General features: G+C 41.0%; 1 long non-coding RNA gene across 1 annotated transcript; it reads left to right on the top strand.

Annotated features, from left to right (window-relative positions):
* The first annotated feature begins 36,885 nt into the window (after positions 1 to 36,885).
* Positions 36,886 to 47,499, top strand: LOC122464303. The gene is made up of 3 exons (XR_006288244.1): positions 36,886 to 37,181; positions 45,785 to 45,788; positions 47,489 to 47,499. It is a non-coding gene; the product is annotated as an uncharacterized LOC122464303 (long non-coding RNA).
* The last annotated feature ends 24,590 nt before the right edge of the window (positions 47,500 to 72,089 follow it).

Below are 72,089 nucleotides of genomic sequence, written 5' to 3'. Positions count from 1 at the left end.
AGAGGACATGTGTCCACGCTGATGAAGGGTTCTGCTCAATAACGATCTAAAGCAGTGCGGTCCGACACATATTTATTTTCATCATCTGAGGCAGATGCCACCAGCAGAAAGTGGGTGGTTTTTGGTGGTTCGGGGTCTGTAGTTTCCGCATCAGAGTTGCTCTTTTAAGACTTCTGAAAGCATGCTCCACACCTACTCCCTCTCAGATTTTGGAAGGTACTTCAGATTCTTAAACCGTGGGTCGATTGCTGTAGCTATCTTTAGAAATCTCACATTAGTACCTTCTCTGCGTTTTGTCAAATCTGCAATGAAAGTGTTCTTAAAACAAGCACCATGTGCTGGATCATCATCTTAGACTACTATAACATGAAATATATGGCAGAATGCGGGTAAAACAGAGCAGAAGACATACAATTCTCCCCCAAGGAGTTCAGACATAAATGTAATTAACACATTTTTTTTACAAGCATCATCAGCACAAAAGCATGTCTTCTGGAATGGCAGCTGGAGCATGAAGGTTCATATGAATGTTTAGCATACCTGGCATGTAAATATCTTGCAACGCCGGCAACAAAAGTGCCATGTGAACACCTGTTCTCACTTTCAGGTGACACTGTCAATAAGAAGAGGGTAGCATTGTGTCCCGTAAATCTGAACAAAGTTGTTTGACTTCACGATTGGCTGAACAAGGAGGACTGAGCGGACTTGTGGGCTTTAAAATTTTACCTTGTTTTGTTTTTAAGTGCAGTTATGTAACAAAAAAATCTACATTTGTAAGCTGCACTTTCACGATAAAGAGATTGCACTATAGTACTTGTATGAGGTGACTTGAAAAATACTATTTCTTTTCTTTATCATTTTTAGAGTGCAAATATTTGTAATAAAAAATATAAAGTAAGCACTGTACACTTTGTATTCTGTGTTCAATTGAAATCAATATATTTGAAAATGTAGAAAAACATCCAAAATATTTAATAAATTTCAATTGTTATTCTATTGCTTAACAGTGCGATTATACGCGATTAATTTTTTTAATCAAGATTCTTTTTTTGTGTGTTAATCGCATGAGTTAACTGGGATTAATCAACAGCCCTAATTAGTTCACAACTGGTTTTAGGTTAAGTTCTTGGTCCTGACAAACTTGTATCACTAACATTAGACCTGGGTGAAAAACATTTTCCATTCTGTGAGAAATTCTGACATTCTGAAGTTAGTTTTCATTCTAAATTGGAACTTCCCTACGGAATGAAAAAAATCCAGCACATTTTTATTTGGAACCATTAAAATATTTTGTTTGATAAAGCAAAAATATATTGTTTCAATAATGTTGAAAAGAATATAATACAATACAATATTAAAATATTTAATATAATATAAAAGCCTAAAGAAACATTTTACCTTATCAAAATGAAATGTTTCAACAATATCAAAATGAGAAAGTTTAAGCTATTCATATTTACTTTTTCTTGTCAAAATGGACACATTCCTGGGAAATGCTGTCAATTTCGAAGAAACTGCAATTTTTATGGGAAAACTGTTCAACCTCAAATATTTCAACCAGCTCCAAATAATATATTTTCATAGACAACGAACAAACATTTATTTTCAGTTTCAAGGTGTTATTTAAAAGAAGGAAAAGATCAAATATAATGTATGAGAGGGTGGTGTGCAAGACTCACTTGAAACAACAGCCATCTTGAAATATCTCACAGGGAGTGCTCTGCAGTCCGGCCAGGGGGCAATGCTGCTCTAGAAGGTGCAGTACAAAGAGAACAGCCTTAAAATTACACAGCTACAAAAAATATTATTCTCTGCCTAGCATAGTTCACACTACTGTATGGGCTAATGGCCAAAGTTGTGTTTATTTGTAAATCAAAGAGTTTGTGTATACATGGCAATGCTTCCATGGAGGTTCAAATTTTGCCCTCAGCTATGCGCTGATATCTAAGAGAACTATGCACGTGATCAGTGGCCAAGATTTGGCCCGGTGTATTTATGATGTTCTAGGGATCACTTAGACTAGTAAGGGGTTCTGTTTAGGGTGGCCGCTGATGCATCCCGAGAATACCGGACATCCCTGCCCACACCTGCATGGCCCAACTCTGACATGTGTCAGCCAGCCTGCATGGGCCTGCACCTGCATGTGTCCCTCCTCTCCCCCCGCCCCCAAAATAGGACTTTAAATCAGACAAATGACCTCCCTAGTTCTGTCACTCCCTGCCCTGTAATCTTTGATGCCTTAATGCTGTGCTGCTATGGCTCAGAGTCCTGATACAGGTAGCCTGCCCACAAGGCACAGCTCTCACCTTTGCTTCTACCTACCCTAGTTACTCCTTGCAGGGTGACACCAATAGCCCTTCCCGTCCCTAGTTTCCAGAAATAGTCTATCCTGAGTTCTTAACTACCAGACACTCAGACTTTTCCCCTCTGTTTTTTCACCCCTGGAGGAATGAAGCCTGCTTTCAATTATCAGTTCACTTTGGCATACACACTCAACACAGTTAGCACACTAGAGACTTGCGTGGCTAAAAATAAACAAGTTTATTTAATAGAAAATCACAGATTCAATGATGAAATAGTAAGGAAAAGCAAACACATGCAAATTACACAGAAATTAAACATAAAGCTGCAACTTCAGGCTTTACAGTTCTATATTATATAATTTCCCCTTTCTAATACCAGCTACCTATTGCCTTTGAATAGTTTCCCTGCATGCCCGCTGTCACAGAGGGGATCCAGCATTCACAGTCAGCCCCCTGCCTTCAAAACCATCACTCAGTTCTGATAAAAAACCTAAAACAAAAGCCTGCTTTTAAAAGGCTTTCTACATTTTTTTTCTTTCTTTCCTGACATGGTGAGTCATGGTTATTCAGTGTGGAGGGAACTTCCAGTTGTCTCTATGTCCTTCCATTAAGTCTAAAGGTCCACCACTGTATTTTCCTGGCTAGAGAATGGATGGGTACTTGAAGCTGATGTCATATAAACAACTGGGTTGGGACGTTCCCCTACCTGTCTGATTGCTTCACATCTTGTTGTGAGGTGATGCTGACGTTGCACCACCATTCCAATTACAATTTTCTACGTCTATATACACATACATACATTCATAACCATAACCTGTGTACATATCTCCTGATGACCATCAAGTTCAGAACATTACAAGCTTTCATCAAAGACCTTACCTGACATATTTTCATACACAATAACATTCTATACAACCAGTTGATTCAACTACTTATTTTTGGGGGTTCCGTCCCTCTATTCTCTTTTGGAGAAGATTGCTTGTTGACAGTCAATAACCTTATGGATGTTAAAGCTGGGAAACTTTCCAAAATTACTTATAAAGCCTTGTCAATAAGTAACATTCAGAACACATAGCTAACTATTTACATATATGGCCATCAGTGACATACAAGCCTTACACTTTTTTACACAAATGTCTGGTGATTTTTAACTAGAGTCCGATGAAATATTTTTCAGTTGAATACTAAATTGGTTGGGGTAATTGAAGCTATTCATTAACTAGGATGCAATTTGGTGAGTTTTGGCCAAATAGAAAATGAGAAAAAATATGTTTGAAAAAGTATAAATGAACAATCTTGAAATATCATTTCAAATTGACCTTTTGCTTAGAAACTAACCATTTCATTTCTAAATGTCATTTTGAAACAATGTTTGAAATGTTTCATTTGACTCAAATCATTTTGTACGTGTGTGTGTGTGTGTGTGTGTGTGTGTGAGAGAGAGAGAGAGAGAGAGAGAGAGAGAGAGAGAGAGAGAGAGAGAGAGAGAGAGAGAGAGAGAGCGAGCGAGCGAGCGAGAGCAGGAAAAAACAAAAAAAAAATCCAGTTTAGTGCCCAATAAAGGTCTACTATTAAAATGTCCCCATTGTGGAAGGAAGAACATTACTTTCTAGACTTTTTAGTACTTACTAAACTGAACCTTTTAATATTTGTTTTGATTCACTGGATTCGTTTAAAAGTGGACAAATCTTTTTTTTTTAAATGTCAGACTCTGTTCTTAAAGTATTTTATAGATGTCAAACCTGGTATTTATTTTTCCCACTCCACATTCAAAAATTTGATTTTGCAAAAGCATTTCATAAAGTAAGCTGTGAGTCACCAAACTGAAGTAAAAATTCCTAATTTACACCAAGATGTACTGAAAGACCATAAGTACAAAACCAATGAGTCATATGTCAGCACCACAAACAGGAAATAGAAATCAATAGAGTATTAGAACTGCTAATGCTGTTGCAGGATGATTTATTTATATGAACAGAAACTGGTAGATAACCTGGGCAGAAAATTTTCCACACAAAGCATGCTTTTTGGTAAATTAGAGTGAAATGCTCCCCCTATGCAGAGGGCCAACACAAGGCCATGAAACCCTCAAGCCCTATTTTCAGGATTTATGTGGAGTAAAGGTTTTGTGTTGGCTCTCCAGTTGTGGGTGAATGTCATCCATTGTGAGTATGAAAATATTTTTACTTTATACAAGAAAATATCTGCGTGGCACCAGAATGACAATTCCGTTCCAGGTGAAAATTACCTTGAAGTGTGGTTGTGCTCTGAGAGGTGACTGGATAAATACTGCAAGAGTTCCATTTCCATTCATCCTCTCAATGACTCTATATGTAACATGCTTACCTTACAATTAAAAACATAGGGGACTTTTCCTCCTTGACTGCCAACGCTGCAAAGTCAGCATTGGTTGCAAGGATCAATCTGGGTCATTATATACATCACCACAAGGGCAGAAAGAAAGTTGGGAAGGCCAAATGAGGCTCACATTGACACCTATGCAACACATGCAGACCAAACAAGGCCACGATTGGCATCTTTGCTTTACTGGTATTAATGAGGTTGCACAGACATAGCTGATGGGCACTCAGCAACAATTCTGCTGCCAATGCAGAAGCAGCAATAGAATCCATTGCCCTCTCTCTTAGCAATGCTGTGATTGCACTGCAGTGCCAACAGAAGTAAAGGGTTTGTGGCAACAGATAGGACTCTCAATACACAGAGGTATGTATACGCAGTCCGTAGCAGCAAGCCTCCCAACCCACGTTGACAGATTCAGGCTAGTGGGGCTCATGCTTGTGTAATGTCGACAGACCCCAGTCGTCGGTGGGACAAAACCTGAGACCTCTGGAGCTTAGTGCATGAGCCTCTACTGCATGACTGAAAGCCAACTGCCTGTTAACTAAGGCTGTAGAGCAGACTAATTTTATCTTTCTCTCTGAGTGGTCTCAGTGCCACTAGATGGGACAGAACACCACACCCAGGAAGTGTGTGGGTTACACTTGTGCTCTAAAAATAGCTGTGTAGCCATCACTTTGAAGTCGTGGCTCAGGCTGGAGCTCATGCTCTGAATCTTAGGAAGGGGGTTGCATAGACCTATGCAAAAGGACCATAGCTGCTATTTTTACAGCATCACTCTCCAGGATGGAAACTTGACGGTTGGGACTTTGTAGGATTAATCCTGTTAAAAAGAGAGAGAAATGTTCAGGGGTGAAGAGTCTTGTATGAATTCGTATACACCATCTCCTAGGACTGTACTATGCTGGCCCATTGCTATGAATGTGCAAGTTGTGTGTACAGTCCAACTCTTAGGGAGGAGCAAAAGAAGAGCAGACATGATAAAGCTATAGAACCCTAGACATGTAGGGCTGGAAGGAACCTTGAGAGGTCATCAAGTCCACCCCCCTCCACTGAGGTTAGATCAAGTATATCTAGACCATACCTGGCAGGTGTGTGTCTAACTTGTTCTTAAAAACCCCCAGAAACGTGGATTTCACAACTTCTCCTGGAAGCCTATTCCACAGTTTAATTACCCTTACCATTAGAAAGTTTTTCATAATATCTAACCAAAATCTCCCTTGCTGTAGGTTAAGCCCATTATGTCTTGTTTTATCTTCAGTGGACATGGGAAACAATTGATCACCATCCTCTTTATAACAAGTCTTAACATATTCGAAGATGGTTATCAGGTCCTCTCACAGTCGTCTTTTCTCAACACTAAACATGCCCACTTTTTTAAACTTTTCCTCATATGTCATGTTTTTCAAACTTTCTGTCATTTTTGGTGCTTTCCTCTGGACTCTCTCAAATTTGTCCATATCTTTCCTAAAGTATGGAACCCAGAACTGAACACAATACCCCATGTGAGGCTTTACCAGTGCCAAGCAAAGCATAACAATTACCCCCCCATCTCTTACATACAATACTCCTGTTAATACATCCTATAATTATATTCATCTTTTTTCACAACTGCATCACATTATTGGGTCATAAAATTTGTGATTCAAGATAAACCTTCCATCCTTTCCAGTTATTCTCCACTGTGTACCTGTCTGTTTGATATTTCCTTCCTAAGTGTACTACTTTATGCTTGTCTTTACTGAATTTCATCTTGCTGATTTTAGACCAACTCTCCAATTTATCAAGGTCATTTTGAAGTCCTATCCCATCCTCCAAAGTGCTTGCAACCCCTCCAGTTAGGTATCATCTGCAAATTTTTAAAGTATATTCTCCATTCCATTACTCAAGTCATTAATGAAAATACTGAATAGTACCAGATGCAGGACAGACATCTGCGGCATCCCATTAGAAGCATCCTTCCAGTTTGACAGTGAACCATTCTTAACTAGTTTTGCAGCTACTTTATAATAATTTAATCTAGACTATATTTCCCTACTTTGCTTATGACACTACCGTGTGGAACTTTGTCAAAAGTCTTACTAAAATCAAGATATATCACATCTACTGCTTCCCTCTATCCACTTAGCCAGTAACCCTGTAAAAGAAAGATATACTAAATTATGAATGATATAGGAAAGATATATAGATTAGGCACTGCTGTTCATCCTCTTTCATAATTCAAGAATAAGGGGAATTCAAAGAAATTCAAAGGAAGCAAAACTTAAAACTGTTAAAAGGAAATACTTTTTTACACAATGCACAATTTGCCTGTTGAAGTCATTGCCACAATATTTCATTGAAGGCAAGAGCACAAGTCAAAATTCAAAAATACATTGTAATTGGCATGGATAACAAGATAATAGTAAGGAATTTAAAAAATAGGAAGGGATATATATTCTCAAGGGCACAAGCCAACCTTCAATTACTAGGAGTTAGCAAAAAACTTTCCCTGTGGACAGGTTAGTCCAGATTTTTCTTATGTCAGGTTTCCTGCATCTCCCTCTCAAGCAGCCAGTGCTGGCCACTGTCTAAGACAGGCTCCTGCAGTAGATAAGTACTCACCTGATTTAATCTGGCAAGTCCTATGTTTCTCAACAGAGATGTGAAGGGAGCATGAGGAGGGGGAGATATTTTAGCACTTCTGTAGTGTATAGAAACAGAGTAGTATCCCTATAAAGAGTTTGTGAGCCCTCCTAATGGCACTCACACTGTTCTGTTTTAGAAGCCTCACTGTATTATTTTTGATATTTACTATACTACCCAACACATACCTCTCCTTACAATCCAGCCACAAATGGATTGGTGGAAAGCTTTATCCAGTCATTCAAACAAGCGATTCATACTAGGCCTCCACATAAACTTAGCCAATGACACAATTTTGTCCCATTTGACATTTTCAAAATGAAATGTTTTGATTTTTTGTTTTGAAATGATTTTTCATTTTCATTTTTATTTTTGTATGATATTAGATATAATATAAAACGTTAAAAAGTCAAAATGGAATATTTTGATCAATCAGTATCTTCTCCAGAATTTTCTTTGAGAATTTACATATTTTTGGATTTTGTTTAGAATCAGAGCAAAACCAAATTTCAAAATCTTTAAGTTCTTTGCAAAACAGAATTTCTGTCTTCTGTCTACAGCTATAGCTAGAATCAAGTTTGCTCAGCTCCAGTCCCATAGTAAAGAGCACTCAGAACATGGACCAGAATGCTGCAATAGTTTTAATGGGACTATTCATAACTTTGAAGTTAAGCACATTCATTTAAAATTTGACAGGATTGGGGTCTTAATGCTGTAAGAGCTCACATTGCTATATAGATGAATAATTTGCTATGAGTGTGTCATGAGTATAAAGGGAAGGGTAAACCACTTTAAAATCCCTCCTGGCCAGAGGAAAAATCCTCTCACCTGTAAAGGGTTAAGAAGCTAAAGGTAACCTCACTGGCACCTGACCAAAATGACCCATGAGGAGACAAGATACTTTCAAAAGCTGGGAGGAGGGAGAGAAACAAAGCGTCTGTATCTGTCGGTATGCTGCTTTTGCCGGGGATAGAACAGGAATGGAGTCTTAGAACTTTTAGTAAGTAATCTAGCTAGGTATGTGTTAGATTATGATTTCTTTAAATGGCTGAGAAAAGAACTGTGCTGAATAGAATGACTATTCCTGTCTGTGTGTCTTTTTTGTAACTTAAGGTTTTGCCTAGAGGGATTCTCTATGTTTTGAATCTAATTACCCTGTAAGGTATCTACCATCCTGATTTTACAGAGGTGATTCCTTTACTTCTATTTACTTCTATTTCTATTAAAAGTCTTCTTGTAAGAAAACTGAATGCTTTTTCATTGTTCTCAGATCCAAGGGTTTGGGTCTGTGGTCACCTATGCAGATTGGTGAGGATTTTTACCAAACCTTTCCCAGGAAGTGGGGTGCAAGGGTTGGGAGGATTTTGGGGGGAAAGACATGTCCAAACTACGTTTCCCAGTAAACCCAGTTAGAGTTTGGTGGTGGCAGTGGATATTCCAAGGGCAAAGGATAAAATTAATTTGTACCTTGGGGAAGTTTTAACCTAAGCTGGTAAAAGTAAGCTTAGGAGGTTTTCATGCAGGTCCCCATATCTGTACCCTAGAGTTCAGAGTGGGGGAGGAACCTTGACAGAGTGACACTCATAAAACACATTAACGGACTTCCAAAGGGTTGCAGCAGTGCCAGATTTCTTGGGAATTTTTAGACCCATAAGTTTTGTGGGTTTTTTTAACATAAATAGAACTCAAATGGTTTTAATTATGGCTGATTTTATCTTAGTGCATAATTCAATCTGGCATTTCCTTTTCACTATAAGGAGGCTGAAACAAGAAACTTAAATAGCAGCACAACTATTCTAGGCGGTCCTTTTGGGTGAGAGTTGTTTTTGTGGCTTTGTTCTTAGGCCATTCAGAGATCTCTCTGGAATTTTTGCTATTTCTTAATTTTCTTTCTTCAATGTCATGAACATATTATATGGGCTACACTTTCACTGTATAACAATTTAGTCACATACTTATTATGGCTCTTCATGAGGCCCATGCAGCTAAATTACCATGAACAGCTCTGAAAATGTCCCCTTTGGGTCTGTATCATGATTAGTTTTCCCAGAGGTTAACTCTTGACTACAGAAAATAGTTGTACTGAAACTCTAAAGCTCTCCTGTCTAGCAGTTACTTCAGACTTTAATGTGACCAGGAACTTGGATGCCATTCTGAATTCTGTTCTGTGTATGCACTTTTGATTATTACTCTTATTTCCCTGAGGACTCGTAATGCAAACTCTCAAGTCTTTTGTCTTTTTACTAGCTGTGTACATCATCTTCCTTGCATTTTTTCTCCAGTTTACAATGCTTCTAAAAACAATTTCTTGAGGTCTACATAACCATCTTAAAATTTGTTGTTCCTCTGGGAGCTTTTCTTATGAGAGTTTTCTCAGCATATTAGTTTATACAATACCATATACAGTGGGTGGGTTGTTTGTTCTCAATATTCCTTGCGCCATCCTTCAAGAACTGGCATGGGAATTTTAACCATTAGGGAAATGTACAATTATAGAGGCCTCTCACCGCTAATAACATCGTGATATAGTCAGCCCTGCGTTTATGGGTGAATTTCATATTACTAACTTTGCCTTTTCATTCAGCTGGATACATTCATTTGCTCCATCTGTTCATGGGGAGGAGTTCATGGGTATTTTTACTGTCCTGCAAGTAAGTTTCAATCCCACTTTAAAAAAGGGCCACCTCTAAGGACCAAAAGATTCTTATTTTTCATTTTATTCATAGTTCATATTCATTGAAATACTTGGCCTCTCTGCTTACAAGGTGCCAACTGATGGCAAACAAGGGGGCCAAGTGTTAAGGTAGATTCTGTGATATTCTGGCCACTAGAAATTGGACTGAAGCCACCACATCACTTCACATCCAGCACTTTGTAGCTAGCAGACCAACAGTTTTGGTCACTACTGATCTGGGACAGATTTAAAACTCTGACCTATAAGTGAAGAGCTTCATACATTTAGTCCACTGGGCCACTAGTATCCCTACAGTGCTGCTTATGTTTGGGTCCCCAACACCCTCTTCCAATAACTGATGGCAGTGTCAAAGTGCAGGAGATAGCTGGAATCAGCTCATTTTAATTGGATACTCCTTATGTCTCATTTTTATAATGAACAGAATGAGTTAGACACTTGGTCCTTCTTAAATGATACTTAGATAGCTACCATGGGATTCCAGCATAATCCCCAGTTTAAGGAAGGGGTTTGGCTGGGGGACATAGACATACAGGTAAAAACTTAGAGCATCCCTGAGGCCACTCTTGGATGCACAAGGGCTGAACAAGACCCCAGCCAGCCCCAGGCTTCAAAGGTAGCATAAAGCCACCTTTCCCTTGACTCCAGTCCTTCACTAAGCCCAGCTCTGCTTAGAAGATCCTGCTCCATTGTCCCATACCGGTATGAGCTTGGCTATACCATGATATCTTTAATGGTAACACAGAAGTTAGAAAGAAAGTAGTAGTTCTGGGGCTGCAACAAAGTTCAGCCATGACTAGCAGAGCGCAGAAGATTACTGCAGTATAATAAAGTTAGTGAGAACACTTTGGAACTGATCCCAGTGAACTCCTATGCAGGTAACTAAGTCTTACTTGTTCCCCTACTGCTGAGATTCACATGGAACCTGAGATACATTCACATACATAATATTTTGATGACTGGAATCCTTAATTCCAGATTTTGTATAACTTTTTGGTACAACAGGCTTCTTTAAACATGCAGATAAGTTTCTAACTGAGCATCAAATAAATTAAAATTGGTAAGGTGATGGCAGGGACTTGCCAGAGCTCAGATGTTAGAATCTCTAGGTAGATAATCCTTAGACCAGGACAATATTGGAAGAATTTCAAGACAAACACAGAAAGTAGAGAAGAGTTCTCTGAGGTTTTAGTAGGATTGTAAATAGTATGATAGGGCTAAGACATTATTTTAATCCAATCCATAATTAGGGTGCATAGTTACAACTAAGGATCAGCCTGAGTTATCTACATGGGGAACTGACTACAAAAAATTTGAGGAACTGTAAGGTACTCAAAGAAAAAAACATTTGTACACCAGCTTTACAAACACATAAAGCAACTTCATTAATAGCACTGGACTCTCCTGTCCCCCATCTCATCACTAAGTGACCATATTTTTTACAATAAGAAGCAAAGTTGAAGTTCAAGAGTAGGATGCTAACTATTAATAAGTGGCTTCCACGAAGACCATTCAGAATAGAGCAAGCCACAAAGCTTCCACACACGGCCTGGGCTTTCTTTCCTCTGGAAGTAGCTGTCTTGCTAACCACTACTGCATTGCAGAGTTACTACTCTTTAGTATTCACGGGAACAACTTATGTAGCCAAAAAAGGATCATCAGTGAGATGCAGTTGCTGGTCTCATCCGTCTGTTTTTGCTTCAGGTTGCTGGGCAATTTCTTCCTTACTGCTGTTGGGTTTTTCTCTAAGGTTTATTTACTTTCCTGTTGCTCTCCGGCTTGCCCTACTGTGCTGCAGGGCCACTGATGCTTACCTGGCATTAGACTGGACATAGCCCCATCCCACAAAGGTACTGAACTGAGTTTGTATTGAATGGCAGGACTCAAACTCCCTTCAGAGATCTTTTTTTATTCTCTTCTTGCATTTTATAGGCATGAATTACACTCCTATGGTCAATTTCCTAGGGCTTAACTATTAAGCCTTGTCATCACTAAAAGAATAAGAAGCCATTAAAGAAACTTTAGCACACCTGATAGAAAGCACTGGATAAGAAAGCTGGTAGCACTCATTAGTGGCAATAAATGACAGGAAGAGTAACTGATAGCGTGGATTCAAACGATCTAATTGAGATTCAAGTGAGAAACTCAGAAGACTGTATAACACCTAATTATTAAAATTGCAATGCACATAGTTTCCTTTCATTTTAGGGACTTATCTCGGAAGTAACATTTTAATTTACTATTAATTTATGTCATGGTAACTAGCAATAGACCAGCCATGGAGTGAGCTGGACTGCTTATGACATAAGGATCTTTGGATTAACCCGAGGAAGTCAATGTTATGATTTTGCTGTTGACCATAAAGTTTAGCAAAAGGCTCATCTTTCAAAAACAGATATTTTTAAAAAGTTGTGACAGAAAAGTTTAAAGACTGAACATTCTTTGCAAAATGAGAAAAAAACCCTACAACATCTGATTGTCTCTCACAGGCACAGTTATACGAATTCATAGGTAGAACGCTGCCCTGCTGTTCCTTTCACCTTTGTAAGGTGAAGCTCAAATCAGTTGCTTTCTTACAGTAAAACCACCCACATAAATCACTAGAAGATTTAAGAAAAAGATCGTCCCAGTCTGGCACTTACCCATTCCCCTCATTGTCCTCCCACCAGTATGAGGACTCTCACTCTAGATTTTCTTAAGCTGTAATCACTTCAAAAATATTCTGCTGCCAAATATGTCAGCGTCTTTCACATGATTTACTTATAATTCCTGTGACCACACAGCTCAGACCGACACATTTGTCTGATTTAAATTTCCAGCTATGCTCCAATGTTAATTAAGATATTTGGCCCAAACAGAGACATAACTTATGCAAATACAACTCCCATGAAAGCGTCATATTCAAGCATACATTATGGGATAAGTTACATGTTGAGAATAAATTGGACACAAAATAAATTATAAAGTAATGTAACTTGCACCAATTTGGACTTAATGGGTGTACAACATGAGTATCAGTTAAATGTTGAAGGGGTAGAGAAAGAAAAGCAGCTCAGAGAAAAATTCAAGATAAAGAAGACAATCCCAGCTTGCTGTCCGATTAGTCACGTTTCCTTCTACGTACACCCACACTACTTTATACTCACACTAGGGTCGCCAATTTTGGTTGGATGTATTCCTGGAGATTTCATCACATGACATAATCTTTAATTAAAGATTGATCTTTAATTCCTGGACATTCCAGGACAATCCTGGAGGGCTGACAAACCTAACTCACACTCAATGTGTAACTTATGCCGCCTTATATGTCACTGAGTGTTCCCATAGCATCCATCCCAGAGAAGGGCTTTTGCACAACTCAGTAGCTGCAACTGAGTCAAACTTTTAGCTTTTAAATGAAAAGCAAGGCATCAAAAATCTGAGGCCTGTGATGTAAATGTGAAGTGGATAATACCCAGGAACCTGGAGGTAAAATAGTGTAGAATAGGTTTAGCAGAAGACTCTGATATCAGTAAAGGCAAAGGTTTGGGAGTAGAGAAGGAGTTTCCATTCCAATCATCCTGACATTTTGGAGAAATGCTTTGGTTCTGATATGCACTGTGGCTGTACTACATGCCGCTTCAAAGGCACTGTACATCGTATGAATACATGTATAGCAGTGTTTACAAGATTTACAGATGTATTTTTCCTCTATGTATTTAAGCATTGTGGGTAAAGATACACAATAACTTATCAAAAATACTGAAAATGAAGACCTTTCTGACCATCGTTTATGTTACACTGGTCTGTTTGAATATATTTTGTTTGTACAAAACAGAATTGTTCAGCACTCTCTTCTGAGATTTCTTTAATAGGCATTCTTTTCATATGGACTATGAACTTAACATCTACTACAGTAACCAGCTTGTGTCCTCATCAGGAATTTTTTTATGCTGGTAGAGATTGGGATCAGTGGCAAAAAAAAAAAAAGGATTACTGTGAAAAATAGGACAATATGTTACACTTTATATTTCAATTATGGAAAAAAATTAGTCTCCCAATATAAATTATTGTCTTATTAGCAATATTACTTATAATACAATATGAAACTTTGCATTTTCAAAATACTGTATAAACATTATCTAATTGACCTTACAACTAGAGCTGGGTAAAGTTTGCCAGATGAATAGTTTATTTGCTGACAAATGCAGTTTTGATCAACCTGCATGGATTTGACACAAATTTGCCAACCAGTTTTGGCCAAAAATAATATTTTTGGAGGGGTGGAGCTGAAATCACCAGGGGATTGAGGCACCATTCACACTATGGCTGGAGGAGGAGACTTTTAACCCAGGGTTAGGACAGTCACCTTGGAGTGGAAGACCTGAATTCAGTCTCTATCCCCCTGATGTAGAAGAAGGATTTGAACTTAGCTCTCTCTCGCAACAGGAACATGCCCTAGCCACTGGGGTATCCCGGAGCAGTGCACTCTCTATTTCTTCTGCTAAAGTTTTTCCACTTTGCATAAATAATTAAATAGCCATTGGAACAAGCATTTGAGCTTGAATCTCCCATCTCTCAGGGGAGTGCCCTCATCACCAGGCTACAGAGTCATTCTCACTTATGCTGACATGATAAATATTAAATTTTGATATCAAATTTTTGTTGACTTTTTGATCTGCTGAAATGCTCCATTTTCAGTTTGACACAAACCAAACTATTGCTTAAATTTGTAAGCAGCGTCTGAATGAGCTCGCCCCTGACAGCTAGTGATGAGCTGGTGGAAAAAGACTTCAGGACCAGATTATATTTGCAGAAATGCACCTACTCTGCCTAGGTATTCGGCAGACAGAGCTGTGTTGCCAAATAGGATCAATTTTGGCTCGTGTTGGGTCACAAATCACTTTAGTGTTGAATGCAGGGGTGGTGAAATATTGTTATCCTTATTATATGAGTAAAGGGCAGCAGAACTGTGCTTAGCATACCCTGATTGAGGGGGTCACCTTAGGGTTACCATATTTCAGGTTGCCAAAAAGGGGACACTTCCAAGGCGGGTAGGTGGAGAGGGGAGGGAGAGCTGAGGGGGGTATAGTTGGGGGTCCTGGAGTGGGTATTTGGGGATGGTGGACGGGTGTGTGTGTGCTGGGAGGGGCATTTAGGGGGTGCTGGATGGCATACCTGGGGGGGTGCAAGAGGGATGTGTGTACTGGGAGGGGTATTTGGGGGAGACCTGGGGGTACGCACTGCAGTGGGGGGCAGTGTCGCTCCCTGTCACGGTGGCAGGGCAGCTGGTGCAAGCCCAGGATTCATTGCCAGCCATCAGTCAGTGCCTCCCTATGGGACCCACTCCTCCAGGCTAGGAGCTGGGGCCTAGATGGGCAGGATCCATCAGCTGTGGCTTCAGGGCAATAGACCAATCAGCTGCAGATGCAGGGAGGGACAAATCGGGAAGCGGACCAATCAGGGCTCTTTCTGACCTTCAACAACTGCTCTGCAAAAATCTGGGTCATTGCCTGTTATTTCAAAAATCCATCCGGACAGAAGGCAGGGGATCAAAAAAGATGCAATGTTGTGGAAAACCCGGATGTATGAGAGGGGTAGCCGTGTTGGTCTGTATCCACAAAAATAACAAGGAGTCCGGTGGCATCTTAAAGACTAACAGATTTATTTGGGCATAAGCTGCCGTGGGTAAAATAACCCACTTCTTCAGATGCATGCATTCCATGTAGTCAAGTTGGCTTATGATACCATATTTTTTTGGTGTTTTCCCAAACTAATCCTTGGTTCCCTTTCCCTTTTAATAAAAGTTCTTGTTTGTTTTACACAGACTCAGTAGTTGTGAGTGGGGAAGTATTGCCTCTTAGAGGTACCCAGAGGTGGTGTTAAGTTTTCCCAGATTACTGGGTGGGGGCTTGAGCTGGTTCTGTTTTGTATTGTTAAGAGGAACCCCTAGACACTAAACTCAGCCCTTGTTGCTCCTGACTTCCCCTGGCAGAAGGGTTATAGATTATTCACATCTGCCAGCAAACCAAAAAATCAGTTTCTCCTCCAACCCTTCTTGACCTAACCCTGTGAGTGAGGTGTGCAAAGGTTATTTTCCCTATTTTACATTTAGCATTAGAGACAGAGAGGTTAAAGTTATTTCCCAGTTGCCACAGATTCTCCTTGTAAGTACAAGATCTAGAACTAGGGGTTACTGGCTAACTGCCTTATGTTCATTCCACTCGACCACGCACACTGTGCCTGAAGGAAGTTTAAAAAAATATATTTTGGCTGCATGAATTAGCATGTATAACTTCTTCAGTGCCACCATTCCTTTTCTGTTTTCTCCTGCTCTGCTGCTTCCTAAAATAGAAAGTTAAACAAATTTTGTTCAAGCTTTGATGCAGACGTGATATGAGTCAGTGGCAGAGGTGCCCTTCCCTGAATAGAGTTACATTTCTGTCTGCAATATTCTGCGTGTGGGGTGGGGGAAACAATAGCTGGGACTTGGTAGATGTTCTAAGGCCAGCCACCTAACAACCTATAAGTATTTAAATTGGATTCAGCTTAGGTCCTGGACTTGGAGCACCTGACCTCATCAAGAAAAAAAATCCTTCTCAACTGTAATATTAAGGATTTAGTAAAAAGTAATCCCTTCCCCAAACGGCTTGGTTGCAGATATCCAGTGTTATTAGCTAGATCCTAGAAAGAATGCTTCCCTGGACATTGCATTTTTTCAAAGGGTGAATATCCAGCTATTTGAAGATTACACTAAGCTTGTAGCTGTGTCTCTTTTCACAGCTAAGAAATCCATCCTGATTAAATGAATTTCTGATTCAGTACCTACTGTGTCTCTCTGGGCATCAACTTTGTTAAATATTCTAACCATGGAGAGACAGTCTTCTTTTATGGATAATATATTAGAGGATTTTTTTTATATTGGACCCATTTATCAACTTTTGCCTGTTTCAAATGCTACTCTAATAAAAATAGACCAGTGATTTTCATTTAGGACATATATAATACTACCTGCACATAAACTTGTTTGTTTCAGAAATTCCTGTGTGAAACTTGATGTTTATAAGTCATTTGTAATGTTTTATTTATGGACATAGTTAAACTTGTTATATTAGACACCCCTCAGGGTTTATGCAAGTCCTTTCTTTTTTTAGTATATTATTTTTACTTATAGTGTGTACTAAAAAGTAAATACAATTTAAAAAGTATCAAAAAGTATTTTGTTTAACCCTTTCACTATTGTGAGGGGTTTTATGTGTGGATGTTTCATTGGCATGATACATTCAGAGTGTCCAGTCATTGCAACAGAATAAATTTAAGACTGCAAGACATTCAGCAGAAATCTAGTTCCTGTTTAAGGTGCCTGGACAGGCTGATCTTCGCTTTGGAAAATATTTACTATCTATAGCTCTTTATAGAGGTCTGACCTAGTATTTATAGTAGTAAAAGTATGGAAGAGCCATACAATAGATACCAGAACTAAGTCATACCATACCAGGGCTCAATCTTGACAGATGCTGAGTGTTCTTGACTCCTATTAACATCAATAGGAGTTGAAGGCACTCAGAATCACCAGCAGTTGTCTTTCTGGATCAAGGCCAAAAGTGTCTATTACCAGAGTATCTAAACATCTTTAAAAAAATATGGACAACTTCCAGGCAGTGAACCAATTCTACTGTCATAGCTCTGTCATAGCGTAACACTTCATTGGTCTTTAAAGGACAAATCTCCCTCTTCCATCTAATCTAGCCTTCTCTATCTACCACTGAGGTTATGCATGTAAAGCAAGTATGATTATTCATGCTACAATACACTGCTTCAAGAATCAAACTTACATCGGCTCCTATGGAACGTCTAACCTGACTTCAACTTCAGACTCATTTCCCATGGCTAGCATGAGTCCCCCAGGCAGTAGGCCTAGGCTGGACTACCTAGAAGCTAGGTATTTGCCCGTAGGTATGTCCTGGACACACTCTGCATTCTAGTGCCTCCCTTTTTCTGAATTTTCATGTGGAAACAGCCAAAAGCAGAAACGGTACCCTTGCTGACTGCTGCTCCAGCCCACTGCTCCTTCCTTCATTGCAGGGACTGCCAATGGAACCCTCAAGAGGAGGAGGAGGAGGAGGAGGGGAGGCTAAAAAGTGACTTTAACGGGGGCCGGGCTTTTCTGTGGATCACCCTTTAGGCAGGTGTCAAAATCCTGCATAACACTGCTCACAGGGGCCCATGAAGTCTCTTTCTCACTGCTCACTCCAGGCCACAGCAGCAGTGCTGTAGTGGGGAAAGTGGCTAAATAAGGTTCAGGGCTCTCTTCACAAACAGCAATTCCGATGGACTCTCCATCTGAAGTACCCAAACTAGCAGTGCCAACCTCTTCAGGAGAGATGAACCCTGATGACCTAGGGGAAAAGATGTTTGGTGAGCAGTAACTAGTGAACAATTGTCTGGGTTTTGGTAGCTGGGAGGAAGTGGGGTTCAGGAGACAGTGAGAGAGTTTGGTGCTAAGGGAAGGACCCCAGGTTTGCGATGGTGGGTAGGAGGGATTAAGGGGAATGAGTGAGTTCAGAAAGGTGTGAGAGAAAGTAATGAGAGTATACTGGGAATGAGAGGTGAGGAAGGAGTGAATAAATGTTGATGGAACAGAAGGAAAGAGAAGGCACCTCAATGACAAAAAGAGGAAGAGGAACAAGGAGTTGGAAGGAAAGAGAAGCAAAGAAGGAACAATTGATACTGGAAGAGATTGGAGAGCTAAACCAATATACAGAAGAGGAAAAAGGGAATGAAGAAAGGGAGAGAAGTTATATGAATAGATATGTAATAGAATATTGAATACCAATATATAGGCAATAGAGAGACAAGGTGGGTGGGGTAATATCTTTTATTGGACCAACTTCTATCCATTAATCCAATATCCAAAAGAGATTACCTCACCTACCTTGTCTCCCTAATATCCTGGGACTGACATGGCTACAACAAACACTGCATACAATATGTAGCAATAACATAAGAATGCGGCTCCTGCAGCGTGCCTACATGTTGACAGACAGATATACTTACAGTTGAAGGGATGGCATGAAGAGGCTTTACCTGCCCCTAGCAGGCTTCAGTTCATTCTCCTTTCTGGAGCGCCTGTGACCCACCCCTCTGAAGTTGGCCCTGCAAGCATTAAGATATATGAGAAGAGCAGGGTTTGTTCATCTTGGGTTGTATGTTTGTTTGGGTTTTGCTTTCTGAATGTAAGGGAACTGTTGCCCCCTTATTAATATTCAGTGGGGGTGTTTTAGTTGCTAGCTCCCAGTACTAAAAGGGGGAAGGGTCGATGGGGAATCAAGACCCTGAGACTGACAGTCTCTAGGAACAGTGGGAAGAGGCCAATGCTGCAGGTCAGCCTGATTGACAGGGCAGGCAGGCTAATTAGGGAGTTAGGAGGCCAGGGAAGTCCCGTCCTCCCTGTGAGCTGGAATTGCTTGGGTCAGACAGAGTGGGGCTGAGCTAAGGAGGAAGCAGGAGCGCAAGCTGAGCTGGGGAGCAGAGCTTTGCCAGATCCAGAGGGACCAGAAAAGCAGCCCAGAGAGAGCAGACCCTGTCCTGGGAGCAGAGCTGCAGACCCAAGGCCAGAGGCACAGCCCAGAGAGAGCAGACTTGCCCTGGGAGGAGAGCTGCAGCAACCAGAGCCAGAGTGGCCAAAGAAGCAGCCCAGAGAGCCGGAGGCAGAGCAGCAGCAGTGCTGAGGTAGAGTGGAGGTGGAGCTGGAGCTGGAGATGGGGCTGGAGCAATCCAGAGCTGGGTGTGGTAAGCAGCTGGGGAGAGCGAGGGGGAACCTGGGCAGCAGGCCCAGCACAGGGAGACGCCTCAGCCAAGAGGCTCTGCACACCAGGCTTGGATCATAACCCCGACAGGGCAGGGGCGACACTGGGAAGAAGGGTCCTACCACTTAGAGCCTGAGAGCGTGTGGCCACCACCAGAGCAAGTGTCCAACCCACTGCATCCCTGCAGCACCACCAGGGCCTGAGAAGAAGGCCTGGGACTTACAAGGAACAGACTGTGAACTGCCCTGACATTCCAGAGACGCCGTTTGTGATGTTCCCTGCCACAGAGCGGGTTGATGTGTTTCCTTTCACCTTTCCCATTTTTCCTTATTCTTTTTAGAATTAATTGTTGATTAAATAACTTGCATTTGCTTTAACTTGTATGTAATGGTCAGTGGGTCAGAGAAGTGCCCAGTGCAGAGAGAGTACCCCGGAGTGGGGACACCCTAACCCCTGTCCTAGGTGGCCACAGCAGGGTTGGAGGTCGAGCCCCCCAGGAATCCTGGGCCCAGCCTTGATGGGGTTACGAGGACTCTGCCAGACAGGAGAGTGGAAGGGGAGTCCTCAAGGGCAGGGAGGCCACTGGGTAAAGGAAGTGGGAGCGAGGACTCAGATCCTTTTGCTAGCCCACTTCACCGGGATAGTGCAGAAGCCAGGAAAGTTCCCCACAAGAGCGGGACTATTCCCCCGCTTACACAAATATACCAGAGTGCACCAAAAGGCACAAGGGCCTTCCCACTGGTCTGGAAATATACCTGAGTCTTGCACATGAGCTTTATTTTCTCTTCCCCACATATACACTGCACTGTCACTGTATAATCCTCTTATGCAATATATGGCAGGAAAATGGTATCACTTCCTTCACTTATAGTATGTAGCTGAATGGGTGGGACAGCCAGCACCATATCACTGTCCCCTACCTCATCAGTTGCATTTAGAGCCTTGGTTTTCCCTTGGAATGGCTTCGTGCTTTGTGATCTGTCCCTTTTATCCTTGAAAAACTGAGCTTTCTGTACTACCTCATCTAAGGAAAGTTTTGAGAAACAGCTTTTCTGTAGGGTTTTTAAACAACAGCAAGAAAAAAAACCCTACATGATACTTGTGAATAAGCTTACTTCCTCCATAGCCCAAAATAATGTTGTTGTTTTTTTAAAAATCATTATTGTAATGACTGTCTGCCTGGATCCTCTACCTCCACCAAGGAATGTGAATTAATATATCCCTTGTCTTCTAGTTCTCTCATTATGTGCCTCTGAATAGTCAATTTTATCTTTAGTAGGTTCAATGAAGAAAACAGTCTTTGTTCTACCTTCTCACTGTCTTAGACAGTAGATCTCCAGTGCTGTTAAAATATATATTCTGAATATTAATTCTTACATGACGACATCTCAAAAAGAACAGAGGCAGACTACAAGGTGATAATAAAATTATCTTATCTGTCAGTAGCCGTCATCAATCACACTTTATGAAATGGAGTCAGAAGTTCAGTGCTTGAGAAAAAAATGTCTTCTTTCAATCACTACAATGAGTCTTCCTAAAATATTACTATGATTCTTTCCTGACTATTCACCTTTTCATTTTGGTAAAAACGTGGAGCTAATATTTTCTAATGTTCATCACCTAATTTTTTATTTAAGCACTTAATAAATCACCCGATTTCATGAAATGTTGAGAACATACAGGTATTTGAGTCAATGGGATCTGGGGATGCTCTGCACCACTGAAAAAGCAGGTCTTTCATTTTAGCAGCCTAAATATGAATTTAGGTGCCTAACTTTGCTCAAGCTAGCTTGAAAGTATTGGCCTAGATTCTCTTTGGAGAAGGTGCATACATCATGGAAAGCTACTGTTTAATGGTGAGTATGATCATATTTTGGTTAAGGAAAGGAGTCTTAATTGGCAGAGAAAGGAAAGGGCCTGAGCCTCAAATCTTAAATTAAAATTCAGTAGAAAAGGACACACTGCTTATTGACATACGGACATATGTTCTACCACTTCCTCTTCGCACTGCCATCTTTGTTGTAAGAACAAAACATCAGCATTTGGAAGCCCCATGTGATCTGTGAAAGACCCCATTGCTGTGGTATATTAAGCTATTAACTATCTACTATTTTAATTGGCTGATCATTAGTAATGTTGTCTGAATGGGTCTTTTTTCCCCTCTGCAGCATTCTATGTGACCATTTAATCCTTAGACCTATTTTAATCCTTAGATTTTGGTTGGATGCCAAATTGATGAATAAGGTGTGTGTAGGCAGGGGAGCATTGACTAGTGATTTGGCTGCATCTAAGGGCTTGTCTACATGGGGACATTTACCAGAAAAATTATATCACTATAGTTATATCGATAAAACTCCTTGTGTAGCTACTAGGGCTGTTGATTAATCACAGTTAACTCACGCGATTAACTAAAAAAAAAATCGTGATTAAAATAATCATAATTAATCACACTGTTACACAATAGAATACCAATTGAAATAACAAATATTTTTGGATGTTTTTCTACATTTTCAAGTATATTGATTTCTATTACAGCACAGAATACAAAGTGTACAATGCTCACTTTATATTATTATTTTTATTACAAATATTTGCACTGTAAAAATGATAAACAAAAGAGAGTATTTTTCAAGTCACCTCATACAAGTACTGTAGTACAATCTCTTTATCATGAAAGTGTAATTTACAAATGTAGATTATTTTTATTACATAACTGCACTCAAAACCAAAACAATGTAAAACTTTAGAGCCTACAAGTCCACACAGTCCTACTTCTCGTTCAGCCAATTGCTAAGACAAATACATTTGTTTACATTTACAGGAGATACTGCTGCCTGCTTCTTATTTACAATGTCACCTGAAAGTGAGAACAGGTGTTTGCATAGCACTTTTGCAGCCAGTGTTGCAAAGTATTTATGTGCCAGATATGCTAAACATTCATACGCCCCTTCATGCTTCGGCCACCATTCCAGAGGACATGCGTCCATGTTGATGATGCTCTTTTAAAAAAATAATGGATTAATTAAATTTGTGACTGAACTCCTTGGGGGACAATTGTATGTGTCCTGTTCTGTTTTACCCACATTCTGCCATATATTTCATGTTATACCAGTCTCGGATGATGACCCAGCACATGGTGTTTGTTTTAAGAACACTTTCACAGAAGATTTGACAAAACACAAAGAAGGTACTAATGTGTGATTTCTAAAAATAGCTACAGCACTCAACCTAAGGTTTAGGAATCTGAAGTGCCATCCAAAATCTGAGAAGGATGAGGTGTGGAGCATGCTTTCAGAAGTCTTAAAAGAGCAACACTCAGATATGGAAACTACAGAACCTGAACCATCAAAAAAGAAAATCAGCATTCTGCTCGTGGCATCTGACTCAGACAATAAAAATGAACATGCGTCGGTCTGTTCTGCTTTGGATTGTTATCGAAGAGAACCCGTCATCAGCATGGACACGTCCTCTGGAATGGTGGTTGAAGCATGAAGGGACATATGAATCTTTAGCACATCTGGCGTATAAATGTCTTGTGACAACAGTGCCATGTGAACGCCTGTTCTCACTTTCAGGTGAACATTGTGAACAAGAAGCGGGCAGCATTGTCTCCTGCAAATTGTAACCAAATTTGTTTGTCTGACCAATTGGCTGAAGTAGGACTGAGTGGACTTGTAGGCTCTAAAGGTTTACATTGTTTTATTTTTGAATGCAGTTTTTGGTACATAATTCTAGATTTGTAAGTTCAACTATCATAATAAAGAGATTGCACTACAGTACTTGTATTAGGTGAATTGAAAAATATTTTCATTTAGTTTTTTACAATGCAAATATTTGTAATAAAAATAAATATTAACTGAGCACTGTGCACTTTTTATTCTGTGCAGTAACTGAAAGCAATATATTTGAAAATGTAGAAAACATCCAAAAATATTTAAATAAATGTTATTCTATTATTGTTTAACAGTGCGATCAATCACGATTAATCTTTTTAATTGTGCGATTAATCGCACTTAATATTTTAATCTTGTGATTAATCATGATTAATATTTTGAATCGCTTGACAGCCCTAGTAGCTACTTTTATTCCAGAATAAATTATTCATAGTTCCTAAAGATAGATTTTTGTTTTAGCAATTGGAATAATTTTGCAATATCGCTTTGTCCTAGAATACTAGAGGAAGTCTATACTTGAAATTGCAATGTAGCTGTAATTATTTCTAATGTTGACTGAGATATGTGATTTGATATGTCCTTTCAGAATACATGTGATCTTATCAGAAAGTCATTATATGTAACATGACTTCTAATTAATTATCTTGAGCTTTTTAAGAACATGCAACATATGGTCATCTGATATGTTTGTTTTTATAATCTGAAAATGTCTTAAGTGAAAGTTTCTTGAAGCTGTATGAACAGGTTGAAATTAATTAATAGATATATTTGTTACAAGTGGTTTTGCTCTGATACCATAATTAGTTCTTTGTAGCCACTCCAGTGTGTTTCTCACAGTGCTAATAAGCTACTTCCCCTTCTTACACAGGTGTTTATCTGGGCAGAAAATTCAACTGTTTGCCCTAAAACAATAACCTGGGAATATAGGGGGAGTACTGCTTCATGATGAAGGCTATTTTACCCAACAAAAGTTGCTAGACCCGATGCTCTACTGCCTTGCATGTTGTATGGTCATTAGCACCTATGCAAAAATTCATGTAAAACACAACAGTCCCAAATCTCTTTTTCAGTCTGGCTGCTCTAGCAGCAAGGAGAGGTGGTTAAGCTGGTGGAACTGGCTCCGCGGAATAACCTCCAATGTAGGTGGTTTTCCTAGGTGGTATGAAGCCTGCAGTACAGGTCTATCACATCCTCCCCACTACTTTCTGTGTAAGGGGCATAGGCTGGAGGAAGGGAGGCATAATCGAAACACGGCTGCGCTTCAGCTCTTCTCTGCTGGCTGAACAGCCTATCGGGGGTGATTCAGCTGATCACAAATTAGAGCAGACCTGAGGCTGTTGTAACTTATGCCAGGAGCTGGACTGAGAATACAAAGAGGTGCCCAGTAGGCTTCAAGCTAACTTTACTCCCCTCTCCCTCTATTTCTGTGCCAAATGGAAAGGTTAGGTGGAATGAAAAACCAGGTTCTATCATTCTGATTGGGTTTTACATCCATTCTGCATTCAGTTTATATCGGAGCTAATGACTACACACAGTGCAGATCAGGGGAGAAACCGGCTCTCTGCTCCTAAATGTGTAGGTTTTACTACCTCTTTATATCTAGATTCCTGGAATTAGTTTAGACCGTTGTGATAGTCCTGAATTGGTCAACCAATTTGAACTATCAGTAATTCAAAACTAATGCATTCTAGAAATGAGTCAACCTGAAGGTTTACAGGTCTGGAGATACTGATTATTAGTATTATAGTAGAACTCATAATATGCTCAGCCATGTCCAGACACACACAGAAAGACAACTCCTGTCCAGAACAAAGACAATTAACATACAAAGGGTGGGGATAAGAATACAATCAAAATAGTTTTATATAAATGTAAAATATATACACATACAACTATTCCTTAAAACTTTCAATTGCTAGTTGGCCTTTTTGTACGAATCACTAAAGTAGTGCTTCTTGAGGAGGAATTTGAAGGAAAGGGAAGCAGTCTATAAGTCAGTTCAGGGAAGGTGTTTTACACATAAGAGCATGTGTAAAAGAGATCTCAGAGCTGTTTGTGGAGAAGACGACAAACTTTTCAAAGTGACCATGAGAACTTGTTTGGTATGACTTCTCTTGCCAATATTGGTTTGGGCTACTATTTGCAATGTTTCTACTTACCACAAATATTCTTGCAAATAAAACCTCACTCCTCAAATGTTCATCTATAAGCAAAATGAAAAGGACCATGAATATAAGTGGGTTCTACTCATAATGATACTCACCAACCAGCTCTAGTTCCAATATACTCAGTAACTAAATTGGTGTTTACATCTACAATGTATAATCAGACACCTGACTCTGGAAAGAAATACAGACAATTAATGTCTGCACTCTGATACCTTGCTGATGACAATTCCAAAGGGGCTACTCCTCAACATCAGTAAAGTTGTCAGAAGTAAGACCTTACGAAATAAAAGTTCAATAATTCTTACAGCAGATTCCTTTCTCAGAGTGACTTCACACGGAAAGAGCTATGACAAGATTAAACTGCTGCACATTGTTTAATAGCAAAGCAGAGAAAAACTTACACAAGCTCAGTTGATCAACAGTTTCTAAATTCCTCACAAAGAGAGAGCTGGCCATTTAAGCATTGTACACAAGTATTTTGACTAGCTTAATATGCCTACCCTGATCACAGTTAGATAAAATCCCACTAAACATCCACTGCAGTTGGTGAAGTGAGAGGAGAAGTTTGTTCCCACCTTACAGCTGAGAAGGTTCGAAGGTTCTCTGCAAATATTTCCATGAAGAACTTTTTTGACACTAGGAGAAATACTAGACTTTTTTCGGAAAAGAGAAGAGAAATATTGTGAGAAATGTATTGAGAGACACTAGTTCTGATTGTCTAAACTCAGCTGTTGCTGCTTAGTTATTTATTAAACTCTCTCAACATGCTGCCTGTCAGAATGCCAAGAGCACAGATCAGCTGGGCTAATCAATTTTCCTTTCCAATAGTAAGATGCATGTTGTCTCTGTGGGGGAGATATATATATATATATATATATATATATATATATATATATATATATATATATATATATATATATATAAAGAAGAAAACAAAAAATGTGTTCCATCCCATTTTAACATACTATAAAAACCCGCCCCAATTGCATCTGATAAACAAAAACATATTTACTCAGCTTTCAAGGCATTTATTTACTATCTATTCCATCATATTCTTTGTCTCATCTTTTAAAATCATGGCCACAGGTTATGGCTGCACTATCTACTGACAGTTTTTTCCACCATTGGGATATGCTGGCCCGTTCACTATCACCAGCTGAGTGACAGCCAAGGATAATCTGTCCTCTGTAGTGTGTCTAGTGGGCACTAGGTATATATTCATTACCTCTACAAACCCATTGGCACAGTACCTGAGAGCAGTCTGATACTCTGTGTTGGGGCTGGCCACACACACCAAACCTGAGCTGTTGTGGTGCTTTAGGCAGACATCCAAAGCCAACGTGGAGCCTCACTGGGCCACCCCACACTGCAGAGGCCCCATAGCCAAAGATCCAGGCTTTTTATGAAATCTGTCTTATGGGATATATGTATAAGCACAATAGCTATTAAAATGTTGTATAATAGTGCTTCCGAATGCTGTTGGACTACTTTCATCATCCAGTTTTCATTGGTATAAAAATAAATAGAGGTAACCTTATTCAAAATTGATTCTGAAGCAACAAAGCATTCTGAGTATAAAACCAAGTTTTCTTAAATATATTGAGCCGAGGGAAGTTGTTAGGGTTACATATCCATGATTACTTAAAATTTATAATTAATTATTTGTAAAAAATTAATAGGTACATATTCAGCAGAACTGGGATTCTCAAAGAAGCCTGTGAGAGTTAGGCACCCAAGTCCCATTGAAATTCAACTTTAGGCACCTGTTAAGTATGGTAGACTCTCAGTACTTCATATCAGTGACTATGAGACACATTGAAGATTGCAAATTCACAAAAAATAGCTAGGAGGTAAACAAACAGGCAAGGGATAATGCATCACAAAATACACCATATAGTGTGAACTTCAATTTTGTTTTAGTTACTTAAAATATTTCATAGCTTAGTATACAAAATTATGTAAGCAATAATGTTTGGTAACCAAATCTCTTTAGAGGATTCTGCTTTAAGGACTAGATTTCCAAATATAGGTGCCCAAAATTAGGCACTTAAATCATATTTAAGCACCTCAACTGAGTGGTTCTCAAAAGTGCTAAGCATCCCACAGCCCCCTGGGTGCCTAGCACTTTTTGAACTCATACTAAATATTTAGGAACCTAAGTATAGATTTAGGAAACTAACTTTAGGCTCCTATTTTTGCAAAAATAGAACCAAATATTTAAGAAGAGGAGTGAGATCACTATTTTTTAGTTGTGTGAATTGTGGTTTACCAAGGTTCTTTTGCATTATGGACTGTCTGCAACTCTATAAGTTTGGAAATAATGTTTTTGTGAAAGCCTTTCACATTGGTCAGTTTAATTGCATTTAGTAATTTTTTGCAGATTAAGGTTTTTTAAAGAAAACTTCTTGTAAAGTTGTTGAAGCACATCAACTGGCTCAGAAACAACAAAATGTCTTTGAGTCAGCAAGTTTTCACCAACATTTTTTTAATGCAGTGGTTACAAGTAATATATATTTTACATAAACGGAAAACAAATAGATAAACCTATGGTACTACTTAGCCTTATAAAATATGATTGATCAGTTATGCCTTCATCCATCAGGGTTACTAAACGTTTGTACTCAGTACTTGTTTTTACATAATTGTCTCCTTCTGACCATCTGAGTGGGCTTCAATTCCCCACTCAGCCCTGTTTCATTACTTCACAATGAATGCCTGTTTGAGACCAGAACAGGAAATTAACTCCCTGCCTGCTGGTAATAACACAGAGCTTTTGTACATTTTCAGATTAGCAAAGAAGTTCTGCATTCAGGAGTAAACTTACTGCCAGATTCATATGGAAGCTTTTTCTACAGCTGAGTTTCATAGATCATTCATGATAAGAAGTAACTTCCTATCCTGTGAACTTCCATATCATTGGACCCTGTGAAATGAGGTTTTCTTTTATTAATGAATTTTAAGAGAGTCTCTATTTTGATACTGCCATAAATATGTCTATTACATTATCATCTTTAAACGTTCTTGTCAACTGCTGGAAATGGCCCACCTTGATTATCACTACAAAAGGTTTCCCCCGCTCCTCAACCCCCACCCCCAACCCCCAACCCCGCTCTCCTGCTGGTAATAGCTCACCTTACTTGATCACTCTCCTTGTGTGTGTGGTAACACCCATTGTTTCATGTTCTCTGTGTATATAAATCTCCCCCCTGTATTTTCCACTGAATGCATCCGATGAAGTGAGCTGTAGCTCACGAAAGTTTATGCTCAAATAAATGTGTTAGTCTCTAAGGCGCCACAAGTACTCCTTTTCTTTTTGCGGATACAGACTAACATGGCTGCTACTCTGAAACCTATAATAATTAGTGGCAAATAATTAGGACTTTGCAAACAGAATTCTACCTTCTCACAACCCTCAGAGTTTTATATGATTTTAAAATGACCATCTCAAATTGTTTTGGCCTCATCTTTTCTGAGGCCTAATTTCTGCTTAAATTTCTGCACTGACATAAACATCTTGACACGTCATGTCAGAATGTGTCAGCCACACACCACAATACACTATTTGAGGTGACATAATACAAGAGGCTGAACACAACATAAACTGACACATCACAGAAAGACATATAACCTGAAAATCCAAATTGTTTCTTTTCTTCAAACAAATAAGATTCTTAGAAGAAAAGAAACAGTCTATTTTTAAAAATAAAATAATTAAACTTTGTACAGAACCTGCAGAAAGATTTATGATGTAGCTGGGCGATTGGGTCACTTCAATATTCCTGAGCCTGCTCCATAGGAGTTCCTATTTTGTAATTGGAAACAAACACGCTTATGTTCTGTTCTACAGCTGGTCATCATACAGCGGGTCCTTTCCTCAATAATTATTCAAATAGGTGGGAAGATTCCTCTTCTCTATGGTTGCAGGTTCACAAATTTTCTCTCAAGCCATTGACCAGATCTCTAGCTTAAACCAGTCACTGACACTTGTCTCCTCATTCATTCCATGTAGATAGTATAGAAAATAATAATCACAGCTAAGCAGTGGTATTTCCTTGTGATAATAATATAGTGTGATATGTGCATGAGATTTCGAAGTCAGATCAGCACAATCAGGCAAGCAGCAAACGTGTATCTCCTAACCTCGTAAGCTGACATTCCAACTGATTAATAAATGGGTGGTCTTTGTGTTGTTGTTCACTTTTTAAAGGAGCACATGGTGGGTTAAGCACATACCACATATACCTGAAACTGGATGAGCTGGGGTTTCTGTTTGTACTACTGCTTGCCAATATAGAAGAATCTTGTATTGTCAAAACAAGCATATTGGGCAAAAGACCATTTATTTTTATAGGGTCAGCAATGTATACATCTTTACATGTTAAAACAATTTTAAAAGCGTACATGTGCAACCAGTAGTGCGTTCAAAGTCTGCAGGCAAACTATAATTAACACACACAACTTTGGGCACATCCTCCTTTTATCTATATTTACAAATTAAATGTGTTTATGGCCTTTATTCATCAAACAAATATGCTGCAGTGTTCCCAACATGGAAAATTAATAGGCTTTATACTAAAAGTAGATCTAGTGACTTCAGGGGCTTTTCAGTTTCAAAGGGAAATGTAGTTACATGTAGAAACTGCACTGGCTGTCTGAGTAGAACTGGAATGAAAATACCATAAGGGCAAGGGTGAAATTAGAATCAGAGCAATGATAATTCCTTAATTTGGTGGAGTTTTGCAAAGCTTTCATGGAGTCCAGCTGAGTAATAACAACAATGCAATGCACTTTGTTAGTGCCCTTTACAATCGTCCCTGGGTGCTTTACAGTTCAGCACAATTAAGAGCAGCTTCAAACAGCTTTTCTGACTGTTTTTAAAAGAGAAGATACAGCCTTTTGAATATGAAAATCAAGTTCTTTCAAACAGACACAGAGTGGCAACACTAATGGCCCAAATTCCCGACATGTCTGAATTATACCCAGGGCAATTCAATAAATGTATAGACTTTGACCCTTTAAAAATGGCTAGCTAAACATGGGACAGGCAAAACAGAAAGCAATTTAGGCACAGTATCTTTAAGCACTTATAGATAATCAGCAATACTTCAATGTTGATGAAGACATGTTAACACCAGGGTCAGGGCCGGATTAACGCTCCTGTGGGCCCGGGGCTATTAGATTTTGTGGGGCCGCTGTATACAAGTCTTTTTCCTTGGAGGGCATTTGGTGCAAGAGGGGGCTGAGGCAGGAGATTGGGGTGCAGGAAGGGGATTCCGATCTGGGGTAGGGGATTGAGGTGCAGGAGGGGGTGCGAGGCGCGGGCTCCGGATGGGAGGCGCTTACCTGGCCGGCGGCACAGCAGGGCTCAGGCAGGCTGCCTACCTAGCCCCACGCCGCTCTCAGAAGCGGCTGGCTGCTGGCATGTCTCTGCGGCCCCTGGAGGAAGGGGGACAGCTTGTCTCCGTTCGCTGCTAACTTCCGCAAGCGCCACACCTGTAGGGTGCAGCTAGAGGGCTCTGTAGCAAAGCATGCAATTAGTCAGTCTGGGAAGAACCAGCATAAAGCAAGGTGAGGTACGTTGTGCCTGTCTGCCTTAGGGTGCAGCCTGTTTTCTCTCTCTCAGATTTTTTGTTCTTGTGTTTTAGCATTTTGAATTCTGAGAAATAAAGTAGTATTATGATGCAACCTTCCAGCAAAAGTATTTATGTTTTTTTTTTATCAAGGTAACAGTAGGCAGCAGCTGGCAAAAGACAGGAAGTTAAGTATTAAAAGCTTTGACAGCTACTGGTGCTGCTGGAAAGAGAATAAGACATTATGAGATTAAAAGCTTGTTCTCCTGCTTTGCCAGCAGATTTGAAGCAGCAGCCAAAGTTACTGAGACAAAGCCAGCTGTTAATGCTTGCCTCTTTCTTTGCTCCTCCTGCCAGTGCTTGTGCTCCATGATTTTTCCTCCCTCACAGGTCAGTGTGCCTCCCTGCCACCTCTACCTCCTTTCTTCACAGTCAGAGAAAATCAGCAGGAGTTGGGAGTGGGACCCAGACTTGCATTTTATTGTGTGCCACTTGTGCCTTGTCTACCCTGGTGGCAGCGTGTAGGATACGTCTAAGTACACACCACAGTGAAAAACTTCATCCACAATGTGATGTGTCGCTACACGTCATTGAAAGGCTCCAGCAGGGATCAGTGTGGAACTGCCAGAGCCTTTCCCAGCTACCACAGTCTTTTGCTGCAGTGGGGAAAGGCTCCAGCATCTCCCTGTGGCAGGGAAAGGCTCCACCGGGAGAAAACAGTGGGACTAAAAATAGCAGTGTAGATCAGAGAGGCACTGCTTGGGTGTGTAAACTGTGTGGGATATACACCCTCCGGTTCTGGAATGTCTTTACTCTTCTTGTCTAAGCCATGCCTCAGTGTCTACGCTGCTACTTACACCTGTGCTATGGGGGCGTTCTGCCTCTGTACGCTACACGGCTCCGTAAGTATAGACATGGATATGCTGCTTGTGATGTTATCAGAATATTAATCTCCCAAATCCTACCAGGAAGTGCTGTAGAAAGGTTGGGTTTATTAAAGTCAATCTCCAAATAATCAATTTTAAAATTAAAAAACCCCAAACAAATCCCAAGCTTTAGCCCCTTGTTTCCTGGAAAGCGTGTTGCTTGTATAGATGACACTTGAAGCACGAGTCTCAGTTTGATAGCATTAAAAAAGTTACTTTTTCAAAAAGCTGGTACAGTGGTAAATGTAAATTGCTTCATGGTATCACAGAAGTTAGAGATGGAAAAGGCAGATCAGGCCAGCTAGACTCCCCCTGCCAGGGTAAGACTATTTCCTATAATACATTTGTTCATGCTCTGGCCACTCTTATTTTAAATGTACCAAACGATGCCACTTCCACTGCTTCCTTGAAGAGATTATTCTCTAGTCTACTGGAGCTCATAGGAAGATTTATTCATTTTCAGCCTAAATTTCCCTTTCTTAATTTCATCACATTACTCCTAGTTACTTGTACCAACCTAAATATTTTGTCTTCTGCCTCGTAGTTTAGACCATTGAAATAGTTTTACGCACTTATGTCCCTCCTCCGTCATCACTTAGTTTTTTTTTTAATCCTCGCTTACAAAAATATGTCCCTCCAGTCCCCCAAGTATTTTTGTTGCACTTTTTCCCAGTTTGTCCATTTTTTTGGAGTGGTGCTTAGAACTGAATACAGCATTCCATTCCATGTACAGTCACACTGGGGACAATCACTGGGCACAATGCAATCCAAAGCTAGCTTGGCTTTTCTTTTACAGCTACTCCATATGCAGACTCATGTCCTATACCTCTTTATACATTACTGTTTTTTAATGCATTTAGTAAGGCAGAGAGAGAGAGAGAGAGAAAGAATGATGGGGTGCCTGGGCAAGAGTGATGGATGAAGAGCACAGATAGAATGGAAGGAGATAGAAAGAGGAAGAAAAAGCAAAGGAGAAGTTATGGGAAAGTACAAAGAAAAAGGAATAAAGATGGAGTTGCCTACAACCGACAGCAAGTGTCTAAGTCAATTTGCTCAGCAATGAGAAGTTAGATATTAGGTAAGCAACTGTAGAAGTCAGTTGTGTTAAACAATGGTTTCTAAAGTCCTGGGGTAAAACTGGAATAATTAAATGGTGAATCAGGCCCATGGTATTCAAGGAGTGGCCCCTGGCTTTATTCCCTAGCTTTCTGTGTTCCACAAGGTCCTCAGTTTATGTGCAGCTGAGGAAGGCAGTGTGATGACTGAATAAAGCCAGTTGAGGACCGTGATGTTATCTGATTAAAATATGACCATATCGATCACTGTTGCAACCACTGTTATATATTGGCAGCAAATATTGGACAAAGGTTGTCAAGTAAGATGTTTATGAAAAGGATTTGCTGGTTAGGATTAGGCTATCTGTATGCATGTATCATTTTTGTATTTAAAGATATAAGTATTGGCTTTATATCTGGATTTCAAATGTTGGCTCTTGGGGTAACGCCCACGAAGTAATCAGGCAGATATGCCATGTAAGATATCTGCAAAAATGTTATAATTTGCCAGACATGATAATCTTGTTTATATGTTTGTTTGCCTTTGTATTATGAGTTATAGATATGTATATATGTCTGGTTTCAGAGTAGCAGCCATGTTAGTCTGTATCTGCAAAAAGAAAAGAAGGACTTGTGGCACCTTAGAGACTAATAAATTTATTTGAGCATAAACTTTCATGAGCTACAGCTCACTTCATCGGATCCATGCACGAAAGCTTATGCTCAAATAAATTTGTTAATCTCTAAGGTGCCGCAAGTCCTCCTTTTCTATATATGTCTGTATTTCAAACTTGTGCTATGCTTCTGGGTGACCTCAGACAGTTTGGCAACAGCACTGCCTAGCCTGCTTGATGGCCCATAAAGACCATCAGCTATACAACTGACCCACTGAGAGAAGGCAGATACACCTTGTGACTCAGCAAGGTATGCAGGGACATGCCTATGGGGAGAACTTTGAGGTTTTCAAGCCATGTGCTGGGCAGCTTGTGTTTGAAACACAGGAAGCACAGGCCGCATGGCAAGAGTCTATAAAAGGCAGCTGCATCTTCTCCATTTTGTCTTCAATCCTGCTTCTTACCTCTGGAGGAACTTTGCTACAAACTGAAGATCTGAACAATGGACTGAAGGACCCATCCGTGCTGTGGATTTACTCCAGAGATTTGACTTAAGCCAGCAGTTTATTCCATCACTGCTACAAACCTGAGCCAAGAACTTTGCCATTACTGTATGTATTTGATTCCTTTCACCAATTTTAACTCTCACCTTTCTTTCTTTCTTTTTATAAATAAACCTCTAGATTTTAGTTAATAAGAATTGGCTGTACAGTGTATTTGGGTAAGATCTGAAACACTCATTAACCTGGGAGGTAATGGGTCTGATCCTTTGGGATTGGTAGAACCTTTTCTTTTATATGATGAAATAAGATTTACAAAATTTTTCATCATATTTGACATGGGTACCTGGATGGAGGCCTGAGGCTGGATCACTTTAAGGGAACTGTGTTGTTTGGACTTCTGAGTAACCAGTAAGGTAATAAAGAAGCTGTTTTATGCTGGCTTGGTGAATCTAAGTATTAGAATATCCACCAGCTTTTGGGGGTTTGGCTGCCCCATTCTTTGCAGTTCACCGTAATTGAGTGACCACAGCTGGCTCCCCACTAGGACCCCGGTCACAAGGACATTGCTGTGAATAGAATTTTGATTACACTAAGAATTCCCTTTACAAAATGGCTGTTAAGGGAAACAAATGCTAATTTATTGTAAACTAGGTGTTTAATCAAGAAAATGAAGATTGGCAGCAATGCACTGAAAGACTGCATTGTTGTTTTAGAGCAAAAGATTACATAAAGGGTCAAATGAATTAATCTTCCCCTCAGTGTCCTTAGTAATAAAGACCTTCTCTCCCAAAGGTGTACTGCAAAGGGGAATAATACCTTTTATTGTTCCTTTATGAGGCACAAGACAGCCTCTATTTCTTTTTTTCCAAAAATCAAACAGATATAGAAACTTCCAATTTTTTTCTGTATATTTGTATACCTTAGTAATGCAAAAGGAAAGTCACTCCTTTGTAGTTATCCCATACAAAGCCTTATGCACCATTTGAGTTCCACTTAAGATGGGGCTTAAGTAGAACTGAAAGGGAGCATAGATCCTTGTACAGACCTACTGCAAAGGGTTGAATTTCAGCCATAATGGGGGATATCCAGTCTTCATTTTCTTAGTTTGCTTGAGGATTAGTGCAGGAATAGTTACAGCACAATAGGCTGAAAGCTGAATGAAACAGTACTTTCTTTGGCTTTAACTGAAGGAGAAGGGATTTTTAAGAGATTTCTTCCCCCTAGCTGTTTGGATTTAGATCTAAACAGGTTTTAACAAAAAAAAAACAAAAAAAAAACAAAAAAAAACCCAAAGAATTTGTACAGGCTGATGAACCATCCCTTCTCCCCTAAACTGAGGAATAGGAAGATGCTGCTCAGGTTTCAAAATATTGTAGCATCATTATCACACTTGTTCTCCAGTCCCTCAGCACAAACAAACAGAGACCTCTCTCGACATGATATTACTAATCTTATGATAAAATCTTACTAATAAAAAAGTCAGGAAGAAAAAAACTAATTTTGGAGGGGAAACTAATACAATATAAGGAAACAAGGGGCATAAACTCCATTTTCTTTTAGCTTTCCAGGTCACTTTTAAGGAGTTTCTTGCAACCTCATAAACTATGCGAGACAACTTCATAAGATTTGAAAAATACCCTAGGAGACCACTACAAACTGAAGCTAAGTATTTTGTGCAATGATTCAAATTCCATAGAAGTGGAAACATGCAAAAGTAGCTATCTATGTGGCAAAACACAAGTGTGAATGAATAGTGTGTTCTTAGAAATGCTCTAAAATACATTCTACAGGATAGACTGATTTGTGGCATCAATAATCATCTAATTCAAAGTCTTTTGCTGTCAGGGATGGATTTTATCTGGCAAAAAGCAGAATTAGCAAAAGTAATGGAAATGTCAGCAAAAAACTAAATAGAGTCAGTTAAAAATAAAAGATGCAAATCATGTCAGAGGCAGCAGCTTAGACTTCTGCAAAGCATTTCTGGTGAAAAGAGGCTTGTTGTGCAATTATTTGTAAATTTAGGCTGGCATAAAGCCACTTAGCCAGAAAATGCAAGAGGCAACAGGACTTGGAATAACAGTCTCAAGACGTTTATCCATCTAGAAATATTTGCAAAATATGAAAGCAGAGAAGCCTTGATTGGAGTTGGAATGCAGACAGACTGTAAATGGTACACACTAACCATTATAGGAAGCTTAGTGCTAATGTAGGTACCTAAATATGAATTTATATATTTTGGTTCCAAAGGTCTTGTTTTTGGTCTGATGTGGAATGAAAACAATTTTAGAAACCTCAAAATTGTATTGAAACAAATTTATTGTTTTCCAGCCTGTGATATGCCCCCCCCCCCCTTTGGGGTGCTGCCTGGAACTCAGGTACCACTGAGACTCCTGATCCACTAACCTGGTCTCCCACTCACCCTGTAATGCTGTGACAAGCTGCAGAGACACTCCCAATCTCACACTTTCACCAGCACACAGATAGGGACACACCCAGCTGTATTAACAGGCAGGCAGGCTTTCTGACCAGTCCCTGCATGGGAAGGCTATACAGCTAGGGCACTAACCAGCTTCACAGGTGCACCCCCCCCCCCGAGTGTAAACCCAAAATTATACCATCTTGTGTTCCACAGAGAACTGTATAGTGTAAGCGCATGAAATCTGCCCCTTCCCTCAATGTGGAGGAAGATATGCAACAGCTTTCTACCCCCAGTTATGATTTCCACACACTGGTTTTAGACAAAACAAAACCAAGTTTATTACCTACAAAAGGTAAATTTTAAGTGATTATAAAGGATAGCAAACAGATCAAAGCAGATTACCTAGCAAATAAAACAGAAACATACTCTAAGCTTAATATACTAAAGAAATCAGATATGAGTAGCAAATTATCACCCTAATTGTAGGTTAGTTTGTTAGTTGGCAGTTTGCAGAGATTCTTGAGGGCAAGCTGCACTTGCTTGCAGCTTAAAGCCCCAGGTACACCTTTCACAGGCTAGAAATCCCTCTAGCCTGGGTTCAGACCTTTTCCCCCAGTTCAGTCCTTGTTTCTCAGGTGTTTCCAAATGTCTCCTTTGCATGGGGAGTCAGTGAAAAAGAATCACAATGATGTCACTTCCCTACTTTAAATAGTTTTTGCTTATGGCAGGAACCCTTTGTCTCCACCACTAGTTCTCACACCTTTCAGTGGAAAAATACTAGTATTCTATGATAGAGTCCAGAACCAGGTAACTTGGTCACATGTCTCTGTAGGGCTATAGCAGCCATGAGTCAGAGGCTGTTTGTAGCATCCTCAGGAAGGCTGCCCAGGAAGGCTCCCTGATGGGAGATTAGCATCTTCTAAGACCTATTGTTCTCCCTATTTGTCCTTCCCAGCCAGCCATTTAGACGGATTGCATTCTGTCTAGTGGTCGTTCCCCAGGTGTAAACACATTTGTAATAGATGCATAGACAATATTTCTAACTTCAGATACCAAAATGATACATGCATACAAATAGGATAATCATATTCAGTAAATAATAACCTTTTCAATTATATCTCACATGCCTAATCTTGCACAAAATACATCATAGCTGTGCCATAATCATATCATAATAATATTACTCTGAAGAATATGGGGCGTAATGCCACCCAGCCAACTGTACAATTGACTTCAGTAGAGCAGTTCTAAATTTATACTGGTGTAAGAGGAGAATTAGGCTTGTGATTTTATAACACTGAGTTATACCCTTCTGTCAATCTGTTTCTTCACTTCAGCAGGTGGGTATTGCAGTTGTAAGAATGCTTGATAGAGATCTTGTAGGTGTTTGTCTCTGAGGGGTTGGAGCAAATGCGGTTGTATCAAAGAGCTTCCACACAAACTTCCTCATGGCTGGAAACAGATTGACAGAGCCAGAAGAGTACCCAGAAGTTACCTACTACAGGACAGGCCCAACAAAGAAAAGAACAGAAAATAACAGAACGCCACTAGCCATCACTTTCAGCCCTCAACTAAAACCTCTCCAACACATCATCAAAGATCTACAACCTATCCTGAAGGATGACCCATCACTCTCACAGCTCTTGGGAGACAGGCCAGTCCTTGCTTACAGACAGCCCCCCAACTTGAAGCAAATACTCACCAGCAATCACCCACCACACAACAGAACCACTAACCCAGGAACCTATCTTTGCAACAAAGCCCGTTGCCAACTGTGTCCACATATCTATTCAGGGGACACCATCATAGGGCCTAATCACATCAGCCACACTATCAGAGGCTCGTTCACCTGTGACATCATCTGGAACTCAAGCAGCAAAAAGAATCTGCTGTCATTCACCCACCCTGGATTCAGCTCTCCTACTATGGTGTGGAAGAGTTGACTCACTATAGGCACAACCCCTCATGGCTGGGATTTCTTCTTCTAATGGTCCCTGCTGACAGTCGTTCCAGTTCTGCTGGGGTCTGCCTATTCTCACAACTTGTCCCTGCAGCCAAGTCATGGTTTATTTCCATGGGAACATGGGCCAGTACTACTGGTCATTAAGGCTGCAAGTCTTTCACGGAGGTCACGGATTCCTTGACTTTCCGGGACCTCCATGACTTCTGCAGCAGTCCCAGGCTGCCCCGGAGCAATGGTCCGGAAGCAGCAGCAGCACCCCGGAGTGCCCCCCGCCACCCCCAGGAAAAGCAGCGTCCGCACGAGCGTCCCCCAACCAGCACCTAAGATTTAGTTATGGGTATTTTTAGTAAAAGTCATGGACAGAATAGGGGACGTGACTTTTTGTTTATGGCCCCTGACCTGTCCATGACTTTTACTAAAAATACCTGTAACTAAATCATAGCCTTATTGATCATGATATATCTTCCCTATTTTATAAACATTTTAATATAAATATTAAAAACAAATATGTGATGCCCAGACCCTCATCCTATGTCCTTTCAGCCAGAGATAGCTAGCACATTGCCAAGCTGGAGTCTCATCTTTACCACAGACTTAGCTAGCTGTATAGTCTTTGAAATAGTTTGGTCTCCTCAACAGGTGACCACCCTGAGCACAACTGTTCTCTGTCTCAGAGTCTAGCAAACTCTCTCTCTATGGAATCTCCTCCCTGCCTGTGGGGTTGATCTCAGGATGGTTGTTGGTTTCTCCATTCTGTGATGATCTCTATCTTTTAAGACTCACCCTGGGTGTTGTGTCTGCTCGCTTATAAATGCCTCCTACTCCTTTGGATTACTTGTCCTGCGTGAGTGGTAACCTCATATGGCCTGGTGCCACTGCACCCCTCACAACTCCTTTGGCTCCTTCAGATTTTTCTCTCATGGCTGGATTGCACAGAAATGCCTGTCTCCAGGGCTGGTTGGTCTTTAGCTGACCTGTTGTAATAATGCCTGCTTTCTCTGATTGTTGGCCATCTCCTCATGGTGGTATCCCCATCCTTCTGCCTGCAACAGGTTTCCCAGCACTGGTAAATAGGCTTTGGTACTTTGTCCCAAAAATGTTAACCGGGGTCTGAAACAGAAGAAACAACCTATGTAACAGTCTCTTGGCAGTTTTCACAGATGATTTCACCTTCCCATTACTCTGTATGTTGGGGAGGTGGTGTTGTCGTCAAACTTCTATTTGCATGAAAATTCCTTGAATTCTTTAAAGGCAAATTGGGGTCCATTATCAGTAAATACAGTGTCCATAATGCTATATCTTGCAAAGTGAGCCTTCAGTTTTCCAACCACTGACTTGCTTTCTTGTATCGGGCAGGGCATTGACCTCTCAAAAATTTTACTAGTAGTGCACTGTAGTCAAGTACAGCTTTTCCTTGAAGATAAATAAGTCTGCTCCTGCCTTTTCTCATGGTCAAGTGGGCAGCTCATGTGGTAACAGAGTCTCTTTCTCCTGGCAGCTATCACATGAGCAGCAGGCATCACACCCTTCCATCTAGGAGCAAAGTTGAATATTCATTCCTGGCCAGAAAACACACTCTCAAGCCCATCTAAGACAAGTGTCAATGCCCAAATGTGAGGCATGTATTTTTTATGTGACATGCTTACATAATGGGGTGGGGACAACAACTCTCTGTCTTCAAAATATAAAGCCATCCTGCACATTCAGAATATCTTTGATCTGAAAATATGGTTTTGCTTCTACTAGTGCAGGGTTGTTGGTTTTTTTAGATTCACAAATTCCAAGGCCAGAAAGGACAATTGTGATAATTTAGTTTGACCTCTTGTATAACCCAGGCCATAGAACTTCCCCAAAATTATTCCTAGAGCAGATCTTCTAGAAAAAACATCCACTCTTGATTTAAAAATTCTTCTATCCATGCTGCTAGTGTTGATATCTTGACAGCCTCTAGCTGGATGTCCTTTTCTGTAGTCTCTTCGATTTTCATTTATTTTGCTGTTGAAATGGGGAGATAGTGCAGTATATTAATGGAGTCAGTGTCCTGATCCCTTCCCTGAACTTGCTTATGCTGTGTATATATGCCATATTCAGAGTGTCAGCTAACACTAATAACAGTCCGAGATAAGATCTGATCTTTGCCTAGTAGCACTGGAGGCACATCAACATGAGCTACAATCTCTTTGGAGAACTAAGAAGGCGCTTTGCCATGATTGTCTCATGATGTCAGGAATTTGTGGTCTGATTCCACTATTACTGGGTGGTTGTAGGTGTACTAATGGAATCACTCTAGTCCAAATACCAGAGCAAGAAGCTTTTTCTATTTGGGGTACCACTGTAGATTCTGCCGGCAAACGCAATTGGCTTCTGCAAAAGACTTACACCCAATCCTTTGTCCAGTGCATCATACTGCAGTGTCAGTGACTCTCCTGGCTGGTATTGCTTCAGGACAGGGGCATCCATTATCATTTGTTTCAGCATATCAAATGTTTGCTTTTGGGTATTTGTCCAGTTCCATTCAAAATCCTGCCATGTGAGCCGGTGTATGGGTTCCTGTACTGCACCAGGAGTGGACAGAAGTTGGTCAGACAATACAATATCTGTGAAGGTCCCATTGATCTTTTCCCCTACACTAAGAATACCATCTTATCTGCAATTATTTCCCCCTAGATAGTCCTTCCAGCCGTTGGGTGAGTCTTCTCTGGAACATGTCTGGAGCTGGGCTTATGCCCTTTTACATGTATAATCATCAGTAGTGACCAAATGGTGTTGCAAAAATTGTCAGCATGCTGGACTCTTTATTCAGGCTTATGTGCCAAAACCGATTCCTCACATGACAGACCATAACGATGTTGGCTTTGGAAAGTTCTGGCAAGACATCATCAGTTGTGGACAGTGCATGGTGGTATATTTTTAATGCCCAGTTGGTTTGGGATTTATGCAGAGGTATAATTTCCCTGATGGCTTCTTTACCACTACCATGCTGCTTACTCAGGCTGCTCTGGCTTCTATAAGTGTTACCAACCCAAGTTCTGCAGACTTTCAAGCACCTTGTGTACTGGATTATATAGTGCCACCAGAATTTTCCTTTATGATAAGCACACATGTTCCTCTGTGGGGTCTACTTCCAGACACAGCTTTTCTTCGAGGCACCCATCACTTATGCTTCTAAAATTGTCTCCATTGTCCATGGGACTTTCCCTTTTGCTTCTTGCACTGAAACTATCAAATTCTGATATTGCTCCCTGATCACATCAGTGTCTTATATGGCTGTATTCCCCAAGAGGGATCTGTGGTTCTTACTATCCACCACCACAAACTTCAGTTGGACCATCTGATATTTTTTGGGTTAGTTACTATAAGGGTCACATTTTCCTAAGGGGTGTAGTGGGCTCTTATTGTACATTATTAGATGATGCCTACTGTTTTGAATGGGTGTGTGTGACAGAATGCACCTCTTTATTCAGACCCCCCACACTACTGTCATAATCTTTGTACAAAATATGTGTTGTGAGGTATCATTTGAAAACTAATAACTCACTGGTCAGTAATATCATGGTGAAATGTATGTAGCAACATTCTTTGTAAAGTTATGAAATTCCCTGTATAATGTTAAAGGGACCTGTTCAAACTCACGTAGCCCCAGTTAGACAGAGCTGGTCAAGCAAGTCTTCAGCAAAGGGATGTGTGGTTGCCTTAATTTGCATTTAAGTGGTAAACAGAGTCATCATGCAGAAAGGGAGCAAACAAAAGGATATCTGCATGTGAGCATACATAGGTGAAAGAACCCAGCAGGAAGCATCTTTCCAAACCAGCCTCACTGTCTCCTTATTCTCAGATAGAAATGCTTTTCAAAAGGGGGATTGAAACTATTAAAAGGAAGGACAAACACCACCAATTACCCCTCTCTCTCCCTGTCCATCTCTCTCTTTGTACCTGAGAAGAGAAAAGAAACAGCTGTTGGACTTCGGGCTATGGGTCCTGACCTACAGGTTGGTCAGTAAGGCTGCTGGAGGTATTTTGTAAGAATTTCACTTTAAACCAAGTCTAGTTTGTTAAGTTTAGTAGTAGGAAGTATTTTATCTTTATTTTTCTTGTAAACCATTTCTAACTGTGTTGCCAATGCTTATACTCACAGAAGATCCTATCTTCTTTTATTAATAACCTTCTTTGATTGTTTAATCAAATCCAGTGTGCTGGAGTTAAACTGTTTAAGATGTCAAGCTGTTGTGTTTTGTACCCTTAGAGGGACAATGGACCAGGAGAGGGACAGTCAGTGCAGAATACATGCTTTGTGGGGGAAATTTGGGACTGGGAGTGTGTTACAGTTACTTTGCAAAGAGTAACAAGGCTGGTAGGATCCCAGGTGTAGGGTAGCAAGGGAGAACTAATGGACTGTGCAAGAAGGGAGAGAATCAATACACTTTAGTGGAAAATAATGACATGAAAGTAATGGAGCACTGATGGATTTGGGTGAACTAACAATTTCAAGGGGGAGCTGGGGCTGGATAGCATGTGGAGTTTTATTGCTCTGAAATACAAGTCTTCTCCTTTAAGCTCATTTCCCCCCTCCAGCTTGACTTGGATGTAAAACCCTAGTGTATAAAATTTAACAGGGATGGATCCAAATAGGGTTCTGTACAAATCAAATAGGATTCTTAAGAAATTAGTCTCAAACCCAGTAAAACATATAGAGAAAGAGATCTTTTGTAATCACATTTTTAAATCAGCTTAGACAAAGTATAAAAAATGTACACCTTGTTTGAAATATATGTTGGCAAACCCTTTGACTGAAAAGATGGATTTAAATTTGTGCAGTGCTTAGTGCTGTAGGATCCAAGTATATGATTCGTTCTGTATGTGCTACTGCAATTCAAATAATAAATAATAAATAGATGTGGAAACTCTTATCTTCATTACATTGTAAATAAACCCTCCTACTCTGGCAGGGAAAAACAAGTATGAACTTTCCAGTGGTGGCTGTCTTGTGAGTCAGGTTTTATTCATTCACTACTCAAAAGGTCCCGTAACAAGTCCACTACTCTGATAGGCTAAACAAAATCTGGATAATTCTAGGACTATGTCTATGTTTCCAAGACATATGGTAATGGGGTAATTTAGCTACTTCCTAAGTCTTCTGAAAAGACTTAGCACTGCAGTTTTTGTAAAGTCATCATCAGAGGCCCTAAAACTCAGGGCTCATCAATCAATTTGAAGCGAGAGAATATAAACTGTGGGTATCACCAGCAGACCAATGGATCAGAAAAGAAATATGCAGATATGATTTTACTTTAAATGAAATCTGTATTTTCAATTGGAAATTAATATTTGCATTGCTTTATTAAAGTCAGTCTCATCAGTCTTAAAATGGCACAGGAATTAGTTTCTGATGTGATCACAGCTTTCAAAGACCTTTTCTCATATTTTAATACTTGAAGTTGAAAGGGATCTTTTCATCAGCAGTTATGATCAAATTTCCCCTTAAATAATGTTATGGGAATGGCTAGGAAACTAGAAAATTCCTTCTGAAAAGCTGATGTTCTTAAGTGATGTCTTAATGAGACAGTTTGTGACAATTTTCCACCCTCCCTGGCATGGAGTGACTTTTGTTGTTGCATCGCCAGTCAATTATGGATGTTTACCAAAGCCAACAATAAACATAGTCTGGAGACCAAGGATTTTAAAAGCTCCATTAGTGGGACTGATTGAAAACCAGAATGTTTCCTTTACCATCTCATTGAGGTTAAAACCTGTATTACTATTCCTTCAGCTCAATGCTAACTCTCTTCAATAAGTAGGTGGAACAGAATAGCTGTAAGTGAAATTGCATTCTTTAGAGAATTTATTCATAGGCAGGGGGAGTAAGACTGAAGACGGGTAACCCTGCTAACTGGAATTCACATTGACTCATAGTTAAAACACCAGTGTCTATAATTTGTTGTAAACCCTAAAACATACAGTACAACATAGTATGGGTATTATGTGTGAATTCAATCCAAAATTTTGTCTCACACATTTATAATTAATAATGCAATTTAGTAATTTTCTTCAGGGAGAAAAAGATTTTGCATTGATTTTGCAAAGCTGGTTCAATGTAATCTTTAATTGTTGGAATTCTCAGAAAGTGATCATTACATAAAATGACAAATGCAAGCAGCCAAGACTTAACACTTGTTTCAAGACCCTTGGCATGTAGCATCATAATTTTCAAAAATTACCTCAAATACTGTGATGTCACTGGCAGAGGGTAATAATCCTATTTGTATAAATTCATTTACATTCACAGGGGCCTCTAATTTTGTAATCACAGTCAATTGTACATGTGTATTTGTTGTACAGCTACCTCATTTCCGGAAGCACACCAATAAAGCAGGTAGTTTGATGTTAGGAGCCTTTCATTTGTGCCCACAATAGATAGTTCCTGAAAAATTACATGATTTCAAGATTACCTGCCAAGTTTAAGCCCTTCTGAAAGCATGGCCCTTAGTAGAAATGGAACAGCTCATTCAAAAATGGAACAGAAGATTATTAATTGTCATCATTCACAATTATTTTTCTTCTGTTTATTGATACATCGTGGCAGACTTCTTTCCAGACAGTTTTCTTACACTGTGGTCTATTCTCCTACCGACTGTATTAGCAACTTTGCTCTAAACTCAAATTACCCAAGGCATATGAAAGCTAGGGTTGTTCATATGTACATGTGTTGCAGAGCGCAAGTAGCACTTCACGATGTGTTCTATACATTGCACAGCCCACTTGGTACTTGATTCATCTATTTTCATTTCTATCTCTGAAGTGTAATAACTCTTTTAGGGAGGAGTGAAATCCAGCCCTGGACAGATCCAGACATGAGCTGGCAGGAAATAATCTAATGTCATCAGAAATAAATGGTTGTTATGTGTTATGGATTTGCCTTGTCATTGATTGATAAATCTCCTCTTTTGAATCCTATCCTCACCTCTCAGATGCATCATGGATGAATATGACAGTTTCTTGCCAGAGTACTACTTGACATCTAATGCCAGTTTGTTGCTGGGAGGATGTCATCTCTTCTGATGTTTAATGAGGAAATTCATATTTTTTCTGACCGAAAATGTGAACCTAGAAGGCGTGGTTGAGCCCAAAGAGGGGTGGGTGCCTCACGTTCATAACTGTAATGTAAGTACCTTGCCAGTATTTGGAGAGGTTGAAATCCTGATTGTAAGTTGGCACATGCCCTTTCTTTTTGGAAAGTGCCCTGAGTCCCAGTGCTGCTTGGTTCAAGACTGTGTATATGGTCTTTTATTAGATAGTGTATATAGAAAACGTAGGCATCATGTGACCGTGGCACAACTGTACTGTATGTTGAACACTTGAATAAAAGGAGGGATATTGTTTATTGAAGACACAAAAACAGTTTAAAATCTACATTAAAGATACAAGTCATGTGTAGAACTCCAAAGAAATAGGGATCTGTCTGTGACAGATTTGGAGCTGCTCTGTAATTTCCAGCACACCTCTGAACAACATACTGACCCACAGAGACCTTCCTACCACGACTACAAAAAGAAGGATTCTGGGTGGACTCCTACTGAGGGTCGAAACAACAGACCGGACTTATACATAGAGTGATTCCGCCGAAGTGCATAGGCTGAAATTGTGGAAAAGCAGCATCACTTGCCCCATAACCTCAGCCGTGCAGAACACAATGCCATCCACAGCCTCAGAAACAACTCTAACATCATAATCAAAAAGGCTGACAAAGGAGGTGCTGTCGTCATCATGAATAGATCAGAATATGAACAAGAGGCTGCTAGGCAGCTCTCCAATGCCACTTTCAACAGGCCATTACCCTCTGATCCCACTGAGGGTTACCAAAAGAAACTACAGCATTTGCTCAAGAAACTCCCTGAAAAAGCACAAGAACAAATCCGCACAGACACACCCCTGGAACGCCGACCTGGGGTATTCTATCTGCTACCCAAGATCCATAAACCTGGAAATCCAGGACGCCCCATCATCTCAGGCATTGGCACCCTGAGAGCAGGATTGTCTGGCTATATAGACTCCCTCCTCAGGCCCTATGCTACCAGCACTTCCAGCTATCTTCGAGACACCACTAACTTCCTGAGGAAACTACAATCCATCGGTGATCTTCCTGAAAACATCATCCTGGCCACTATGGATGTAGAAGCCCTCTACACCAACATTCCACACAAAGATGAACTACAAGCCATCAGGAACAGTATCCCCGATAATGTCACGGCAAACCTGGTGGCTGAACTTTGTGACTTTGTCCTCACCCATAACTATTTCACATTTGGGGACAATGTATACCTTCAAATCAGCAACACTGCTATGGATACCCGCATAGCCCCACAGTATGCCAGCATTTTTATGGCTGACTTAGAACAATGCTTCCTCAGCTCTCATCCCCTAATGCCCCTACTCTACTTGTGTTACATTGATGACATCTTCATCATCTGGACCCATGGAAAAGAAGCCCTTGAGGAATTCCACCATGATTTCAACAATTTCCATCCCGCCATCAACCTCAGCCTGGACCAGTCCACACAAGAGATCCACTTCCTGGACACTATGGTGCTAATAAGTGATGGTCACATAAACACCACCCTATATCAGAAACCTACTGACAGCTATTCCTACCTACATGCCTCCAGCTTTCATCCAGACCACACCACACGATCCATTGTCTACAGCCAAGCTCTACGATACAACTGCATTTGCTCCAAACCCTCAGACAGAGACAAACACCACAAGATCTCTATCAAGCATTCTTACAACTACAATACCCACCTGCTGAAGTGAAGAAACAGATTGACAGAGCCAGAAGAGTAACCAGAAGTCACCTACTACAGGACAGGCCCAACAAAGAAAAAAGAACAGAAAATAACAGAATGCCACTAGCCATCACCTTCAGCCCCCAACTAAAACCTCTCCAACGCATCATCAAGGATCTGCAACCTATCCTGAAGGACAACCCATCCCTCTCACAGATCTTGGGAGACAGGCCAGTCCTTGCTTACAGACAGCCCCCCAACCTGAAGCAAATACTCACCAGCAACCACACACCACACAACAGAACCACTAACCCAGGACCCTATCCTTGGAACAAAGCCCATTGCCAACTGTGTTCACATATCTATTCAGGGGACACCATCATAGGGCCTAATCTCATCAGCCACACTATGAGAGGCTCGTTCACCTGCACATCTACCAATCTGATATATGCCATCATGTGCCAGCAATGCGCCTCTGCCATGTACATTGGTCAAACTGGACAGTCTCTACGTAAAAGGAAGGGAGGGAAGAGCATCTTCGCAAGCAGGCTGGCTAACCTAGTGGAGAGGGCTTTAAACTAGGTTCGCCGGGGGAAGGAGACCAAAGCCCTGAGGTAAGTGGGGAAGTGGGATACCGGGAGGAAACACGAGCAGGAGCACGTGAGAGGGGAGGGCTCCTGCCTCATACTGAGAAAGAGGGGCGATCAGCGGGTTATCTCAAGTGCCTCTACACAAATGCATGAAGCCTGGGAAACAAGCAGGGAGAACTGGAAGTCCTGGCAAAGTCAAGGAATTATGATGTGATTGGAATAACAGAGACTTGGTGGGATAACTCACATGACTGGAGTACTGTCATGGATGGATATAAGCTGTTCAGGAAGGACAGGAAGGGAAGAAAAGGTGGGGGAGTAGCACTGTATGTAAGAGAGCAGTATGACTCCTCAGAGCTCAAGTAGGAAACTGCAGAAAAACCTGAGAGTCTCTGGATTAAGTTTAGAAGTGTGAGCAACAAGGGTGATGTCGTGGTGGGAGTCTACTATAGACCACCGGACCACGGGGAAGAGGTGGACGAGGCTTTCTTCCGGCAACTCGCAGAAGTTTCTAGATCGCACGCCCTGGTTCTCATGGGAGACTTCAATCACCCTGATATCTGCTGGGAGAGCAATACAGCGGTGCACAGACAATCCAGGAAGTTTTTGGAAAATGTAGGGGACAATTTCCTGGTGCAAGTGCTGGAGGAGCCAACTAGGGGCAGAGCTCTTCTTGACCTGCTGCTCACAAACTGGGAAGAATTAGTAGGGGAAGCAAAAGTGGATGGGAACCTGGGAGGCAGTGACCATGAGATAGTCAAATTCAGGATCCTGACACAAGGAAGAAAGGAAAGCAGCAGAATACGGACCCTGGACTTCAGAAAAGCAGACTTTGACTCCCTCTGGGAACTGATGGGCAAGATCCCCTGGGAGAATAACATGAGGAGGAAAGGAGTCCAGGAGAGCTGGCTGTATTTTAAAGACTCCTTATTGAGGTTACAGGGACAAACCATCCCGATGTGTAGAAAGAATAGTAAATATGGCTGGCGACCAGCTTGGCTTAACAGTGAAATCCTTGCTGATCTTAAATACAAAAAAGAAGCCTACAAGAAGTGGAAGATTGGACAAATGACCAGGGATGAGTGTAAAAATATTGCTCGGGCATGCAGGAGTGAAATCAGGAAGGCCAAATCACACCGGGAGGTGCAGCTAGCAAGAGATGTTAAGAGTAACAAGAAGGGTTTCTTCAGGTATGTTATCAACAAGAAGAAAGTCAAGGAAAGTGTGGGCCCCTTGCTGAATGAGGGAGGCAACCTAGTGACAGAGGATGTGGAAAAAGCTAATGTACTCAATGCTTTTTTTGCCTCTGTCTTCACGAACAAGGTCAGCTCCCAGACTACTGCACTGGGCAGCACAGCATGGGGAGGAGGTGACCAGCCCTCTGTGGAGAAAGAAGTGGTTCGGGACTATTTAGAAAACCTGGATGTGCACAAGTCCATGGGGCCGGACGCGTTGCATCCAAGAGTGCTAAAGGAGTTGGTGGATGTGATTGCAGAGCCATTGGCCATTATCTTTGAAAACTCATGGCGATCGGGGGAAGTCCCGGACGACTGGAAAAAGGCTAATGTAGTGCCCATCTTTAAAAAAGGGAAGAAGAAGGATCCTGGGAACTACAGGCCAGTCAGCCTCACCTCAGTCTCTGGAAAAATCATGGAGCAGGTCCTCAAGGAATCAATTCTGAAGCATTTAGAGGAAAGGAAAGTGATCAGGAACAGTCAGCATGGATTCACCAAGGGCAAGTCATGCCTGACTAATCTAATTGCCTTCTATGATGAGATAACTGGTTCTGTGGATGAAGGGAAAGCAGTGGACATGTTGTTCCTTGACTTTAGCAAAGCTTTTGACACTGTCTCCCACAGTATTCTTGCCAGCAAGTTAAAGAAGTATGGTCTGGATGAATGGACTATAAGGTGGATAGAAAGCTGGCTAGATTGTCGGGCCCAACGGGTAGTGATCAATGGCTCCATGTCTAGTTGGCAGCCGGTATCAAGTGGAGTGCCCCAAGGGTCGGTCCTGGGGCCGGTTTTGTTCAATATCTTCATAAATGATCTGGAGGATGGTGTGCATTGCACCTCAGCAAGTTTGCAGATGACACTAAACTGGGAGGAGAGGTAGATACGCTGGAGGGTAGGGATAGGATACAGAGGGACCTAGACAAATTGGAGGATTGGGCCAAAAGATATCTGATGAGGTTCAACAAGGAGAAGTGCAGAGGACGGAAGAATCCCATGCATCGCTACAGACTAGGGACTGAGCGGCTAGGCAGCAGTTCTGCAGAAAAGGACCTAGGGGTTACAGTGGACAAGAAGCTGGATATGAGTCAACAGTGTGCCGTTGTTGCCAAGAAGGCCAATGGCATTTTGGGATGTATAAGTAGGGGCGTTGCCAGCAGATCGAGGGACGTGATCATTCCCCTCTATTTGACACTGGTGAGGCCTCATCTGGAGTACTGTGTCCAGTTTTGGGCCCCACACTACAAGAAGGATGTGGAAAAATTGGAAAGAGTCCAGCGGAGGGCAACAAAAATGATTAGGGGACTGGAACACATGTGTCAAGGTTCCGTCCCCACTCTGAACTCTAGGGTACAGATGTGGGGACCTGCATGAAAACCTCCTAAGCTTACTTTTACCAGCTTAGATTAAAACTTCCCCAAGGTACAGATTAATTTTATCCTTTGTCCTTGGAATATCCACTGCCACCACCAAACTCTAACTGGGTTTACTGGGAAACGCAGTTTGGACACGTCTTTCCCCCCAAAATCCTCCCAACCCTTGCACCCCACTTCCTGGGAAAGGTTTGGTAAAAATCCTCACCAATTTGCATAGGTGACCACAGACCCAAACCCTTGGATCTGAGAACAATGAAAAAGCATTCAGTTTTCTTACAAGAAGACTTTTAATAGAAATAGAAGTAAATAGAAGTAAAGGAATCACCTCTGTAAAATCAGGATGGTAGATACCTTACAGGGTAATTAGATTCAAAACATAGAGAATCCCTCTAGGCAAAACCTTAAGTTACAAAAAAGACACACAGACAGAAATAGTCATTCTATTCAGCACAATTCTTTTCTCAGTCATTTAAAGAAATCATAATCTAACACATACCTAGCTAGATTACTTACTAAAGTTCTAAGACTCCATTCCTGTTCTATCCCCAGCAAAAGCAGCATACCGACAGACACAGACCCTTTGTTTCTTTTCGGTCCACTGAATGGCATTTGGCTGTTTCTTTTTGGTTAGGTCTGTCAGTGGGGCGGCGATTTGGCTGTATTGCGATACAAATCGTCTGTAATAACCGGCCAAGCCTAAGAAGGATTGAACCTGTTTCTTTGACTTTGGGACAGGCCACTTTTGGATAGCATCCACTTTGCCCTGTAGGGGGCTGATAGTTCCTTGACCCACCTGGTGTCCAAGGTAAGTCACTCTGGTTACGCCTATTTGACACTTCTTAGCCTTAACAGTTAGTCCTGCCTCCCTTATGCGCTCAAGGACTTTTTGTAGATGTTCCAGGTGGTCTGCCCAGGAATCCGAAAATATGGCCACATCGTCAAGGTAGGTGACTACATATTCTCCTAATCCCACTAGGAGACCATCTACAAGTCTTTGGAAGGTGGTGGGTGCATTTCGCAGCCCGAAAGGGAGTACATTAAATTCATACAGCCCGAGATGTGTGGTGAAGGCTGACCTTTCCTTGGCGGATTCATCTAGCGGTACCTGCCAGTACCCCTTGGTTAAGTCCAAGGTAGAGATGAACTGGGCCCGTCCCAGTTTCTCTAATAGTTCATCTGTGCGTGGCATTGGATAGTTGTCTGGGCGAGTTACAGCATTTAGCTTACGGTAGTCCACGCAAAAATGTATTTCCCCATCTGGTTTGGGAACTAGAACCACTGGAGATGCCCATGCACTTCCAGAGGGGCGGATTACACCCATCTGTAACATATCCTGGATCTCCCGTTCTATAGCAGTTTTAGCTTGAGGAGACACCCGGTAAGGTTGGACTTTAATTGGGCGAGCATTACCTGTGTCAATGGAGTGGTATGCCCGTTCAGTCAGTCCTGGGGTGGCTGAGAACGTTGGCGCGTAGCTAGTGCACAGCTCCTGGATCTGCTGTCGCTGCATACGCCCAAGGGTCATGGAGAGGTTCACCTCTTCCACACCACCAGCACTTTTCCCTTCGTAGTAGATACCTTCACGCCACTCAGCGTCATCTCTTCCCTGGGCTGTAAACTGACAAACCTTTAATTCTCTGGAATAAAAGGGCTTTAGAGAATTAATATGGTACATCTTAGGCTTTCGGTTGGAGGTGGGGAATGCTAGGAGATAATTAACAGCTCCCAGGCGCTCCTGGACCGTGAATGGCCCTTCCCACGATGCTTCCATTTTATGGGCCTGGAGCGCCTTTAAGACCATGACCTGGTCCCCTACTTTGAAGGAACGCTCTCTGGCATGTTTATCATACCAGGCTTTTTGCTCTTTTTGAGCATCCTGTAAGTTTTCTTTATGAAGGGCTAAAGAGGTTCGGAGGGTGTTTTGTAGGTTGGTTACAAAGTCCAGAATGTTAGTTCCTGGAGAAGGTGTAAATCCCTCCCATTGCTGCTTCCCCAACTGTAATGGCCCCTTAACCTCACGGCCATATACAAGTTCAAATGGGGAAAACACTAAACTGGGGTGTGGTACAGCTCTGTAGGCAAAGAGCAACTGCTACAACACTAGGTTCCAATCATTGGAGTGCTCATTTACGAATTTACGTATCATGGCCCCCAAAGTTCCATTAAACTTCTCCACCATGCCATTTGTCTGATGGTGGTAAGGAGTGGCAACCAACTGATTTACCCCATGAGCTTCCCAAAGTTTTTCCATAGTTCCTGCCAGGAAATTAGTCCCTGCATCTGTGAGGATGTCGGAGGGCCAACCTACCCTGGCAAAAATGTCTGCTAGTGCCTGGCACACACTTTTAGCCCTGGGGTTGCTTAGAGCTACTGCTTCCGGCCATCGGGTGGCAAAATCCATGAAATTCAGTATGTACTGCTTTCCTCTGGGTGTCTTTTTCGGAAAAGGACCCAGAATACCCACAGCTACTCGCTGAAATGGAACTTCAATGATGGGGAGTGGCTGGAGAGGGGCTTTGACCTGGCCTTGGGGTTTTCCCACTCTTTGGCATACTTCACAAGACCGGACATAGGTAGAAACATCCTTGCCCATTCCCTCCCAGTGGAATGACCCCCCCAAACAGTCTTTGGTCCTGTTCACCCCAGCGTGGCCACTAGGATGATCATGGGCTAAGCTCAAGAGCTTGGCCCGGTATTTAGTTGGAACTACCAACTGTCTCTGAGGATGCCAGTCTTCCTGGTGTCCACCAGAAAGAGTTTCTTTGTATAAAAGTCCTCTTTCTACAACAAACCTGGATCGATTAGAAGAGCTGAGAGGCGGTGGGTTGCTCCGTGCCGCCGTCCAAGCTCTCTGGAGGCTTTCATCTGCTTCCTGTTCAGTCTGGAACTGTTCCCTTGATGCTGGAGACATCAGTTCCTCATTGGATTGTGGACCTATGCTTGGTCCCTCTGGAAGCAATGTAGGGGATGGGGCTGTTTCCTGTTTCCTGTTGACTGTGAACCGCTTTCCGCTGGGACACTATGTTGGGGTTCAGGCTCTGGCTGAGCCTCTTGTGTAGGGTTATGGGCTGCTGCCGGTTCAGGGTCGGTGGGGCCCTCTGGTGTTGAGGTTGCAAGTACTGGATTCAGTGCTGGCAAATGGTCTGGTGCTGGTTGTTCGGCTGGTTCCGGTTCTGGGACTGGTTCCGTCTGGGTCTCTGGGACTGGATCCACTACTGCTGTTGCAGACATTGGCCTGGGGTCCGGGTCCATCACCTCTGACTGGGTCCTGATAGAAGTTTCCGGAACAGAGCTAGGCCTCACGGCTTGTTTAGCCTGGCTACGGGTGACCATTCCCACCCTCTTGGCCCGCTTCACATGATTGGACAAGTCTTCCCCCAACAGAATGGGGATGGGATAATCATCATAGACTGCAAAAGTCCACGTTCCTGACCAGCCCTGGTAGTGGACAGGCAACTTGGCTGTAGGCAAATTGAAAGAGTTGGACTTGAAGGGTTGAATCATCACTTGGATCTCTGGGTTGATTAAACTGGGGTCCACTAAGGAAGCATGGATAGCTGACACTTGTGCTCCGGTGTCCTTCTACGCGGTGACCTTCTTCCCGCCCACACTCACAATTTCCCTCCACTCCAAGGGTATCTGGGAGGTATCTGGGCCTGCAGACCTCTGGTGTGATTCCGGTGAAGTGAACTGTAATCTGTTGGGGTTCTTGGGGCAGTTGGCCTTTACATGCCCCAGCTCGTTACATTTAAAACATCGTCCAGCTGACGGGTCACTGGGGCGAGGTGGGTTGCTGGGGAACGGGGTGGTGGGACGATAAGGGGTCTGGAGGGTTCTTTGGGAGGTAGGTGGGGCTTTGGGCGGCTCCCGGTAATCGGGTGTGGTCTGGGGTTGTCCCTTCTGGTCTCCGCTCCAACTGCGACCAGTTTTCTTCTTCTCTGCCACCTCCACCCATCTGGCTCCAATCTCTCCTGCCTCGATTACAGTTTTGGGCTTCCCATCTAGGATGTATCTTTCTATTTCCTCAGGAACACCCTCTAAGAATTGTTTCATTTGCATTAGGAAGGGCAAATTTACTGGAGATTCAACACTTGCTCCTGATATCCAGGCATCCCAATTTTTCACAATGTGGTAGGCATGTCGGGTAAATGACACGTCTGGTTTCCACCTTAGGGCTCTGAACCTCCAACGAGACTGCTCGGGTGTTATCCCCATTCTGACTCTCGCCTTGGATTTAAACAGTTCATACTTGTTCATGTGTTCTTTAGGCATTTCAGCTGCCACCTCAGCTAAGGGTCCACTGAGCTGCGGCCTCAGCTCTACCATGTATTGGTCAGTAGAGATGTTGTACCCAAGGCAGGCCCTTTCGAAGTTTTCTAAGAAGACCTCAGTATCATCGCCTGCCTTGTAGGTGGGGAACTTTCTGGGATGGGGAGTGGTACCTGGAGAAGGATTGCTAGGGTTTGTTGGTATATTCTGCTGAGCCTTTACCTTCTCCATCTCCAGTGCATGCTTCCTCTCTTTTTCCCTCTCCTCCTTCTTCAGCCGCATGAGTTCTGTCTGTCTTTCATGTTCCCTTTGTTTTTCCTCAGCCTGAAATCTGGCTAATTCCAGCTTTTGTCGAGCCATGGATTTTATCATCCTAACCTCTCTGTTTTTAACTAACTTTACACCCGAGGTTTAGAAATAAACAAACAAAACTTGGCTGTAAAATTTTGCTGTGCTGGAATAGAATACCTATTCTCTGATATTGATTGTCAGTCTACAGAAAAAGACAATTCCCTTGTCTCTGCTCTGGCCCCAAATCAAAGCAAAAAACCTCCAACTACTTGGAAACCTGCTTACCAGCAGCCCAAAGGAAAAAAAAATCCTTTTCAAACTTGTGCTCCTTGTAAAAAAAATCAAAATCCTAAAAAAAAAAAAAAAAAGCCCCTGCCACTTTTGTCTCCAGGCAAATGGGTAGAACACCCCCCTATTTACTTTTAGAAGAAAAAAAAACTTCTGGTTTACCAAGACTGTGAATTTCCCTGCAGGAGGTTAAGTACCCTGCCTCCAGGCAAAGAAAACCTGCAATTCACAAAGATAATCCCCTTTTGTCTCCGCTCTGGCCCCAAAGCAGAGAAAAAACTAGCTGCTTTCAGTTTCAGCTGCTTTCTGGACCTCCTTTCCAGCAGCCCCAAAGGAAAAAAAAAATCCTTTTTAAAATCTGTATTTCTGGTTCAAAAAATCTCAAATTGATCTCAAAATGATTTCAGGTTAATCCCACCGCTCCGCCACCATGTCAAGGTTCCTCCCCCACTCTGAACTCTAGGGTACAGATGTGGGGACTTGCATGAAAACCTCCTAAGCTTACTTTTACCAGCTTAAGTTAAAACTTCCCCAAGGTACAAATTAATTTTATCCTTTGTCCTTGGAATATCCACTGTCACCACCAAACTCTAACTGGGTTTACTGGGAAACGCAGTTTGGACACGTCTTTCCCCCCAAAATCCTCCCAACCCTTGCACCCCACTTCCTGGGAAAGGTTTGGTAAAAATCCTCACCAATTTGCATAGGTGACCACAGACCCAAACCCTTGGATCTGAGAACAATGAAAAAGCATTCAGTTTTCTTACAAGAAGACTTTTAATAGAAATAGAAGTAAAGGAATCACCTCTGTAAAATCAGGATGGTAGATACCTTACAGGGTAATTAGATTCAAAACATAGAGAATCCCTCTAGGCAAAACCTTAAGTTACAAAAAAGACACACAGACAGAAATAGTCATTCTATTCAGCACAATTCTTTTCTCAGTCATTTAAAGAAATCATAATCTAACACATACCTAGCTAGATTACTTACTAAAGTTCTAAGACTCCATTCCTGGTCTATCCCCAGCAAAAAACAGCATATAGATAGACACAGACCCTTTGTTTCTCTCCCTCCTCCCAGCTTTTGAAAGTATCTTGTCTCCTCATTGGTCATTTTGGTCAGGTGCCAGCGAGGTTACCTTTAGCTTCTTAACCCTTTACAGGTGAGAGGATTTTTCCTCTGGCCAGGAGGGATTTTAAAGTGGTTTACCCTTCCCTTTATATTTATGACAACATGAGTTATGAGGAGAGGCTGAGGGAACTGGGGATGTTTAATCTATGGAAGAGAAGAATGAGGGGGTATTTGATAGCTGCTTTCAACTACCTGAAAGGGGGTTCCAAAGAGGATGGCTCTAGACTGTTCTCAGTGGTAGCAGATGACAGAACAAGGATTAATGGTCTCAAGTTGCAGTGGGGGAGATTTAGGTTGGATATTAGGAAAAACTTTTTCACTGGGAGGGTGGTGAAACACTGGAATGTGTTACCTAGGGAGGTGGTAGAATCTCCTTCCTTAGAAGTTTTTAAGGTCAGGCTTGACAAAGCCCTGGCTGGGATGATTTAATTGGGGATCGGTCCTGCTTTGAGCAGGGGGTTGGACTAGATGACCTCTTGAGGTCCCTTCCAACCCTGATATTCTATGATTCTATGAAAAGAAAAATGGACACAAATCAGACGTCAAGAATTATAACATCCAAAAACCAGTCGGAGAACACTTCAGTGTCTTTGGTCACTCGAGTACAGACCTAAAAGTGGCAATTCTTCAACAAAAAAACTTCAAAAACAGACTCCAACCAGAGAGTGCTGAATTGGAATTAATTTGCAAACTGGATACAATTAACTTAGGCTTGAATAGAGACTGGGAGTGGATGGGTCATTACACAAAGTAAAACTATTGCCCCTTGTTTATTTCCCCTCCACCCCCCTACTGTTCCTCAGCTGTTCTTGTCAACTGCTGGAAATGGCCCACCTTGATTATCACTACAAAAGGTTTTCCCCCCAGCTCTCCTGCTGGTAATAGCTCACCTTAAGTGATCACTCTCCTTACAGTGTGTGTTAACACCCATTGTTTCATGTTCTCTTTGTATATAAATCTCCCCACTGTATTTTCCACTGAATGCATCCGATGAAGTGAGCTGTAGCTCATGAAAGCTTATGCTCAAATACATTTGTTAGTCTCTAAGGGGCCACAAGTACTCCTTTTCTTTTTGCGAATACAGACTAACACGGTTGCTACTCTGAAATCTGTAATTTATGAAACTGTATGTTGACACTGTAATTAGGGTGTTTATTGTATGAGTATGTTGGGTTAAATCAACAGGGCTGCTGAGAAAACAAGCAGGAAAGGGCAGCAAGGGACCTGGATAAGCCACACCACTTTAAATGTTTGAGGGTGTTAAGGAACAATGGCAGAGGCATTGGCTCTGAGGAATCTGAGTCAATGGCCTGCAGAGCCTACCCAACTGGTTTTGACAAAGCTGGGCCAAGAGCTGAAAGTAACAATGGTACTCTGGCTGAATAAAAATGATCTTTCTCTTTCCAGGAGAGGCAATTGTTGGGCAGCTGTTTGGGAAAACCAGGCTGACACAGGCAGGGGTGTGTGAAGAAGCTTGGCCTGCCCTGGCCACCATCACAAGACAGTAGAGCTTCAGGTAGGAGAGACATGATAGTATAGAGTGTTTGTTGTTTTAAAACACTTTTCTCTAAAAGCTTTGTTCCTACACATAAAATAAACAGTATTTTGCTTAAAGCAGGCTATGTGGTTGTTGTATACACCACTGTAACAGACTCCCGAAGGGAAGAAACACAGGTGAGGAAACCTGCTGGGTAAGCATGGTTGATACACAAGATACTGTAGCCCAGGGCCTGATGTAAGAGTGGGAATACTGTGAAAATCCACCTCAGGGAAGGTAAAGGCCCCAGAAGGGAGCAGAGGTACAGATAGTCTTGTAACTGTGACACTGCCTAGATGTGTACTTTCACGAGGAATTACTATAAAAACCCTAGGTATTGGTGACCCTTTACAAAATACAGTTACAGTAATTGCTAAATAATAACCCTTCCCTGAGTCATGTTCACTGAATAACCTTAGGTTGGGCTGTAACAAAAATAAAGTTTAATAAAACTTGAGACCTCCTGTGAAAACTCGGAATTTAAAAGATTCCCATTTTAATTCAGATCAGGTCAACCGAAAAATTCGAGACTCTTTTCTGTAAAAAAAAGAAGAAAAGAACTTTTCTAGCCTCTTAAATGTAAAATCCAAGGGTGTACACTGAACAAATCTTTTGGATAATGTGGTCCCTCTGGTACATCTTATATTTCCTCCAAGCCTTTGCCATAATTAGATTTCACTAGCTTTTATAAAATACAGTTAACCAATTCCATTGAATAACTTGTTTTGACTTCAGGATCCTTGTACTTTTGTTCTGCAGATGGGGAAACTGTTTAAGTTAAGTGGCTTGTCCAAGACCACAGGGATAGTCTATGTTTGAACTGGGATCAGAACTCTGGAATTTCTGGCTCTCAGATCTGCGATCAGACCATTAGATTGCAGCTTTCTCTCAACTAAAAAAATAGTGCCATGAGATTTTCTTTTTTAAACTGTGTACACTTACAGTAGTAGTCACTTTCACATCAATTGTCAAAAATGGCAGATTGTCTTTGCACCCAAAATGAGCATATAAAAGGAAAAAAGTACTTGCTATAGTATAAAAATGGAGGCACACGTACTGGGCAAGATAAATTATTTAAAAAGATAGTGGTATTGTTAGGACAAGGAAGGCATTTTAGTTCTGAATGATGAAAAAGTGGATAATGCCAAGATGAGCAGGAGGACAGGCCATGTTGTTCCTATCAAGAGTTGTAATCCCATTATCTTTTCTTTTTGCTCCATCATTTTAGAAAGTGACAGGTATTATCACTAGCATTAGTCAGATGACTATCTACATGTTTCACACCATTTCTTAGGCATTAATCCATCAGAGATAATCATGTTCATTTCCCCATGGTTATAAATGGAGAGCAGAAAACGAAGAGTGCTTCCGTGCCGCTGCAAGTTTCCCATATGCATCATATGTCACAAATGGCACAAATGTATTGTCCTTGCTGTTCATGGTTAAAAAGTGGAACTAGCTTCCAAAAAGGAATATGTAAGTCATAAAATATCACTCTGGCAAAGAATATAATCATGAGCTTTGAATTCTTTCTTTGCGTATAAGGGATTCAGGGTATTATTAAAGGGTCACAGCCACAGCATGCACTCAGAGCATTGCGTGATGATAGCAAGCTGCTAGTTCATAGTCCAGTCATTTGAAAAGTTATCAAAAAGAGGACAGACTGATTTTCATTTGTCTCCATATGCATTATAGTGAGTGCTGCATAGCACTCATTGGGGCTTGCCAGAAAACAAGAATTCTGTTTCACAACAAAAAAAAAATAGATTTCCAAATTTCTTTTTGCTCCACATTAGAATGAAAACAAGCCCTTTCGAAATTTTTCATTGAAAAGCATGAATGAGATCAAGCCACTTGAGAACAGCAGTAGCCTGTTGGTCAGGGCATTCACTTGGGATGCTAGAGACCAGCATCCCTGCTCTGCCTGATTCAGATCAGAGATTTGAACCTGTGTCTTCTACAGCCCAAGTGAGTGCCCTGATCACTCATCTGTTTGCCCTTTGAAGGGGTAGAAGGCCCATGGGAGGCTTCCCCACTCCTCCTTTTCCCCAAATTCCATTCTGGACCTTTTGGCTGGAATACACTGAAAAGTTAGGTCGAACAAGTAAAGTTGCTCAGGGGTGTGAAAAATCCACACCCCCAAGTGACGTAGTCAAGACACCCTAAATCCTGTTGTAGACAGTGCTAGGTTAATAGAAAAATTCTTCCCTCTACCTAGCTACCACCTCTCGGGAAGGTGGATTATCTACAGTGATGGGAGAACCTTTCCCGTTGCTGTAGCAAGTGTCTACACTGAAACACTACAATGATGCCGCTGCAGCTGTGCTGCTGTAGCATTTTAAATGTAAACATAGCCTTAGAACCCTTCCCAATGAAATATTGTTGAAACATTCTTTCCTGTAAAAAGTTACAGTTTCGACAAATTGGCATTTTCTGACAAAAGTGTAGTCAAAAATTTCCCAGTGAGCTCTGGTGCTCACTGTAGATGAAGAGCTCCTCTGTTTTAATTATACAGCTCCGGTTTCACGTAGCCAGAACATTCTGAAATGCTTACCGACAGCAAAATAGATTTCAAGGTTCAAACTTCAACCATGGGGGACATAGCCCTATTAAATTAGCATATATGTCAGAACAGTCTGAACCACATGAATATGTATTACACACACCACATGTATGTGTATGGGCATTAATATTATATACATTATATCACCTATGGATGTTGAGTAGTTGTGTTAAGTGACTTGCATTATGCTTTCCACAGAATGCTGTTCTGATCATGCTAATGTATATATCCCACAATGCTTTGCAAAGCTGAATTCAGCTCTTGTCACAGGCAAATACAAACCTATCAGAGAGAGAAGATAGATTAACCCAATGTCCTCGTACAGGTACACAGTGTTTGCCAGCCCCATGGTACCTAAAATGTGGTATACAAAAAAAACAACAAAAAAACAATAACAAGATAGGAAAGAAATGTGTTGATATAGAGAAACAAGACAAAAAGGTGATTGGTGGGTTAAGTCCTAGGCAATGTTTAGAATGTTCTCTAACTTGTAAACAACCATATTTTATATATATATATATATATATAGCTATGTATGAATACATATTTTCAGAGCAAAATTGAATACTGTGAGACTGTGGTCTCCAGATCAGATCAGTAAAATATTAACTACTTTCTATAATTGTACTGCTTTGTCTTTGACTAATACATTTGAATAAACTGGGTTATTTGATCTTTTGAATAATTTCAATATTGAATCAAAAGTATAGTCAAGCAGTTGGCTATAACCATTAGTTAAAAGGCTTCAGTTAATGACTTGGCTTGATTTAGAAAAATGAAACTGGCTTTAATTCAGACATATCTGAACTATCTGCAAATTGCACACAGAGCATGCACATTAGAACATTTCCTGAAGTGTAAAGATGAGCAGGTGAACAAGGGCCTGTTGTGATAACTAGGCCTACATTTACTCTAATTTTGAGCGCAACAGTAAAAAGTATGTGAAAGTTCAGAAGATGTGACAATAACTTATAGTAACAATTATTGATGGAAAAGATATGAAAAGGAAGTAGACTGAATTAGTCTAAACAAAAAGCCCTACTGATACAACTCAGGACTGCATTAAATTCATGCCTGGTAAACAAGAAAATGTGGGTCTGGAAATTAATGTGCCAAAATAGGTGTGTTGGATATTAGGCCTAATTGGTGGAAAAAATAATGAGGGAATGGCCTATTCTGCCCATCACTCCCTTTGTGGGTCGCTAAAGAAAGAGACCTTGGGGAAAAAATAAGAAAAGATAAGGGCTGCTGAAGCAAGCTTTGCCATCATGGTTGCTACCTCCTCCATCTCCTGGGGCCCTGGAATGTCTTTGTCCTAATTTTGAGAGATGCCCTGACCAAAGCAGGCCACAGAGAGGAATCCAGATGACTGTGACAGTCTACACTGTTATCGTCACCACTTTTACAAAATTATGATAAATGTTGTACAAAGTATGCCTTGTGAGGTATCATTGGGAAAACCATAGTCTGCTAAGTATTACTGTCTGTTAACATGTGTGCATTATCATTGTATATGGAGTTCTGAGATTTTGCTATACGTTTGTTACTGAAACATGTTGTGAGTCTGGGGAATGCTCACAGACTAGCTCTTTAGAAATAACAAAAGACCTATAAACAAAGGCCTCGCATGTCATCCCCAGAGACACCTCAAGCTGCACGTATACAGATGGTACAAGCAAGAATTTGCAATTCATATGAAGGACTGAGTGCAGACCACATAGGCAATGGGGCTTCTTGACCCCATGACACATCAAGGACTTTTCCAGTGAAAAGGATCAAGATATAAAAAGGGAGAACAAAGCCCCCTGGCCAACCCTCCTCCCCCACCTATTCTGAAGGCAACAAGATCTTTTGGAAGACAGAAACATCATTGAACTGGGGGGAGTAGTCCTAACTGGAAAACTTTCCAGTTAGCACAGACTGCTGTGAGCTTTTGGGTAAGCAAAACCTTATTGCTTCAAATTTGACTTAAATTGGGTAGGTTAGGAAACAGCTTGTGGTTTTTAACTTTTATTTCTTTTTGCAATCAATTCTTACCTTCTTTGCCTATACCTCTTATAATAACTTAAAACCTATCTTTCTGTAGTTAATTTACTGTACTATCTTTCTGTAGTTATTTTAATATTTTATCTAAACCAGTGTGTTTTTGACTCAAAAACAACAGTGACCAAAAATAAACAATAAAAGATCATGCTTATTAGAAATGCTATATTTTCCTTCTGTAGTCTATCTGTTACCAGATCTCCAGAGCTTATGTCTTCATTTTTCATATATGCATGTTGATTATTGTTTCATATTTAGGGCCTGGTTTTGTCAACTGTGTGTACACAATTGCACATCTAATTTGTATCTAATTATTGTGATTGCACAGGCAAATTGGGTTACTGTGTGTGCCAATGAATAGTCACACATCTAACTGCCTACCTGTGTGCAATTACCTTATGTGTATGCGCAATGCAGGAACTGCAGGCACTAATTAGATGAGTCATTGAGCAAATCAGTCCACTATAGTTCTAGGTTAGTGAGTGCATACTGCAAAACACCCAAGAAAGGAAGTTTTTAGATGCTGGATACTAATGACTTTTATATAAGGAATACATGATAGGAGCTGAGCGAATTTATGATTAAAACAAACTACAAACTTTGAAAAGCTAGGAGTGCAGGACACATCTTGTAGTGCAAAGTTGCTCAGGATCCAAATCCAGATTTTCTATTAAAGTTGCAGAGGTTTCTCTCTGCCCCCTTCTCCTCCGCCCCCCTCCCCTCGATACGTCTGGTTGTCTTTCTAAGACACTAATCAGGCTAAATAACTTGCCAATGATTTTTTTTTAAAATTTAGCCTGTCTGAATACACAGAGGTTTGTAGTCATTAAACCACCTAAATAGCATCAATACCTGAGGAGGAGGGCCCTACAGAATCATGGGTACAATGTATTGTACAATTGTACGATGTACAATGTATTGTGTAGATTAAATTATGCTCTAAATTATTCCTGTGCTATTGAAGGCTACTGTGATCGCACAGCTATAAAGAGAACCTGCACAACTATAATATTTGTGATTAAATATTTTCCAAGGTTATATCAATCTAAACTAATCTGGAGTTTCAGTTCATTATCCTCCAATTTTAGCTGGAAAACAAGAATCCTGTTTCATTAAAAAATGTGAGCTTTTAGCATTTGGTTTCATTTTTCATAAGGATGAAACTGAGACCTTCAAAATTGCTCTCAAAAGAGCACAGAGAAACCCACCCCATAATCGCCAGTAGTAGTCAGGGCACTCACCTGGGATAGGCAAGTCCCAGGTTCAAGTCCCTTTGCTACTTGATTCAGAATGGGGACTTGTGCCAGAGTATCTTGCATCCCTGGTGAGTGGACAAACTACTGGGTTATTAGCTATCCTGGCGGTGGTATCTCTTCCTCTCTCTCATTTTGACCAGAAATTCCACCCAGGATCTGAGAAACCTTTCTGGTGAAAGTTTTATCAAAACTGATATATTGCTGAAAAAAAGGTTTGGTTTTGATGAATCAGTATTTTCAAACAGAAAAATGTTTTGAGAAAATCCTTACCAACTCTAGAGGAGCTGCAAGGATTAAGGAACAAGTTTCTAGATCCTGTGTTTTGGAATGAAAAAGCCTCTGCCATGAACAGATTTGTCTTTGGGATAGCCAGAGTTGATCATTTGCTGAAACTGAGAAGCACTGAAAACTCTGTGTGTGTGTGTGTGTGTGTGTGTGTGTGTGTGTGTGTGCGCACGCGCGCGCATGGGGAGTTGGTGATATCTGCACTTGACCTGTTGCATTTTGAGTTAAATATCAGTCAGGAACTCTTTGAAGCATTAATGGAAAATGAGATAAAAGTAAAAGAGCGAGCACTGAAGACGGTAGCATTCCTGCAGATTTGCTGTATATAAAAAGGGGACATGCATGTGCCACAAGAAAAACAAACCAAGGAGAACTACTTTTCAAATTGGCTGCAGTGGTTACAATGCCAGATGGTACAGACTGACAGCCGAGCAACCTACTGATTATAAGGATAAAAAACCATTAAATTGTCAATTAACTATCTATCTGTGATCCAGAAGAGTGTAATTTCCATTTAGAGTTTATATGCAAGTATTAGGGGCTTTCCCTTCACCCATCCCGGGTTCTTGTCATGCAGACAGAAAGCAGAAAAGCAGAAGGACAAAGTGCAGGCAATGCAATGTTTATTGGGGTCAGTCAAGCAAGCATATCCATAGCTCTGCATGCCAGCAGAGCCTTTTCCCAGCATCCCAGTTTCCCGTTCCTTAGCAGGCATAATTATACCGATAGTGCACATCCTTGGTCCCACGCCTTACAATTTATGGTCATGTTCCATTTTGGAGGTTCTTGGAACCAGGGTCTTTGGTACCACCTCCTTTGTATCCCATGGGAGGGGTAAGGAGTGAGGCTGTGCTTCAGTCAGGGTTGGGCATTTCTTTGGCTTTTAGTGTTTCTTATACCTTCTCCCCATCCCCCTTGCACCTCCTGACTAGTGGCTTGACCTTATCTTGGGAGAGGAGATGAGGCAGGACTGTCCTTCAAGTGTATCCTCTATATTAAACTCCCACTCTGTTCAGCAACACTTTAGCTCTATCTCTTATCTCTTTCCCCCCCATCTGCTTGTGGACAGATGTCTCTGTTCTTTGCTCTTCATTCCCGTGTATTTGTTCTTTGTTCACATGTATTGGTAAGAATATAAAGATATCAAAAGTCAAATGGGCAAACAAGTCCCCAAATTCTCTCATTCTCAGGCAAATATACAGGCCTGAATACTACATTATCATCACTAACACTCTTAACAGGAAATAGTACGGTTTCTGCTGGAATAAATGCAAAACAAATGCTTTATTTTATTTGCATAATACTCCCTTCCTCCCAAAAGATGTAACTCCACCCCATCCCCATTCTGATTGCCCTTAGTTTTGCTTTGAGCAATGAAAAAAGGAAGGGAAGAAGAGAGGAAAGTAAAGGGAAAGGACTACCACCCAACTATGTTGTTTTCTAAGCAGAAGTGACAGTGGGAAATGAAAGAATGTGATCAGCAGCACTGAGAGGAAAGTCTGGAAACAACACAGGGGTGGAAATACTGAAAGAAGGGAAAAAAAACGTAAATACATAGATCCAAGTTTTGTCCCAACAGGATTGCACCAGGTGTAAGTTGAAGTCCGGGGAGATCCATGGCACATAAGTCAATGAATAATGGTCTTCCCCCACCCCAGTATTTAAAATTCACTGTAAAGTGTTGAAAGTTGTCAATCTTTTTTTCATTGTAATAGCTTTTGTTGGGTTTTGTGTGTGTGACATTATTAGAAATTGTGTTTGTTAAGCTACATCCATTTACAATGGTATTGCCAGTGGTAATTAGAGGTTGTTTCTTTTAATTTACTCGCACTAAAACAACAAACACACTATTAAAACGATTAGCTGCATGGTATTTGATCAAAAACTGCACAAGTGAGAGTTAGCCAGGAAATTCATGCATCTAGGCCAAAGTGGTTAAAAAACGTTTACAGAAAGCTTTGCAAAGAACAACTGTGCTATTCTCAAGCACATTTGTTTTTTGCAATTGCAACTGTTTGTTAGTCAATCACCTCCTAGGAATGCTAGGAGAACATCAACTTGAAGACCAGACAATGCACATACCCCAGACAAGGCTGTGTTTCTTTAGACAAAAGTCTTGCATAACTTTTCTGTCAGCTTCAGATTCAGAGAGCAAAATTTTGTTTTAATTTGCCTTGTCTGGTGAAAAAAATCTTCCATTATTAGGAATGATATCAGTTGGATTTTCCCTAGATATTACTGTCTCACTCTGCACTGATGTTAAAGTGTTCACCTTTTCTAAATGCTAAGCTGCAAGCAAAAATGATGGTACAGGTACGCATTGCTATTGTGAATGTCACAGTAGCTGATAATAGTTTTCCATGATCTCTTTTATGCCCCGTAAGTTTTGTGCTTATGATGGTGTTGATTGCAGACATGCAGCCAGGACTCTGGGATGTAATTTCATTTGTGTTGTTTTGTTATTTGCAGTTGGTTGCATATAAGGGAGAGAATGAAAAGATACATGACAAAGGGATGTAGTAGAGAATGTAACTACCCTTTGCATAGGCCTAGGTGATATATGATTTTAAAAGTTGGCCCCAATTTCATTAACTTTATTGCCCTTTAGAAGCAATGCACTCTTCTGTCATGAATACTTTGCTGATGTGTAATTTAATCTAATCATTTTTTGTTAACTCATGGATGTTTGTTTGTTAACTCATAAATATTCCATGGATAGTACTAATTTATGTTCCTTATTCCCTTAGGACCAGATTCTACTACCGTTACTCACACTACGTAATACTTTACTCTGCTAAAAGACCAATTGATGGGACAGACAAAGGTTCGACCTGAGGTGGGTGAGAGTGGCAGAATCTGATCTCTAATTATTATGCTGTCACTTTAGGATACCTGGGGTTAAATTCTGCCCTTCATTTGTTTTACAGCGGCACCTCAAGACCCCCGCTGAGATCAGGGCCTGTTTTGGGTGAGGCACTGTACAAACTCATGCTAGACACAGTGCTCCTGCCTCAGAAGAGTCTAACTTCTATGGGTGGGATTTCAGAAGCCTTCAGCATTGGTCTAACTCTCCTCTAATTCATTTCAGTGGTAGATGAGTCAGGCCGATGCTAACTGTTAGGATATAGATATTCAGGCCTCTCTGTAAAGGCCTGTACTTTAAGAATTTAGGGGTATTCTTATTACTTGGCTAGTTCTAGAGGTATAAAAGAAAGAATCAAAATCACTGTCTGCTGGTGTAAGGGCCTTCTCTTACTGTGACAGTTTGAGGCCCTGTTCTTAGGCTAAGGCCTTTGGCTAAGCAGCAGAGGCAGCCATAAGCCAGGAAGCGAACAGTCACATCCTCACATTCCAAACTAGCTACATTGAAAGAAGGTGCTATTGGGCTGTTAGGAATACAATCCTGTCCTGAATACAATCCTGTCCTGATAATTCCTATCACCTCCAAAGAAAGGGAAGTGCCTAGAAAATGTAAAAGGAAACTTAGTTTGATAGCATCCTGTCTGGCAAGAACTCACTTATCAATAGCTGGGATGTGAAATCCTCACTTCTGTATTGTTTTCCCACTTTGCTATTGTTTGTCTGTATAATCTCTGTCTGGTTCTGTGATTGTTCCTGTCTGTTGTATAATTAATTTTGCTGGGTGTAATCTAATTAAGGTGGTGGGATATAATTGGTTAGCTAATCATGTTACAATATGTTAGGATTGGTTAGTTAAATTTCAGTAGAATGATTGGTTAAGGTATAGCTAAGAATATTACTATATAAATTAGGGGCAAACAGGAAGTAAGTTGGGATTCGAAAATAAGGAAAAAGGAACTTGTATTTAAGCTTGCTGGAAGTTCACCCCAATAAACATCGAATTGTTTGCACCTTTGGACTTCGGGTATTGTTGCTCTCTGTTCATGCGAGAAGGACCAGGGAAGTGGGAGAGTGAAGGAATAAGCTCTCTAACACTAACCACTTTTGAAAGCCCCATCCCAAGTAAAAGAAGGCAGACAAAACATGGGAGAATGGGAATACGCAATACTTCTTTTTTCCAGATGTGGAACTTAGGCCCAGACAGGCTCAGTGTTCGACTACACTAGAAGATTGTACTGGTGTAGTTAAGAGGTAGAACACCCACTAGCACATACACAGGTCTATCAGTATAAAGGTGTTTTATACCCTTATACCTATTTCCATATGGGAACGGCAATAGCTATACTGGTATAATGCATCTTTATACATGTATAACTGCATCAACACTAGGGTGTTTATTGGTATAACTGTGTTGGTTTTTAAAAACAAATCACACCCCTAACCAAAATAGTTACACAGGTAAAACATTTAAAATCATAAGGGAAGTTTCTGACACAGCCAAGAACTGAACCCAAATCTTTTATGTCCCAGTTCAGGGCTTTAAATCCCAGGGCCAAGCTTCATCCCCTGCCTTTGTTTCCACAAAGAAAAATCACTTTACTGGGAGTACATGATGTAAATGAGGGCAGAATTTCCTCCTCCTTTCAGGCCTTATTTTAATATATTGCATGGGTATGTGGGGTTCCTGCTCTGTCCTTTCTGTTACAGTTCCTGCTACTCCTTTTTGCTGTGCTCTGCCCTTCAGCATTTGCCATTTGTTTCTCCCAATGCCTTTGTACATTTATTCCGCTGCTTTTGCTCTTCTCCCCATGATCTGCTGAATTTATTTGTTACCTATACAATTACTTCTTCCCTACGATAAATCTCAGTATATGGCACCTGTAGCTATGCCTTTACGGTGTGTGGTATAGACTCTTCTTTTTTTTCCCCTCCTGGGTTATACTGTCTCTTTTTGATTTCCTGTACAGTTCACATCCTATTCTGTCATAGCAGAGCTTTGCCTTGTGATTGCTCATTTTCAGGCTCACTGATTTTACTCATAAAATTATTTTTCCACCCGTCCTTTTAAAGGGATAGTCACACGTATTTTCATTTTGCATTGTTACTGTCCTTGTATCTGTGCAGATTATATTCTGAGGGAAATCTAACTTCTCCTGTTATCTTTCATAGATACTCAAATATTTCTCTTCAGCTGAGCCTGTGTCTTTGCGTCTTTCAATTTTAAAGTAAGATGGCTCTTAAGTTCTAATGTAGTATTTGGAGCTCAGAAGCATACTGGAATTTGTGGGACACTCAATATTTCAGCTGAATCAGGCTGACTATGCTGCAGTACCATCAAGTCAGATAATGTTCCCATGGGAAGAGAGAATGTAGAGTATTTTGTACAAAAGATCCCTTACTCTAGGGGATGGGGCAGAGGACTAGGATCCAGGGAACCAGGAGTTGAAATCTAATTTTTTCTACTCATTGCTTCTTATATTTGTGCACTTTATGTGTCTTATTACTATTCTCCTGTTCCTCCTCCCCCTTTTTGAAAATATCCACACAACTGTGTTAACTGAATTTGCACATCGTCACTTCAAGCAGAGCTGGGAATGTGGCAGACCCAAGCCTCAAGAACACAGCATTTCAGTCTGAATATACTAAATGTATGTGCCTGACTACCCTTCTGTAACTGCTGTTTTAACAACCTGATCATACAATCCTCCCAGTGCCATGAACACAATCCAGGAATCTTGATCCACAACTTTCTACTACTATTGAGCAAATAGTTGTATGATCCCCTGGCAGTTTGTAACAGGTCCTGTTCTAGTTATTAGTTCACATAGAGGATAAAAATCCATACTGGGTATCTGAAGTTGCAGATTTCTAAATCCAGCTGAAGTCCCATGTGGGAGGTCTTTATATTTGCACAGAATGGAATTTATTGTTCCAGTTTTCTTTATGGGGAAAAAAAGATTTATTTAGTAAGAAAATATACTTCCCCTAAAACAGCTACATGTAAATGCAGCCAACAGCAGAGTTTCTGTGGGAGTATAGTCTGACAGGAGAGTGGTGATTTTGTGTTCTGAGAATGTAATGATTTGGTCCGGATATATGGCTTGATTCAGTGTTTGCTGATATCCCATAGCAAGGGGGAAGTGCTGACCTCATTGGCTAGGTTTAAAAACCAGTCACTGGCAATCAGTGGAACAGTGAACAGCTATCAGCATAGTTTCTGTAGGAATTTGGGGACTATTCTCCCCCTCCCCTTTTTTTATTTCCCAGAGGAATAGAGTCTAGGAAGAGAAGACAATGATGGCTTCTGAAGCAGCACTGGAAGTGACCCAAGAAGGAGAGGACACAAAAGATATAGTCAGATGCAGAAGGTTCAGGAAGTACATCATGCTTGAGTAGATATCTTATGGAAGCTACATAAGCATGAAATGTGACCTCATAGAGCTCACGGCAGAAAAGATTCAAGGATTAGAGATGCAGCTGGAGATGCTGATGGAATTCAGATGGGAATTTGAAAATATAATGAAGGAGAGGAGGTTGTACAGACAACTCAAGATTTGCAGAAACCTGCCAAACAAAAGGAGCTGCAGGGCAGACTGCCAGAAAAGGAGGGTGATGTAGGAATAAATGTGAATTGCTAAAAGTCAAGATGAATTAACTCTTGTCCAGGAAACTAAAATAAATAAAGACTTTTGTAGTTACATAATTAAAAACAATAAGGAAGGATGAGGTTGGCCTGTCATGCAGTGTGGATGGGACTGAAATTCAAGATAATCTAGCTATAGCCCAAAAACTAAATCAATACTTTGCCTTGGTTTTCAATGGGGATGATAATTTGGAATGTGTGCATGACAGCAGTATCGCTGATAGAAATGAGTGCCTAGAAATGGATAATACCACTTCTGAAGTGGAAGAAAACTTAAAGAGCTCAGTGTGCTCAAAGTGGCGGGGGGTGGGGGTGGGGGAGGAGATCTGGATAATTTCCATCCCAGAATACTAAAAGAACTGGAACATGAGATTGCTAATCCAGTAGCAAGAATTTTTAATAAATCTGTTTATTCAGGGGTAGTACCCGAAGACTGGAGAATAGTTAACATTGTACCCATATTTAAGAAATGGAAAAAAAAAAGTGGTCCAGGCAATTACAGACCTGTCAGTCTGACCTTAGTAGTATGCAAGGCTTAGAACGAATTGTGGAGGAAAGAATAATTACATTCCTGGAGATAAATGATAAAGGGGGTGTAATGAAACAAAGGTTTGCCAAAGGTTACTCCAATTTATGTCTTAAAAGGTCATGTAGTGTGTTTCAGCCAGCCACCTGCAGGGGTCAGGAAAGGATTTCAGCCCCAGTTATTTTTATCTCCTTCCTCTGAAGCATTAGTGATAACCCAGCTGGAGATGGGACATTGGCCAGGGCTCTGAGGTGGCACCGAGCAGTCTGTCTCTCAGGTGCTTGGCTGGCTGGTTCTTGCTCACATGCTCATGAGGTAACTGACTACCCTATGTGGGTTGGGAAGAAATTTCCCCCAGATCAGATTCACAGTGACCTTGTGGATTTTTTCACCTTCCTCTAGAGCATGTGGGTGTGGGTCACTTGCCAGGATTATCTGGGTGTATCTCACTTAATTATTTCCCAGCCATTGCAGAGTTTTCTCCCATTGATGTGTCTCGGTCCCTCCTCTTCTTTGCCCATGAAACATACTAATTTAGTCACCAAAGGGCTGTAATACTTTGGTCTGATTTGACTGTTTGGTTTAGTGTGCAGATGCTGAGTGATGTTGGTGACCAGTGATATATGGGAGGACAGACTGGATTAATTGGTGGTCCATTCTTGACTTAAACTCTATGACAGTACTAGACCACTAGGGAAATTTCTCATATTAATTTGTTGATACTTTTTCCATTCTCCCTATGTGAATTAGTAGAAA

The sequence above is a fragment of the Chelonia mydas genome, chromosome 2 (assembly GCF_015237465.2).
Source record: "Chelonia mydas isolate rCheMyd1 chromosome 2, rCheMyd1.pri.v2, whole genome shotgun sequence".
Taxonomy (NCBI): domain Eukaryota; kingdom Metazoa; phylum Chordata; order Testudines; family Cheloniidae; genus Chelonia; species Chelonia mydas.
The sequence above is the reverse complement of the archived record's forward strand: the minus strand, read 5'-3'. Positions and strand labels throughout refer to the sequence as shown.